Source organism: Plecotus auritus, assembly GCF_963455305.1.
Source record: "Plecotus auritus genome assembly, chromosome: 7".
NCBI lineage: Eukaryota > Metazoa > Chordata > Mammalia > Chiroptera > Vespertilionidae > Plecotus > Plecotus auritus.
The window spans coordinates 44,031,765-44,103,853 of NC_137774.1; the positions used below are offsets into that span (position 1 = coordinate 44,031,765).

General features: G+C 43.0%; 2 protein-coding genes across 2 annotated transcripts; one reads left to right on the plus strand and one right to left on the minus strand.

Moving 5' to 3' along the window:
• Positions 1-19,097: 19,097 nt before the first annotated feature.
• LOC308252591 (polyunsaturated fatty acid lipoxygenase ALOX12-like) lies at positions 19,098-47,873 on the plus strand (the record flags this gene model as incomplete). The annotated part of the gene is made up of 14 exons (XM_080677377.1): positions 19,098-19,232; positions 19,807-20,008; positions 21,590-21,671; positions 21,777-21,899; positions 21,993-22,096; positions 22,336-22,496; positions 23,069-23,212; positions 34,909-35,118; positions 40,864-40,950; positions 41,170-41,339; positions 41,839-41,960; positions 47,165-47,265; positions 47,399-47,566; positions 47,691-47,873. The coding sequence occupies 14 exons, from the start codon at positions 19,098-19,100 to the stop codon at positions 47,871-47,873; spliced, it is 1,992 nt and encodes a 663-aa protein (XP_080533503.1).
• On the minus strand, positions 28,589-31,836 carry LOC308254527 (zinc finger protein 518B-like; the record flags this gene model as incomplete). The annotated part of the gene is given in 8 exon segments (XM_080680662.1): positions 28,589-28,973; positions 28,975-29,918; positions 29,920-30,644; positions 30,647-30,722; positions 30,726-31,067; positions 31,071-31,241; positions 31,245-31,691; positions 31,693-31,836. Coding segments are annotated over 8 exon segments (3,234 nt in total).
• Positions 47,874-72,089: the final 24,216 nt, after the last annotated feature.

The following is a 72,089-nucleotide window of genomic DNA, read 5'->3' on the forward strand; positions in this document are numbered from 1 at the left end:
ATAGACACGAAGAGAGTCGTGGAGAAGAAAGACCTGCCTACTGCCAAAAACACACTCAAGGGCTTCTTCCAGTCTGTCCAGGTCAGCAGGCTGCCCCAGCAGTGGTGAGGGCACAGCAATATCTGCCATGTCCATGACAGTGGTCACCAAGGAGAAGAAAAAGAAGGTGCCCAAGAAAACCAAGGACGAGGATGTGGAGTCCAAAAGCCAGTGCACCCAGGGCATCAGTCGCCTGGTTTGCAAGGCCAAGCACCAGCAGAACATGCTGCCAGTCATCAACGATGGTGTGGAGTGGAACGACGTGACGTTCTTCCAGCTGGCAGCCCAGTGGCCTTCCCACGTCAAGCACTTCCCCATCTGCATCTTTGGACACTCCAATTCCACCTTCTAGCCCTGCCCCTCCCCCTGCCCTTCACCCTGCCTTGGCCTTGCCCAGAAGGACCCAGCTGCTTTTCTGTGAACAGTTCAGTTTACTACAGACACAGACCCTGGAAACCCAAAGAGAAACCATTTTGGGTTCGAATGAACTCACAGCCTGGAACCTAAGGGGGTTGCCCCTCACTGGGAGCTCCTCACTGCTCTGTTTAATAACCAGAATGCTCTGGCGGGTGGGAGTCAGGAAGGCAGTGTTGAGCTGGAGAATCATGGGAGATGTGTTTTGGCCTTAAGATGCCCAACACTCCCAGCGAGAAGGTTCTGGCCTTGAAGACCTGCCCTTCCTGGAAGCCAGGACTCTGCTTCCCTGGGGAGCCAGCTCCAGTCTGTGCCCAGACTCAGAGCTGGGTGGCAAGAGATCAAGGGCGGGCCTCTGATTGTGGGCATCTGAGCAGAACATGGAGGCTGGTCAGCCCAGCCCTGGGATCCAGCTGCCAACCAGCCAATTGCCCCCAGAACCACATTCATGGGTTCCCAATGAACTTCAGCCTCACAGGGAGAAAAAAAAAAAAAAAAGACCTGTATGGTGCACATCGCCCTGGCACACTGGCTAGAGGTCGAATTTCTGAGCAGGAAACCCACCTTCGTTCCTGTCTGTTACTACAGAACATTTGCTACCACCTAACAGCTGTAGGACCAATTATTTACCAGGTGAGCCCCTCCCCCTCCAGAGCACATGGTCACCAGGCCACCTGTTGGCTGTTTGCCTTCAGGTCACTGCACTCTCTGAGTGTTTGCTCCTCTGAACCCTCAGTGAACCCGGGAGCAAGCCCATAGGGTTATTGTAGGGACTGGCTGGGGTCCTCCTGGTAAGTTTTCTCTGGGTGCCTAGACAGTGGAGAGGTCTGCTGAAGGGGCTGTGATTTAGCCAATTGGGCATTTTCTCTTCCTGTTGAGGAAGCCTCTGCCAAATTTGTGATTCTCTTTGGAGCCTTGGGCTAACTCTTTTCTCATTTCATAAAGAGATTGGAGATCCCATTAGGGGTCCCTGTCCCAGGTGAATCCAGATCAGAGAGGCCAGGGGTGAGCAGTGGGGCCCCAGGGTCACCCAGCTATCTGAGATGGGGCTGGTTTGGGCTCATTCATTCAGCAAATATATTAAAAGCCCCGCCAGGTACAGACACATATCTAGGCACAGACCATAATCCAGTGCACAGAGCAGATCCTAAGTCTGCACTCCAGAGCTTCCTTCTAGTCAGGAGCGATTCAGTCACACTAGGCTGCACAGGCTCGTAGTGTCCACAGGACAGCCGATGTGACGTCCTCCTGGCCACCTCTACCTGTGGCTGCATCTTCCCGTATTGTGAAGAGGAAGGTGAACCTCTGTTCCAGCAGAAAACGTGAGTCAGTTTTGGGTCAGAGCCAGGAAGGGCGTATGGGGACTGTGAATTCAAGGTGCTGGCAGAACCCTGGATCCCACACACGGTGGGATTTCTGCAAGAGGGCGGAGGTCTGAGGGCTTCACCTAGAAAAAAGGACACATCAGAGAGCTGTGTATGTGGATATGGGTGGTGTGGACAAGCAGTGGGAGCTCAGTGAGAGAGTCAAACCCTAGGAAATTCATACCCTTCCTCTCCTAATCCCAGCCCTGCCTGCACCCCTATCCAGGGACCTTGCTCACTAATCTGGTAGAACCTCCTCAGTGGCAGCTTGGCAGGTGTACCCCACCCTGTGGGAGTTGAATTTCAGTGGGAGGCAAAGAACCACATGGGACAGCTAGTGAATTATGCAGCATGTAGGAGCAGGAGCCAAAGTTTGAGGTGATAGAAAGGCCCTGGGGTTTGTTTGTTCGCTCATTGGTCAGTATTCCTGAAGCACCTGCTCTGTGCCAATGAGTGACATGAACAGGGTGGACACCAGCCCTCTCAGTCCTAATGGGAGGGAATAGGGACAAGGAGACCATATCAGGTTCCCTTGAAGAAGGGGACAGGTGGTTCCCTCATTGATCCAGAGCTGTCAGTTAGGAGTGCTTTCTGCAAGCCCCTCCTGCATGACCAGGCGAGTCTCTGCCAGGATTGCCAGACTGAAGGTGGACAAGGAGTAGGTCTGGCTTCTGGGTGGGCAGGAGCTGGAGGCAAAGGACCTCTGGGAGGGCCATGTGGAAGGAAAGGGCACACCTCAGACTCTGCTGCCCACCTCTCTCTCTCCCCAGGGCCATCTCCTACACCCTGGGCATCTGGCTGGACCAGCACCTCCAGAATTTCCCAGCCTGATGATGCTGTTGGCCTCCATAGAGCTCAACTTTCCAGTCCCTGACCTGCCAAACCAGGCCCAGTGCCTCCAGTCACGGCGGGAGCACCTGAGCCCACTGAGGCCGAGACAGGAGGAGGAGGAGGCCTCTGGGGGTGGTGTGGGTGAGTGTGCCTTTGGAAGGCACACAAAAGGCAGTGAGGGTGGTAATATGTCCTCTTCTTGGATCTGCAGAACCAGCTCCAGAGCAACATCAGGAAACCCCTCCAGAGGCAACGCCACCCAAGTGGCCTCTCCAGAGCCAGAGCCGGATCCAGGCCCAACTTTTACTGAACTTCAAGAGGCAGAAGAACCACCTACAGCATTTGCGCAAGTCACCGAGCTCCTGCGAGGACTGTGGTGCCAGATCCCGGGCCACAGCACGTGTTAGCTGCCAGGGCAGAGAGGGCAGCCCACCCCCATTTAGATGCAGTGTTTAAAGTTTTGTGTTCATGTTACATATGCTTATAATTTTACTATATTTCTTATGATATTTAGTAACATAGAGTGTATTGTAGAGAACATTTAATGAAATACTTCTAAACATAACCTTAATATAGATTCTATAAAATTTATCCCTATAAACCCTCAGAGCTTTGAGCAAGTCTGTTTTTATGGACCCTGACCCACGCAAGTGAGAACTGTCCTCACCTTCTTCACCTGCCCTTCCTGGAGCCAGGACTCTGCTTCCCAGGGAGCTGGCTCCACCCTGTGCCCAGACTCAGAGCTGGGTGGCCAGAGGCCAAGGACTGGCCTCCCATGGGGGGCATCCTCAGCCCAATATGGAGGCCAGTCATCCCAGCCCTGGGCCTTCATGTTGACCCCAACGCCACTCACTCAGGCTTCCAAATAAACTTGACCCTCACAGGACAAAAATAAAATAAAATAAAATAAAATAAAATAAAATAAAATAAAATAAAATAAAATAAAATAAAATAAAATAAAATAAAATAAATAAAATAAAATAAAATAAAATAAAATAAAATAAAATAAAATAATAAAATAAAATAAAATAATGTATAATGCAGGCTGTCCAGGAACAGTGACTGGACAAACTGATCAAATACTTGGTGCCCAGCTTTCTGAGCAGCGTCCCCACCTTCATCCACACCCACCCTTCTGTGTTAATACAGAACATTTGCTACTAACCAACATGTGTGGGACCAAGCATGTACCAGGTGAGCCCTGCCCCTCCACAGCACAGTGGCCACTCAGCCACCTGCTTGCTGTGAGTCTTCAGGTCACTGCATCTCTCTGAGTGTTTGTTTCTCTGAACATGGGGAGAGCCTAGGCCCAGCCTCAATGGGTTATTGTAGGGACTTGGGCGGGGGGTGGTTCCTCCTGGGAAAAGGCCTTCTGGGTGCCTGGACACTGGAGAGGTGGCTGGAGGGGCTGTGGTTGTTCTAATTGTCCATGTTCTCTTCTTCTTAAAGAAGCTTCTACCTTATTTGTGATTCTCCTCAGGCCTTAGGCTAAGCCATTGGTCGGCAAACTGCGGCTCGAGAGCCACATGCAGCTTTTTGTCTCCTTGAGTGTGGCTCTTCCAAAAATACCACAGCCTGGGTGAGTCTATTTTAAAGAAGTGGCATTAGAAGAAGTTTAAGTTTAAAAAATTTGGCTCTAAAAAGAAATTTCAATCGTTGTACTGTTGATATTTGGCTCTGTTGACTAATGAATTTGCCGACCACTGGGCTAAGCTATTTCTCTTGTGATAAAGACATCGAAGATTCCATTAGGCATCCCTGTAGTGGGTCAAGTTGATTAGAAATCCCAGGGGTGAGTAGGGGGACCCCAGGCTCACCCAGCTATCTGAGATGAGGCTGGTTTGGACTCATTCATTCAGCAAATGCCCTGCCCCCAGGACTGCACTCCAGTGCTTCCTTCTAGTCAAGAGTGACTCAGTCACACTAGGCTGCACAGGCAGGTAGCGTCCACAGGACAGTCAATGTGACTTCTTCCTCGAAGTATCGCTGCATCTACTACACGCATTGTGAAGCAGAAAGTGGATCGCTGGACCAGCAGAAAAAGTGAATGGGCTTTGGATCAGAGCCTTAGGGGAGAATGGGGACTGTGACTTGGAGAAGCTGGCAACACCCTGGGTCCCATGCCTTGTGGGATTTCTGCAAGATGGCAGAGGTTTGAGGGCTTCTCCTAGAAAAAAGGGAGGGAGTCAAAGAGAGCTGTGCATGTGGATTTGTGTGGTGTGGGTGAGTGGGGAGGGGATGGGGCTGGACCACTCAGAGAAGAGCTCCCAGAGGCTGGGGTTAGGCAGGAGCACAGAGTCGCTCAGGTCAGTGCCCAGGGCCTGCAGTCTGGAGGACTTCCTGGGGTGGGGGCTTGAACTGGGACTTCAGTGATGGAGATGGGAGGTTCCCTTCCTTGGAAGGCACACAAAAGGCAGTCATGGTGTAACATGTTCTCTTCCTAGATCTACAGAAGCAGCTCAGAGCAAGATGAAGAAACACCTAAAGCGGAAACACCAACATAAGTGACCTCTCCAGAGCCAGAGCAGGCTCCAGGCACAGCTGTCACTGAACGTCCAGATGTGGAACCACCTGCAGCATTTGAGCAACTCACCTCAGCTCCTGGGAGGCCTGTGGTGCCAGATCCTGGGCCACAGCGTGTGTCAGCTGCAAAGGCAGATGGGGCTTCCACACCCCCTTATATACAGTTTGAAAATATTTGTGTTTATTTTATATATGCTTACAATGTTACTGTATTTTTCTCATACTATTCAGTAACCTACAGTCTATTTTAAAGAAAATGTAATGAAATACTATTAAACATAAATTTAATTTAGATTCTATAAAATTTAACTCCACAATCCTTCAGAGCCTTGAGCAAGTCTGTTTCTTCTGGGCCTCCGTGGTGTTAGTTTGAGTCATAGGTTGGGTATAATTAGTCTCTCAGGAGCCATGTGCTCTACGAATGTGACATTCTTGAGGACCAGGGCAATGGGACTTTGCGGGAAATTGAAGGATGAGCATTGGGGCAGGGACCCTTTAAGTCAGGGCTGCCCCTGGGAACCCACATTTTGTTTGACTTCATCACCCACCAGCACATGGACAAAGCATTGTCTTAAGCACCCCCTGGCATCCACGTTGCAGAATGCTATAGGGTTTAACCAGCAGCAAGCAGTTCCTGAACACTGACTGCCACCTGCACCTGGACAGAAACTCCACCCTGTTCCACTAGCACTGAATAGCATTCTTAGCATCTCCTCTGTTGGCCCATAGCACTGAAGAGGGGAAAGGGAATGTCCCAGGGTCCGGGGTCCTCACTCATCTCCTCCACAGGCACCTCTTCCAAATCTCCTCTGGGGTCAGAGCTTCTCTCCGCCCTCAGCCCCTGAGCTCTGGTTCAGCTGGGCTTTTTCTTGATGCTCTTCTGTCTCCCCAGAGCCCAGCCGCTATTCTTTCTCACGCCCCAAGGCTGAACAAGGTTGTGGAGACAGCCTGGCTTCTCCCTTTACACCAATCCTCTTCAGTGCTCCAAGCCACCCTAGAGAGAAGGGACTAACACCCTTCTAGGCATCTTGCCCTGGAAAAAGCTGCAATGTCTCAGGACAAATGGGAATAAGCTTTGGACCAGGCACACAGTCCATGCCCTCAAGGTGAGCACCTCTCTGGGCTGACAGGGATATTAAGGAAATTCTAGTGGGGTGTGATGAGTCCTACGGTTGACCTGGTACCATAAGCATTGAGAACATGAGCCCGTCTGGGGATCACACATAAGGCTCTTTATGATGAGATTCCTAAAGCAAATCAGAAGATGAATAAGAATTTGTCTACCCACTGTATCCTGCTTTTTCATGCACCATGGCAATTGAGGGAAGCGTTGTGAGATTAAACAAAGGCTGGAGAAGTACAGGGAGGGTAGGTCTACCTTAGATAGAGGCCATGGGCCTTTTTACATTTAGGATTGTTGGTAACAGTAGATGGGATGAACTGGAATTTGAACAAATACATTTTAACAAAAAATGGTTTTAGAGTTAAGTCCTGTGTGCTGGAACTGCTAAGAACTAGAGACCAGTGATGCTAACGTCTTTTCCATCACCATTCTCGTTGGAATACAGATATATGAGGACAATGATGTCATGTGGTTCCCATAGCACAAGTGGGCTTAGGGTGACAGAAAGAGGACATTTCTTTATGGAGAAGTATTGTGTGTCCACTTCCAAAGAGAGTCCCTAAAGAGAACTTGCCATTTCTAGTCTGTGGAGATATAGGATATTAACCAGGCAAGCCAGGCATTGAGAGACATTTCAGGCAGAGGGAAGAATTAGAAAAATTGAATTGAATCAGGATACAATCAGGGATGTGGGAGTGGGGTTGCAAGTACTGGGATCATCAGGAGGTTGGTTCCCAGGATAGGAACAGGGATGGCTGAGCAGAGAGCAAGTCAGACACCAGCTCTGTGAACCCTGGCATGATGGTTCCCAGCAGTGACCAGCAGTCCTGGTGAGGAGGAGAGAGGGGAAGCAGATGTTCCTGAGTTTGAGAGCGGGTGGAATGAGAAGGGGAAGGGAATGGACAATAGTAAGGGGAGAGTGAGGCATAGGCGGGGAGAAGTCAGACATGTCCTAAATGATGACAAGCTGCAGAGTATGTGAGGACAGGATGTCCCTGAAGTGGAGGGAGGTGATGGCCTCAGCACTGAGGTGCTAATGAAACAGTGAGGTAGGAGGTGGAGGAGGCAACCTCATGGACAAGTACTGAGTTTCCTGCAGATGGGACAGAAGGAGATTTTGGAGATAGTTGCCTACTTTGTCCCTAAAGAATGTGGCCTGACTGAGGGTTTAGTAGGAGACTGTGGCAGGAGGTAGGGAGTGACCCACCGGGATGATGGGATCTCAGGAGGGGGGCTCCTGAAGCAACAGAAGCATATCTGGAGGTGGCCCTGTGTATACAGGTGAGTGCTGACTGGCCTGCTGGCACCACGGAGACACCCCCACCTGTGGGGAGAGCCAGCGCTGCTCAGGTAGCCCCTGTGTCTTGCTTGTTTCTGAAATCCTCAGCTGCGAGCACCCTTTATGATCTTGAAAAGCCCAAGGGCAATGACATGACCCTTCCGATGACAGATAAAGGGACTGGTCATTTAGGATGCTCAGCTTGACCTCTCCACTCTTCCTCAGTGCCCTCTCCTCCCTGCACCCCTTTAGTCCTGTCTGCTCACTGGGAACCCCGAGGTTGTCTGGAATCCAGGCCTAAGCTTTACTCCTCACACCTGGAGCACCATCACCAAGTGGTTTCCCCAGACCCCCAGCTCCTGGCTTTTAACAAACCATCGTGAGGATCAGCTCAGCTAACAGGGTGACTCTCTCACCTCCAAAGGGACAGCCAAACAGTCTTAAATACACACAGATGCACACTGAGAGAACACAGCTCAGGAGCCCAGGACACAGGACTAGGGATCCAGGCCTCTCGGCACAACTGAGTGTCTCATTCCCAGTGCCCACGTGTTCCCAGTGACCTCCACGGAGCCCCTGCTTCACTGGTGCCCTCTCCCCTCTGTCCTCCGTGTCATGCTGGGTCACAAGCTGGGGGCAGGCGTGAGGTGCCGTGTTGATACCTGGGCTCCTGCTCACTCACTGAAGTCCCTTGATTCTCAGATGCGGATCCAGACTTGAGAAGGAAAAGCATGGCTGGGGCCAGCAGAATGCTTTGTCCTGCTCACCCCTGGGACCTGGCACGTTGGCTGTACTAGGGAGCAGGGGCAGCTGTGGACAAAAGGTCCTGCTTAGAGAGAGGGTCACTTATGCTGGAGGCCAGAGGGAGGGTACCCTGCTGGCACCTTCCTGGGTAAACCCCCTCCCCTGCAAATCTCACTATTAGATTCACCAAGAAATGGCAGTTTTGACAGCATATGTCGGCAAAGAAAAGCAGCAAAGAGGCTGTATCTGGGAGAGGAGACACTTTATTGATACTCAGGGTCTCAGGAGGCCTCGGGTTGAGCTGGGCTCAGTGGCTTCTCCCAAAAGGGTGCCGCCCCGTGGCTCTGATTGTGGCAATCCATAGTGTGCCCCCACCAAGGACAGAAACTCAGAACACTGAACATGTCTTCACTCTTGTCCCTTTCCTCAAAGATATGGGACAAGTCATTTCCTCAGAACAGCCCCACATCTAAGCTTAAGGTGACAGGGTGAATGGGCCCAGTTCCTCTGGGTCATGAAACGGGCAAACAGGGCAGTTGACATTGAGCAGAATTTCAGGTTCCAATAGGGAGGGAGAGGGGCCAAGTCCGAACTGCCTCATTTCTCTGTGGACAGAGCAGGCGCTGAGCTGAGTGTGGGTGGGCGGGACAATGGTGACTGTCAGACTTCAGGTTACGGGCAGTTGCTGAGACTGGAGGTGAAGCCCCTTCAATCACACAGGTTTTTCTTCCCATATTACTTTCCATAAATACTAATACAAGGCCCTGCAAGGCCTTGGGCGTTGCACTGGTGAAAAACTGACCTGCAGGTTCCTATCTCAGAAGACACACTTGTAGGGGGACACACCTCCCACAGACACACACCTCTAACCAGAGATGTGCAAGCAGCCAGCCTGGTTCTGCTGAGATCTCCTGCCGGTCACCGTCCTCACGTCTCCCAGGTTTCAGAGTCTGTTCCATGGTCTTATGGGTGGACCACTTGCTGCCCAAAGATCCCTGTCACCAAGATGGGGATACATGATTGACAGATGTCTCTAATACATCACATATAAGGTCAAAGACACTTCACAGAGAAAGATCTTATACATGGCTGGAGAGAGAGAGGTAGGGACAGAGGTGCACACATAAGGTGGGACACATGATTTTACATGTCTGTGTCACAAGTGACAGCTGCCAGGCAGTGGATCATCTTATTTTTGTTACTTAGAGGGGATTTACATTAACTTCCAAATTAAATTGAGGAAAAAAATCAAATGAACATTCCTTAGAGAAATCCTTGAAGTTCATGAAGCACCTTCTGAAGAAGGCGAACTTATCAAAGTTGGAAGTGGGTCAAGGTCATTGTCATGAGCTGCAAATGCACTGCCCTCCAGTGGACGAGTGAGACATGGCACACGTGTGTGGAGCTCATGGTTCTGTCAGCAATGGAAGCAGACACCAAACTGAGCCTTTGCCTGGGCTTGCCTTTAGACCAAAATAAAATCGGTCAGAGCCAATATTTTGGGGTGCCTTCTAGTAGAAGTCATTGTCCTGTCATTTCACACTAGGAAGACACAGGCTTTGTCCCAGGTCTGGTATTTCAGGGAGTCTGCATTGAGCTCCTGAGTCAGGCCCTGGGTTCCAGGACAGAAAAGCCAGACAAGGTCCCAGCCTTTGGACTCCAGGGCAGGGGCAGGGAAGTTTGGGGATAATGGGCCTACATCACAGTGCCATATGTCTGGTTGAAAAAAATAGTACATAAACCAAAGCATGTTGATGGAAGCCTTCTGATTAAACAATAAACACTTTAGAAGATTAGAACACTACCCTCAACCTATTTGTCAACTTTCATCTATATTTAAACACAAAGTTATTCCAAATATAGGGTCACCCTTTATTCTCACTCACTGTTCATTTATCATGAATAATTATCCCTGTCCTGTGGGGAAGCACGGGACTTGGTTGGAATGTCTGTAAGGAGGATTCTCAGAAAGGTCAGGGCTTCTGAGGGGACCTTGCCAAAGGGGGCATCCCCTACCTTGACTTTTCCAAACAAGTCCAATCCCCTGGGGTGTTTTGCTATAATCTCTATGTTTAATTTTTAAAGACCTGACCTTATAAAAGCATATACTTTCTCAAGGATGCTTACCTTGCTAATTGTATCTAGAGGTTAACTTTAGTTCAAGCTGTTATGACAATAAAAGCCAAAGGAGGCAGGCGAACAGAGCTACTTGGCAATGATCACCACGTAGTGCCTTAGCCCTCTCTTTCACAGAAACGTGTATTAGAGCAATCTTTTCATCCATGGCTCAGGATCTGCCGGTCAGCCCTGGCACTGCCCTTTAATAATTTTGAACCTATGATTGCATGGCTGCATAGCACTTTTTATCATACGTTGTATATAACTGACCTGCTGCCGACCTCTAGGCCAACCACATCTTGTTTGCCTCTGAAAGTGAAGTTCAACTGGTATGAGCTCCAGGTAGCTTCCACGTGTCAAATCATTCACTATCCTTCCAGAGCACATACACTGTATTATTTTCCCTTAAAGTGCCATGTCTTATCTCCTTTAGATCGGGAGCTTCTCCGGGGCCAAGATGTTGCTCAATCAGATCTCTGTCCAGCTGTTAGCACAGTGCTTGACATACGGCAAACACTCAGTAACAGTGTGAATAGCACCATAATTCTAAATCCATTCACCTGACTAAGGGTGCACAGTGGGATGGCACTTTCCAGCCCCCGCTTGCAGCACTATGAGCTGTCGTTGCCAGTGGGAGAGGACAGGAGCTGATGTGTGGATACAATCCCCCAGCATGCATGCATTTCTCTGTGACCTGTTCCCTCAGGCTGATGGAAGCACATGGGGGTGCTTCCTAGGGATGAAGGAGGCCCATGAAGGAAGAACTCTGGGTTCCTGAGTGACCACGTGAAGGATGTGTCTCTTCAATCTGAGCACCCGCCTAGCACTGGTATGTGGGAAAACATATACCAGTAGTGACATGCTACCAAAATGTTGGTGGATTTTTTGGTAACTCAGCATAAGATAATCCCCCCCACAAGAGGATTAAACCACAGGATGAACTTACATGGTTGTCCTTCTAGGCCATTTAAAACGACAATGTCAGTTTGGCTCTAAGAACTGAGCTGTTCTGTGGTGGATGGATCTGCCTTTCTGTTCCCTCAGCAATTGTGCCCTGAGCACTCACACTGGGTCCATGCGGAGAAACCACAGGCCCTGCCCTCTAGGAGCTCACAGGGTGCAGGGAAGGTGGACACAACCAGGCAGACACAGTCCTGTGAGAGGGAAGAGCAGGGGCTGTGTGCAAAGGGAGCAGGTGCTGCGAGGAGGGCTGGAGGCTCCTGGGAGAGGGGCTGAAAGGCTGCACTGAGGTGGCATTTATATTCCCAGCAGCAGGACCAGGAGCCAGCCCTGCACCAACTCAGGTGTAGTTAGCCTGGCGGAAGGCACAGCTGTGCAGACACTTGGAGGCAGAGGGTGACTGGACAGAGATGAGGTTAGAAAGGAAGTGGGAGGGGGCTGGAGGGAACTGGGAAGAGATAAGGGAGGGAGGGAGGGCAGGCCCAGGGCCTGGTATGGGACGACTGCGCTAGTGATCTATTGCTGAGAGTTCCCCCACACTAGAGACTTAACCAACACACACTTATTAGCTCACACGTGTGTGACGAGGAATCCCTCATGGCTCAGCTGGGACTACTGTGGTCTCACCTGAGGCAGGATCTGTGTCACTGAGGGTCTGAGCTCACTCGGGGGGTCTTTGGGATTCACTTTGGATGGAAGGCCTGACTTCCTCTCTATCTGTTGGTCTCTTTCAGTACTAAGCCATGTGGGTCTCTCCAGATAGCAGCTCAGAGCACAGAGGCTTATTCCTCAGTGTGGCCTGAGAGAGACAGAGACAGAGAGAGGAGAGAGAACACAGGTTATAGTGAGCAAGTGGGTAGGCATTGACTTTTAAAAAAACTGTTCAGAGTGGGAAGAGATCAACCAAAAGAACTTGTATGCATATATGCATAACCCAGGGACACAGACAATAAGGTGGTAAAGGCCTAAGGTGGGGGGCAGGATGGGCTAGAAGAGGTCAATGGGGGGGGGGGCAAAGGGGACATATGTAATATTTGCAACAATAAAGATTTTAAAAATATATAAAAAATGAAAATGCATTTGCTTTAAAACTGTAAATTAAGAAAAAACTTTTCAAAATATTAATTTGAGAGAGAGGAAGAGGGAGAGACAGAGAGAGAAACAGTCGCAGTGCAGCACTGGTTCATAATGATGCAAATCAAAATGACAATGAGGTACCATCTCACACCTGTAAGAATGGCTATCATCAACAAATCAACAAACGACAAGTGCTAGCGAGGATGTGAAGAAAAAAAACACCCTCGTATATTGCTGATGGGAATGCAGAAGGGTGCAGCCACTGTGGAAAACAGTATGGAGTTTCCTCAAAAAATTAAAAATGGAACTTCCATTTGACCCAGTGATCCCACTTCTAGGAATATAGTCCAAGAAACCAGAAACACCAAACAGAAAGGATATATGCACCCCTATGTTCATAGCAGCACAATTTACAATAGCTAAGATTTGGAAACAGCCTAAGTGCCCATCAGCAGATGAGTGGATTAGAAAACTGTGGTACATCTACATAATGGAATACTACACTGCTATAAAAAAAGGAGCTCTTACCATTTGCAATAGCATGGATGGACCTGGAGAGCATTATGTTAAGCAAAATAAGCCAGTCAGAGAAACATTACAAATCTTTAGGAAAATGCAAATCAAAACCACAATGAGATAAAACAGAAAATAACAAGTGCTGACAAGGATGTGGAGAAATCAAAACCCTTGTGCACTGCTGCTGGGAACATAAAATGGTACAGCCACTGTGGAAAACAGTGTAGTGGATCCTCAAAAAAATAAAAATAGAATTATCATGTGAACCAGTAACCCTACTTCTGGTATATATCCAAAATGATTGAAAGAAGGGCTCAGTTGTTTATACACCTATATTCACAGCAGCATTATTGACACTAGCCAAAGGTTCAAACAATCTAGTGTCCATCAGTAGCTGAGTGGATAAACAAAATGTGATTTATACATACAACAGCCTTAAAAAAAGGACATTCAGACATGGTATAACATGAATGAACCTTGAGGACATTTTGCTAAGCGAAATCAGGCAGTCACAAAAGGACAGATATTGCATGTTTACATTTATATGAGACTAGAGGCCTGGTGCACAAAATTCATGAACAGGTAGGGTCCCTAGGCCTGGCCAGTGATCAGGGCCGATCTGCGGGGTAACCGGTGGGGCAATTGGGGGCCCCTGCTGGCACCCGCCTTGGCTGGCCTGGGGCCTGCAGGCTGGGGGCAGCTCCTGCAATGACCGTTTGTCCCCTCGTGGTCAGTGCACATCATAGCAACCTAGAATTGTCAAATTTATGGAGATGGGAAGTACAATGGTGGTTGCAGGGGTAGGGTGGGAGCAGAGTTTTTGTTTAATGGGTACAAAGTTTCAGTTATGGAAGATTTAAAAAGTCCTGGAGATGGATGGGCCAACCAATGTCAATATACTTAATGCCACTAAATGGTAAACTGAAAAAAATGGTTAAAATGGTAAATTTTATGTTATGTCTATTTTACCACAAAGAAAACAGCAAAACTTTAATACTTTGTAAAACAAAAAATTTAAGTCAAAGAGCAAATTAGATTAACCCACAAGAATGTAACACATTGAATGATAAAGTGGTTAAAAATCAATAAAAAACAAAAACAGGGCAAGTATATCCATAATAACTTAGAAATAAAAGTTTGCATGTAGGATTTGGTGAAACTACAATGAATCACTATCATAATGACTCCTATATACACTTAGAATTTAGAATTGTGAATCAGGCTTATCTTTGCCAATTTTAAAAGATTCCACCATCTTTTGGTATTTATTTTAAAAACATATGTAACAGGATAAAAGTGCAGACCTTGTGAAATACAACAGCATCAGAGCAATTTATTTCATGATTGTAGGTTGGGTGGTACATGGATATACTGTGTATACTCAGATTACTCTTCTTGGAATGGTTAGTTGAGGATAGTAAATGAAACAGGTCAGGATTTGGTGAGGCTGAAGGAGATGTGGGTTTGTGGACATGCACTTCCTCTGCTCCTTGAACTCCAAATGAAACAGAAGAATGGCCAGAGGTCAATGAACTACAACAAGAACCTCAGCCAGCAGCTCAGCTAAAAGACAAACTGTCAAAGTATCACAGGCTTTGACAATCAAGATCACTGAGAAAAAACCTTGGGATTTAAGTATCAATAGGCCATGAAAAAAGCTTTAGAAGTTTCAGTAGAAAACTAAGGCAGAAGCCAACACCCACAGGATCAAATAGACAATGGCTAATTATAATATGAATCAGCAAGTGTTCATGACACTTTCTGGGGGTCAACCACTGCATTTTGGGTGACTTTGGGTACATCTTTTCATTTCTTTGAACTTTAATGTCTATTTATAAAAAGGGGTACATCAATAGCTACCTTACTGAGTTTTTGAAAGGATTAAATAAAAGGCATTTTATATTTTCTTCAACCAGAAAACTGAATGTAGCCATTTTCCTTTGAGAGCGTTGGTGGCACTTAAATAATAAAATTTAGAGAATTAGTCTCTACTTTCTTCTACTTACAACTCCTGGGAAAGAGTTAATAGCAAAGAATTGAACTTGTTAATGGTCACCCAAATTATCTGCCTTTACTTTATGCTGCTCAAACAATAAATGATCAAATGATTTGAATTCATTTGTAAAACAAAAAGGGGAGAATTTTTGCTTTCTTATAATATTTTAAATAGAAATGGGGAGAAGAGGAGAATTGTGAGAGTGACTAGAAATAAAGAGAAGAGAGTGTGAGAGACCTGATCCACATGGAGTGTGTGCGTGTGCATGTGTGTATGCGTGTGTGTGTGTGTCTGTGTGTGTGTTTGAGGTAGGGGGAGTATGGGAATAAAGACAGCAGAAGCAAATCCTGTTGTCAGGAATAGCCATTAAACATTTAACAATATATTAAGTGTCATTGCCCTTGCTGTATTAGGTGATGAAATAATCCTTTACTCCATTATGCCAACTTTTAGAAACTTGTGTTATGTGACTGCATGACAATAACATTCTTGGAGGACTAGCTTTAAAGTTTGAATCATCAGGGCAGAGCAGAGACCAGCAAGTAATGAGTTAGGTTGAGAAAATAATGAGAAAAAGATATTAGAACAAGAGCTAATGAATTGGTGAAAGGAATAAGAAAAAAACTTCATGGACATGGACAACAGTGTGGTGATTAACAGAGGAAAGAGGGCTGTGGGCAGGTGGAAGAGGGTAAACAGGGGATAAATGTTGATGTAGGAGACTAGATTTGGATTGTGAGTGCACAATGCAATATGCAGATGGTGTATTACAGAATTGTACACTTGAAACCTATATAATTTTATTGACCAATGTAACCCCAATAAATTCAATTAAAAAGAGCTGATGAAAGGAAATGTAAATGAATCTTGGAACTATAAGCAGAGACAACTCCCCCCAAATCGGGTAGTTTTTGCCCCCTCTGCAGCCTAGGTAGGCTCCATTCTCATTTGGAATTTAACCTTGCCTGTCCAAGATGGAAAGAGAAATCTGAGAAGGTCTGGTGCTGCCATTCTGGCTCAGCTCTGGGACTGTGATACCTGGGTCCTTGATAAATAGAGTACATCTAGGGTTAGGAAGAGGAGTGGGGTGAACATAGAAACTGTGAAGTGGCAACCTCCTCAATATCCTTACACAGAATTTTCTATGCCCTGCCTTCTGTTAGAAACAAAGAGTCTCCCTGTTCATCCAACACTGGTTCTTCCATATATGGTTTGAATTTCATCCTCCCACACCATCATGTGGTCCCTTCTTCAGTTAGGGCATTCATAACCTGCATCTTAAATGTTCTCTCTCTACTAGTCTTTGCCATCCAAATATCCTCAAACCTATTCCCAAAGAGAATTCCTGCCTTGATCTCTCATACTTCTTGCTGCATTCTGGCCCCTCTTATCTCTATAACATCAACACAACCTCCTTATAATCATTCATTATTTATAGTTGTAGGACTTTTCTATGTGATTATATCAATCATAACACCATGTTCAAATATTCTACTGACACAAAATATTTTTTTGTGTGTGAAAAGCAACAGTCCCCAGCCAACTCCAAACACCAAGATCAATGTTATATATGGCTCATGTGTTGCAATTGTTTCTGAAGTCACTTGTATTTCACCTGTATGTCTCATTTTCTCTCTCTTCTCGTTTCTTGTCATGTTTATGGTGATGAAACAAGGTTGTTTGTCTCTCAAAACATATTTTGCTGGTTATTTCCTGGTGGTTTAACATGTTCCTTTATCCTCTGTACGTCCTACATGTTGGCAGTTATATTTATAGAATTAATGAGATTCACTAAGAGTTTTATGTTTCAAGATGCCTTCATAGTTGGTGCAAAATCTTTCTACCAGAGGCACATAATCATTGACAAATGCCTCTTTTTGTGCATCTAGCCACTATAGATAACCATTTCTCAGATGTATTATTTTATTAGGGGTTGCAAACTGTTGGTATTCTAACTCCATTATTCCTGCATCATTTATCAGCTAGAATACCTAAGACGTAAAATATTGCATAAAGATGTCTGGATTAGAAGTTGGCAAGAATGTGGAAATGGAATTAGCTTAAGGTCAGGCTATTGTTGAGTCTGCAAATATAAGTTTTAAGGGACATACCAAAGATCAGGCATAGAGGTCCGGTGGAGTGAAGTAGCTGTGGTTCCATGCTGAGACCCTTTTCTAGTGGAGCCATGCTAGATGTCCAGTGGTCACAGTATTTGTGTAGAGTGAGTGCCAAAGCAGAGAGCCTGGAATAATAGATTTATAGAGAGGTGTGGGTCATGCTCTATCAAAACTCAGGGGTTCACCACCTATACTTTCCTTTTCTACATATTTCCTTATCATTACACTGACAGCAGGTTTAACTGTGGAAACACACCTTGGTGAGGGACTTAGGTTTTATTTTATATTCATTAGGAAACTCTTAGAAGGGGTTAAGCAGTTAAAACACGTCAATCAATTGGGTTTGGCGATCTGTCATGGGCCCTGAATGCCCCTAGAGCTTCCTGCTGGGTATGTCACAAATGAAAAGCTTTGACTGCCTTTCCTTGGGCTATTTATCAAGGTTGTTTTTGCAGTGAGCAATCATGTGAATGAGGTCATGTTCCTGTAGACAAAGAATGGATATAATTTGCTTACCACAAAAATGGTGAGCCCCCCAAACCCAGTGGTCCTCTCCTATAATGTAGCCCACTGTATGTGCTGCCACTCACCTAGACCCACCTGCATCACACTCGTGGGACTTGGGAGGGCATGAGGGACTGATGTGAATATGAACTGTGGCTATTGCTTTTGCTCTGAGTAATAATACCCCTTTGTTACTGACCTTGAAGTTTTGTGTCTTCTGCCACCATCCCTCAAACAGCAACTAGTCATTGTTCTACAAAATTACACCCATGCTACTGGCAAAAACTTAAAAAGTGATAACTTCCTATGCTGGTGGAGATGAAGAGAAAGGGGCCCTCTGGTACCATGCTACAGCCTTTTTGTGAAGCACTTTGACAATAATATACATTGGTGTATACTTACTGGCAAACTCATTGAATTATAGGCATTGGATATATACAAATTTTACATGTCAAGCATACCTCAAAAAAGTGATTTTCAAAAAAATATATAACATCTAATATAAAATACATACTGTATTTTAGTCTGAAATCTCAATTCTGGGAATCTGTCCCATAAATATAAGGGTGTATAAGGGTTTACATACAAAAGTGTTCATTAAAGCACTCATCATAGTTAATACTGAATACCCTTCAAGAGTGTAATCTCAAAGCTAGCAGAGAGTGTAGTTAGATCTCCATCTTTTGATCTGAAGATATTCTCATCATGTTTGTTAACTGTGGAAAGCAACTTCCAAGAAAATAAATGTATAGTGTGACCATTTTGGTGGAAGAAAGGACACAAACCATGTAACACAATCCTATTAACAGAAAGGAGTGGTGAAGCAGAAATAGTATGTATGGCATTGGTTGGTTGTCTTGGGATGGGGGTGTGGATAGAAAACAAAAGGGAGAAAAGGAATACATTAGGTGAATGGGCACCACAAGTCTTATTATAGGAAATACTCTAACTTATCCCTGAACACTGGAGTGTCCTTCAAGAATGGCCTTCTCTGGCCCACAATGACAATCCCAGTGCCCATTCAGCAAGTAGACCTGGTAGGCAGAGAAAAAGTGGGTACAGTCGCCAAGGGGCACCAGGCACTGGCAGAATGAAAAGGGATTGGCACCCAACACCCCTTCAGAAAATACTATTCGGTAGTAAAACCGGGGTGGGGGCATGTAGGTGGGGGAAATGAGAGCCTAGAAAGAAACTCTGGTGGGATCTCCCTGTCCCTCTCCCTCTCTTCCTGCACCCAGGCTCAGCCCCTCATCTTCCTCTAAGCCCCATTCTCAGCACTTTGCTGAGAGGAGCAGCCGCTTTCCCTCGCCCTCTGGGCTAATCCAGGTTCTGGTTTGTCTGGGGTGGGGCCCAATCCTGTAGTGGGCTGGCACACCCAGTCCTGCTTTATTAAGCCCTGGACTTGTCCTGAGGCAGCAGGACCAAGCCTGGCCGCGGAATCTTTGGTACCAGTAACGGAACCTCTGCCATCCAGGAAAGCCCACCTGCTGCCATGGGCCGCTACCGCATCCACGTGGCCACTGGGGCCTGGCTCTTCTCTGGGTCGTTCAGCCCGGTGCAGCTGTGGCTGGTCGGGGAGCGCGGGGAGGCAGAGCTGGAGCTGCAGCTGAGGCCAGCACCGGGCCAGGTGGGCTGGGCAAGCGGGGACGCAGACCCCCTGATTGGGCTGGCTGAGTGAGGGCGGGCGGGACGAGGGAGGCTGGGAGCCAGTGACAATGCAGCTTCACCAGCTGGGCGTTCCTGTGAGAACGGATGCCTGCACCTATGTGGGTGACAGGTTCAGAGCCAGGGTACTGGCTGGGCTCAACCTTTTACCTATCCCTTCCCCTCGCCCCCACCGTGGTCCTCACACCCTCCACTACTTTCTCCCATTGACCCCAGGCCAGTGTTCCTATGGGATCAGTGGTCAAAGGGAAGGTCCTCCAAGAGTGCGGGCACGGTGAGAGCTCAGTTAATGGACGGGGTAGGTGATGATGCTCAGTGTTCAATTCACAACACTGTGGGCCTCGCCCCACATCCCTCCTCCTTCTGGTGAGATGGGGTGTCTGAGACCCACAGTTAGCACAGGTGTTGGGAGGAGGCAATGCTGTCCCTGGAGGCCATGCCACTGGACTCCACAAAGGACCCTCGCAGCCTCAGTTAAACAAACGTCCTCTCCTGGGTACTCGCTACTAAGTCTCACCGGGTTCTAGTCCCCACAGGTGGAGGAGTTTGAGCAGGACGTTCCCCAGGACTTGGGGCCACTGCAGTTTGTGAAGTTGCGCAAACACCATTCCCTGGTGGACAACGCCTGGTTCTGCGACCTCATCACCGTGCAGGGCCCAGGAACCTTGGAGGAGGCCGCCTTCCCCTGCTACCGCTGGGTGCAGGGCGAGGACCTGCTGACCCTGCCCGAGGGCACCGGTGAGGGGGCCACCTCAGGGAAGTGGGAGTAGAGCCCAGAGAGTACTGGGGGGCGAAGGGGTGGCGGGAGGGGTAGCACAGAGGAAGGTCAGAGGGACTTGAAAAAGTGCATGCTCAGCAGGTTAAGAGCAACCAAGATAAGAAACTGGGGGGACATTACACATAGTATTAAAAGGGTTGGAAGTGGGACTGGACAAGGAAATGTGTGATGTGTCGATCCCACCTCCCAAGGTGTGCCCTGGGAATGGGAGGTGCTGCCATGCTGGGAAACAGAAGAGCCAAAGTAAAGTGGGAAGGAGATCTCTGTGTGACTGGAACCAAGTTAGGGCAGGGACAGGTAAGGCTAGCACATGGGACCTCTGAGAGGAGGCAGGGAAGGGAAGCAATAAATGATATGACATGGAGAGCTGGTTTGGCTGTGAAAACATGGAAGACAACTGTTAGAGCAGGGAGCACTCTGACTGGGATGGGGATGAGTGAGCAGGGACTATATGGTATTTGTTGCTGCGGGACAAGTGAAGGAGAGATATGACTAGAGAGAAATTTAGAACAATGGCATGTAAGAATGGAGACTAATCAGCCATAAGAAAGATGACATATTGCTGTTTGAGACAACATGGATGGAACTTGACAGTATGATGTTAAATGAAATGTCAAAGGAAAAGAATAAGAACTGTATTCTTACATGTACATATAGGATATAAAACAAAAAGCAACAAATGAACAAACAAAAACACAAACTCATAGATACAGACAGCAGAGTGGTGGTTACCAGAGGGAAAAAAAGAGGGTAAAGGGGTACATGGTGACAGAAGGAGACTAGACTTTGGGTGGTGAGCACACTCAGTGTATACAAATGTCATATTGTAAGATTGTACACCTGAATTTTATATGATGTTATTAATGTTATATCCCAATAAATGTAATAAAAATAAAATCATGAAATAGGTATCTTTGAGGGACAATATAGAGGTAAGAAAAGGACAAGTCAGGTTAACAAATATAAACTATGTGATTGTGAGGCTAGGTAAGATGGAGTGAGGGAAAGGTAGCAACATGGAACTATTTGCTCCCTAAGACAGATGACATGGGATGGTTGAAGGGGGCACACATAGAATTTTTGTCCCATAGATCAGGTCGGGGTAGGGACAGGAAAGAGCAGAGTGCATATGTAAAATGAATATGAAATATGTCATTCAGAGAACAGGTGAAGGTGTAGAAAGGAGAAGGCCATTTGTTACGAGCTTAACAAAGGCAATATACAATAATATGGGATATTGTGGACATGTCAGGTGTTTAAGAAGATAATTCATAATCATTTATAGACCCAAGTAGTGGAATTTGATTCAAGAAAGGGAGGAAAACATGGAATGTTGCTTAAGGACAAATATGAGGTTGAAAGAGGTGAAATCATGAATAGGTTTTGGGCAAAGATACAATAAGTGACTTTGGGAATACATCAGGTGAGGTAGAGCCAGAGAAAAAGGCAAGAGACTGATGGAATACAGTCAAGAGTGAGAGATTAGATCAAGTCAGGGATAGCATGAGTTGGACAAACAATGTGGTCAAATGTTCTCCCAGCCCGCCTGGCAGGAAAGAGTACCTTGGACGAGTTCCAGAAGCATCGAGAGAAAGAACTGAAGGAAAGACAGCTGATTTACTGGTAACCACCCATCCATAGACCTCCTGAGATTCCCACCTCTTCTCTGATCCTGCCACCATCACTGACCCCCTAATTCCTCCCTGAACTCTTTTCCCAATCTGCTAGTTGGGGCACCTGGAAGGAAGGACTACCCCTGACAATAGCTGCAGACTCTGGGAAGGATCTGCCCCCAGATATGAAATTTCATGGTGAGAAGTCACTGGACAATGAACAGGCAGAGAAGACAGGGTGAGAAAAGATCCCAATGGAGTGGGGAGTGGTGGATCCCATAACAGGCAGGATTTGGTGAGTTGACAGTGCCATCCTTGACACCTGTCCTAGGGCTCTGGAGATGCTCCTCAAACGTGTTTACACCATCCTGAACTCCTGGGACAGCCTAGAGGATTTTGATCACATCTTCTGGGGCCCCAAGAGCACCCTTTGTGGTCAGTATTCCCACTGGGCCCTGTACGTCCTTAATAGCCTGTTTTGATGGCCCAACCTTCACACTCCATAGTCTCTCATAAGTACTTCCCAGATGAGAAGATATTATGCCTGGTCATTTCTCAGAGGCAACAAGAAGAAAAGACAAGGGGCTGGATACAGGGTGAACATATGCTGTATTAAAGAGGGACATCAGGTTGTGGTGAATATCCTCCCCTTACCCTCCTCTCCAATCCCACAGAGAAGGTTCACCAGCGCTGGCAGGATGATGAGCTTTTTGGCTACCAGTTCCTCAACGGTGCCAACCCAATGCTGTTGAGACGCTCCACCTCTCTGCCCTCCCGGCTGGTGCTGCCCTCAGGGATGGAGGAGCTTCGGGGCCAGCTGGAGAAAGAACTCCAAGTACACCCCCAGCCCACTGTTGTCTTCTCCTTGTCTGTGTGGGGAAGGGAAGGGGTGAAGGGGAGGGACCAAAAGTGAATCAAAGAAGGGAGGCTGTGTTAGCCCACTGTCCCTGGGTGCAGAGTCCTTTGCAGGGAAAGCCTAGAGTATGCAGGGGGAACTATAAGCCTGGTGGGTGCCAGATAGAGGTAGCAGGAAATTAGGATATGCTGAGGAAAGAGGCCTGGAAACCTTGATGGGGGAAGCTTAGCATGCCTGTGGTGCAAAGAAATTGGCCAAGTATGATCTTAAAACCATCACTGCCACAGGGAATTAACATGTCCCTGGGGAAGATTCCTCTCATTTTGCCTCTTTCCTCACTGTCAACTGAGATGACTTGGATTAAATACTCCGGATGCTTTCTTTTTTTTTTTTTTCTTTTTTTTTTTTTTTCCTGCCACTAGAACTCTGGTACTGATATAGGATAATTGCAAGAAACTAGACTGAATTTCTTTACATTTTTGCCCCTTTGCCTTGTCCCTCTGGGCGTAGTATTTGAACTCTAACCATGGATATGTTCCCCCTTTCTCCAGAACGGTTCCCTGTTTGAGGCTGACTTTATCCTGCTGGATGGAATTCCAGGCAACGTGATTCAAGGAGAGAAGCAGTACCTGGCTGCCCCCCTTGTCATGCTGAAGATGGAACCCAGTGGGAAGCTGCTACCCATGGCCATCCAGGTGACATGTTTTGGAAATCCTCTTCCCAACACTGCTCTGTGTTCACCCCAATCTCTGCTCAGGGACAAAGACAGCTGGCTCTTGTCCCTCACCCCTGCCTCACTCAGTGAGACCTGTCCAGGTCTCCAATCTCTCTTTTCTACCTTACAGCCTGCTCATTACTCATCTGAAATTGCCTTTTTGAGAGTCAGAATGGTCTCTATTGGTACTCACCCTAAGACTACTCAATCTCTTTCTGACCTTTGAATCTGTGAAATACCTCTTCTTTCTTAGACATTTTTCTCCTTTTTTTTTGTTTCCTTTTTAAAATTTTATTTTTGACACTATTACAGATGTCCCCATGAACCCTCCCTTTGCTCACCTCCACCCAGTCCTCACTCCCCTCCCACTGGCTTTCAGCACAGTTATCTGTGTCTATGAGTTATGCATATTTGGTCTTTAGCTAATCCCTTTACCTTCTTTCATTCCGTCCCCAACTCCTCCCCTACCCTCTGACAGTTGTCAGTCTGTTCTATGTATCCATGCCTCTGTTTCTATTTTATTCATTACTTTATATTGCTCATTATATTCCACATATAAGTGAGAGCATATGATATTTGTCTTTCTTTGACAGACTTTTTTCACTTAGCATAATAATCTCCAAGTCCATCTATGCTGTCACAAAGGAAAGGATTTCCTTCTATTTTATGCCTGTGTAGTATCCCATTGTGTAAATGTACCACATCTTTTAAAAAACATCTTTATTGTTGAAAGTGTTACAGAGGTTCCCTTTTTGCCCTTGACCCCTTCTAGCCTGCACCAACACCCACCCCAAGCTTTCACCACACTATTATCTGTGTCCATGGGATATATATATATATATATATATATATATATATATATATATATATGTTATTTGGTTACTCTCTTCCCAACCACCTTTCCACCCCTGCCTTCCCTCTGAGATTCAACAGTCTGTTCTTTGCTTCTATCTCCAGATATCTTTTGTTCATCAGTTTATTTTGTTCTTTAGATTCCACATATGAGTGAGATCATGTGATACTTGTCTTTCTCTGACTGGCTTATTTCATTTAGCATAATACTCTCCAGGTCCATCCATGCTGTCTCAAAGGATAAGAGGTCCATTTCCTTGCCACATAGTATTCCATTGTGTAAATGTACCACAGCTTTTTTTTATCTGTTCATCTACTCATGAACACTTGGGTTGTTTCCAGATCTTAGCTATTATAAATTGTACTGTCATGAACATAGGAATGCATAATATTCTTTCTGAAGGGTGTTTCACATTTCTTAGAATATATTTCTAGAAGTGGGATCACTGGATCAAATGGCAATCCCATATTTACTTTTTTTGGAAACTCCATACTGTTTTTCATAGTGGCTGCACCAGTCTGCATTCCCACCAGCAGTACACTAGGGTTTCCTTTTCTCCACATCCTCACGAGCACTTGTCATTTGTTGATTTGCTGGTAGCCATTCTGACAGGTGTGAGGTGGTACCTCATTGCCATTTTAATGTGCATCTCTCAGACGATTAGTGGCTTTGGGAATTTTTCATATGTCTCTTGGCCACCTGTATGTCCACTTTGGAGAAGTATCTATTTAGGTCCTTTGCCCATTTTTTAAATTGGATTGTTTGTCTTCCTTTTGTTAAGTTAAATGAGTCCCTTATATATTTTGGAAATTAACCCCACATGATGTATCATTATTTTAAAATATATATTTTTATTGATTTTAGAGAAAGGGAGAGGGAGAGAGCGATAGAAACATTGATGAGAGAGAAACATCAACATTAATCGGCTGCCTCCTGCAGGCACCCTGCTGGGGATGGAGCCCACAACCCAGGCAAATGCCCTGACTGAATCGAACTGGTAACCTCCTCGTGCATGGGTTGATGCTCCACCACTGAGCTACACTGGCCAGGCTCCTCATTCTTTTTATTTTATTTATTTATTTCTTTTTCTTTTTTTCTTTTTTAAAATTCCTTTATTGGTTAAGGTGTTACATATGTGTCCTTATTCCCCCATTACCCTCCCACCCCCCACTCATGCCCTTACCCCCCTGTTGTTTGTGTCCATTGGTTAGGCTTATATGCATGCATACAAGTCCTTTGGTTGACCTCTCCACCTTACCCCCTCTTCCCCCACCTACCCTCTGAGGTTTCATGGTCTGATCAATGTTTCTCTGTCTCTGGAACTGTTTTTGATCATCAGTTTATGTTGTTCATTATATTCCATAAATGACTGAGATCATGTGATATTTATCTTTCTCTGACTGGCTTATTTCACTTAGCATAATGCTCTCCAAGTTTCATCCATGTTGTTGCAATTGGTAGGAATTCCTTCTTTTTTAGCGCAGCGCAGTATTCCATTGTGTAGATGTACCACAGCTTTTTAATCCACTCATCTGCTGATGGGCACTTAGACTGTTTCCAAATCTTAGCTATGGTAAATTGTGCTGCTATGAACATAGGGGTGCATATATCCTTTCTAATTGGTGTTTCTAGTTTCTTGGGATATATTCCTAGGAGTGGTATTACTGGGTCAAATGGGAGTTCCATTTTTAGTTTTTTGAGGAATCTCCATACTGTTCTCCACAGTGGCTGCACCAATCTGCATTGCCACCAGCAGTGCACCAGGGTTCTTTTTCTCTGCATCCTCGCCAACATTTGTCATTTATTGATTTGTTGATGATAGCCATTCTGACAGGTGTGAGATGGTATCGCATTGTCGTTTTGATTTGCATCTCTCAGATAATTAGTGACTTTGAGCATGTTTTCATATGTCTCTTGGCCTTCTGTCTTCTTTCAAAAAGTTTCTATTTAGGTCCATTGCCTATTTCTTGATTGGATTGTTTATCTTCCTTTTGTTGAGTTGTATGAGTTCCCTGTAAATGTTGGAGATTAAACCCTTATCAGTGATAACATTGGCAAATATGTTCTCCCATGTAGTGGTCTTTCTTGTTGTTTTGCTGTGCAAAAGCTTTTTATTTTGATGTAGTCCCGTTTATTTATTTTCTCTTTATTTTCCATTGCCCTAGGAGCAGTATCAGTGAAGAAGTTCCTTCGGCATATGTCTGAGATTTTGCTGCCTGTGGATTCCTCTAGTATTTTTATGGTTTCCCATCTTATGTTTAAGTCCTTGATCCATTTTTAGTTAATTTTTGTGTATGGTGTAAGTTGGTGATCTAGTTTCATTTTTTTGCATGTATCTGTCCAATTTTCCCAACACCATTTATTGAAGAGACTGTTTTGATTCCATTGTATGTTCATGCCTCCTTTGTCGAATATTAATTGGGCATAGCGGTTTGGGTCGATATCTGGGTTCTCTATTCTATTCCATTGATCTATATGTCTGTTCTTGTGCCAGTACCAGGCTGTTTTGAGAACAATGGCTTTGTAATACAGCTTGAAATCTGGTATTGAGATCCCACCTACTTTGTTCTTCTTTCTCAGGATTGCTGCAGCTATTCGGGGTCTTTTTTCATTCCAAATGAATTTTTGGAGAGTTCTTTCTAGGTCTGTGAAATATGCTGTTGGTATTTTAATGGGGAGTACATTGAATCTATAGATTGCTTTGGGTAGTATGGACATTTTGATGATGTTTATTCTACCAATCCATGAACACGGTATGTTCTTCCATCTGTTTATATCTTCCTCTATCTCTTTTTTCAGTGTCCTGTAGTTTTTTGCATATAGGTCTTTTACCTCTTTAGTTAAGTTTATTCCCAGGTATCTTAATATTTTTGGTACGATGGTAAATGGGATTGCTTTTTTAGTCTCCCTTTCTGTAAGTTCACTATTGGTGCATAGAAATGCCATAGATTTCTTGGTGTTAATTTTGTATCCTGCTACCTTGCGGAATTCATTTATTAAGTCTAATAATTTTTTGATGGAGTCTTTAAGGTTTTCTATGTACAGTATCATGTCATCTGCGAATAAGGACAGTTTTACTTCTTCTTTTCCAATTTGGATGCCTTTTATTTCTTCTTCTTGTCTGATAGCAATGGCTAGTCCTTCAGTACTATGTCAACAGGAGTGGTGAGAGTGGGCATCCCTGTCTTGTTCCTGTTCTTAGGGGAAATGGTTTTAGTTTTTCTCCATTGAGTGTGATGCTGGCTGTGGGTTTATCATATATGGCTTTTATGATCTTGAGGTATGATCCTTCTATTCCCACCTTGCTGAGAGTTTTTATCAGGAAAGGGCGTTGGATTTTGTCAAATGCTTTTTCTGTATCAATTGATATGGCTATGTGATTTTTCTCCCTCAATTTGTTTATGTGATGTATCATGTTTATTGATTTGTGGATATTGTACCATCCTTGCATCCCTGGGATAAATCCTGCTTGGTCATGGTGTATGATTTTTCTGATGTATTGCTGGATCCGATTTGCTAGAATTTTGTTGAGGATTTTGGCATCTATGTTTGAGGGATATTGGCCTGTAATTCTCTTTCATTGTGTTGTCTTTATCTGGTTTTGGTATTAGGGTGATGCTGGCTTCATAGAATGAGTTTGGAAGTGTTCTTTCCTCTTGAATTTTTTGGAATAGTCTGAGGAGGATAGGTTTTTATTTCTTCCTTGAATGTTTGGTAAAAGTCTCCTGTGAAGCCGTCTGGGCCTGGACTTTTGTTTGCTGGAAGCTTTTTGATGACTGCTTCAATTTTTTCCATAGTTATTGGCCTATTGAGATGTTTAGAATATTCCTGATTGAGTTTTGGAAGTTTGTATTTTTCTAGGAATATGTCCATTTCCTCCAGGTTGTCTAGTTTGTTGGAATAGAGTTGTTCATAATATTTTTTAACAATCCTTTGTATTTCTGTGGTGTCTGTTGTTATTTTGCCTCTATCAATTCTGATTTTGTTTATTTGAGTCCTTCTCTTTGCTTCTTGGTGAGCCTGGCTAGAGGTTCATCAATCTTGTTTATCCTTTCAAAGAACCAGCTCTTGATTTCATTGATCTTTTGGGTATTTTTTGTTGTTGTTGTTTTTTTGGTCTCCATGTCATTTATTTCTGCTCTGATCTTTATTATCTCCTTCCTTCTGCTCACTCTGGGGTTTTCTTGTTGCTCTCCTTCTAATTCTTTGAGTTGTAGCATTAGATGATTTACTACCATTTTTTCTTGTTTTTTTTTTTGAGGTAGGCCTGTAGAGCTATAAACTTCCTTCTCAGGACTGTTTTGCAGTCATATATCACGTGAAACCAGATGCCTGGTTCTCAACATTCCTACAAGGGATCTGAACAATTAACAGTCCTCCTGTTTCTACAATCTCTATTTCTCCTACTGAGTTAGGGATGGGAAAAAACAACAACAAATCCAACCCTAAGCAGAATAAACTGAAAGTGAAAAAAACAATTCACTTCAAACACCAATTTTTCACTTATTTGCCCTTGGAAGAAAGAACATCCCAATCCCTAGTTGCTTCTATCAAATGCTGTTGGCCATGACTCATCCACTCTTCCTGGTCTTCGTACAGCCATCCGCAAAACCAGCACTTAAATGTACACTGTGAATCATCAGGCAAGGAATCCACCACCTGGTAGTTGTTTTTATGGACTTTTTTAAGTTTCATTTTAAACATCATTTGCCTTTTTATTTGATTGGCTTCCTCCACATTCTGGTAGGTCAGCCAAACATGATGCCATCTGATGCCTAATTGACACCTGGTCCTCTCCGATAAGACAACTTTGAGGACATTGCCTTTGTACTTGTTTATTACCTTCATCTCATTGGTCACTTCTGGTGAATCAACATCAGGATGGTTGAACAATGATGGGCTGGTTTCGACAGGGACATTTAATCAACTGGTCCAGTTTAGCTGCTATCAGTCGAAGCTGTCTTGCAACCTGAAAAATTGAATGATCCTTGAGACAGAGGCCAGGGTCAGCCTGAATTTTGCTTTTCTTCTTGGATGAATTTACTTGCTTGGTTTTATTTTTATTTATAGGAAGACTTCTGGAGGGCACTTTCCCTTGCTTACTCAATTCACTGCTTCCTTGCTGACCATGCAGAGGGCCAGTTTTTTTTTTTTTTTTGCGGGGGGGGGGAGGGATGGTGCTACCAACAGCACTCTCTTTTCTTGGTTTAGGCTGAAGAGATGTGTCAATGTTATGGGACATGTCTATTGGCCCACTTTCACTTGTTGAAGACTGTAAGTCTGAATCTGTCTGTTTCACCAGGCAGAATGGAATGGGTTTTATTAACTGTGTCTCACTGTAAGGGATGCTGATGGGTGCTTCACATGTAGCCTCTATAATGTGGGCATCCTCAGAGGAATTAAGAACCCTCAACACTGCACCTTTGGGGATCAACACTGGAGTAGCAACATGAGCCTTCCTAGTTACTTGGCTTTCGTTTTTCCCATTGCTACCTTCTACAAACTGTGGATATATCTGCTGACAGGCAAGCTGTCTACTAATATCACTATCATCCTGAGGTTTTGAGAGAGTGTGCATGGAATAGCCAGTGTCAGTAAATGCCCCATTAATTTCTTGAATACCTTCAGGGGTAGCTTTTGAAGTTACCTTTGATGCGTGCCCTACAGAACGACGATGTGCATTATTAGCAGCCAGAGATGGAGGCTTGCCACAGAATTCAATTAACTGAGCAATCTTTCTGTGCAGGAGTTCAATTGACTTTATTTTGGATGTTGAGCTATTCCACTTAATGCCCTCAGGGACGTCTTCAGATCTGGAGCTCAGAGAAAATACTGGATGAAATGACTGGGCTATTGAAAGAGTCATTAGTCCTTTCAGAATTCTTTAACTCCAAAGGTTTATCCCCAGGCTGCTGAGATCTGATTCTGTCTTCTCCTGTTATGTTTATGTGTAAATATTCACTTTTACGATGAAAGGAAATCTGGCCTGTATTTGAAACTGCCTTATATTCCTCTGTCTGGTTGTCTTTCAGCTTCCTAGTAGATGCAACCATTCTCACAGGAATACTGATCTCACTTCTAGATTCCAAGTCATTTTTACTGACAGGCAAAAAGCCCTTCCCTCCAGAGAAGAAAATGGCTGCAGGTGATGCAGCCATAGGAAGAATCTTCTGGGGGTCCCTGTGCAAATGCCTCCCATCTTCAGTAAAAGAAACAGCAGCTTTATATGGAAAAGGATTTAGGGCAGTGCCAAGGCCACATAAAACACTGTTTTTCACTATAGATGATGGAGAGTGACCTTTTAAGGCAACGGGTGGAAGAGCAGTTCTATGTGGATACATATGACTTTTTTTCTGCAAATCCTCAACTCTAGCAGACTTGAGAAGGGATTCTCCACAGGGGTACACACTAGAATTTGACATGAACACATCGTAAGACCGTACCCATTTCACATTTTTAACTTGTTTCTGAACTGACTGAAGGCTATCAAGGCCTCCAGGTTTTCCAACACCCCCTTCAGTAGTCAGTGACTTGGTCTGTTCTGCAGGGAGCATTTTCCTTGTTCATCTGAACCCTTCTCTTTAGTCCTATGTTCAGAATGACCTCCATCACCCCCACCAGCTTCTAGGTTATTATTTTATTCCAAAGGAAACAGTTTCAGAACAAGCTGCTGTGTTCCATTGACAACCTTCACATCCATCAACTGGGCTAAACAGTTTGCAGGGACCACGAGCTCTGCTGGCGCCACCACGGTCAACGGCATTCCGGGATGAATGGGCTCTGTGGCCAGGAATAATACTTCCACCTCCAAGCTTTTGTTCTCCAACACACTGACTTCATTTGGCTCCAACAAGGTCCCTTTGTTTGGAATACACACCACGTCTTTTTGGTGTTCCTTCGACTCAGGTACCAGTGTGATGCTGCGCACTCTGTCTTTGTTTGTCTGGAAGGAGAACCTTGAGAGTTGATCTGATAACTTTCTTTACAGTGTGGTGCCTGGATCGGAGGCTTTGGAAAGCTCCGTGTTTTGTTTTGATGTGCTGGTCCTTTTCGGTTCCAGCTTGGCCACGACTTTGGGCTGCCACTTTCCACCAGCCCTCTCGTGAACTCTCTTCCTGTGTTTGACAATATAGTCGTTCCTAATAGCACTATAGTCTCAGTACTCACATCGGTAAGGAAAGATGCCTGTGTGCTTCACCAAGTGTCTCTGAAACTCCCGCTTCGTGTAGGAAATGTGGCTGCAGTGAGAACAAATGAACTTGATCTCTTCGTGCTGAAGAATGTGCTTCCTGTACTGCAGAGGGTCCTTCATGGAAAAGCGACATTTATCACAATAGTATTTGCCTGGTTTAAAGTTCCCTACCTTAAATTTGTTATTTCCAGGACTGGCTATGGTGTCAGCTTTACTTCCTGCACGAGTTGCGCTGGGATCACTGTTCCAGAAAGGAAAGTGGGGAGAAGCCACTCCAAGGCTGCACTGGAAGCACACGTATCTGTCTTCCTTGTGCCTCTGCCCCGGCCCCTTTTTCAAATCCTGAAGAGGGATCTGGTGAATAGTCTTGCACTTCACACACATGGCCATGGTCATCACGGCGGCCTCGGCCTCTTGAGCCTTGATACAAAGCCATCTGAGCTTCTTGTCTGTCTGACCGAGTGGCTCTATTAGCATGAGGTTGTCTAGGCGACATGGTCAAAGAGTTATGTCCATCAAGTACCTGTGAACTGAATAACTGCTGTCCAATGTCCTTCATCTTCTTAGCTGCATTTCCAAACACAGTCCACTGGGATCCAGGCGGACTTCACATGACTGAATCCTTCGGGGGCAGCCTTCAACGAACTCTGATTGGCAGATACGTGGTTCCTTCTGGGGAGCAAATGCCACAACATAGATGCACGGTTCTCAGATATGACTGTTTCCAATTCTCTGCTATTCTAGGCAACACTGCTTCCTGGATGAGAACAGGCCTGGAGAAGCTGTGTGGCTTTTCTAAGGTCAAGGAGTTGGTCAGCTGGTGACTAATGGAAATCCTTTGCTTTCTGCTACCCGCTGTGTGAAGCTGTGCACCGAGGTCACAGCATCTGCTGTGCTGGGCACTGTTCCGACTTCTGGCCCGGAGCCAGCAAGCTGTAGATGCGAGTCCAAAGCAGGGCAGGTCGCAGTGGCTCTGGCTTGTCTTCTCAGGCACCCAGGCCCATCCAGTCCTGGACACAGGCGTCTACACTCAGAACAAGGGGGCAGAAAGCCCTGCACGAACAGCCCAGCCAGTCCCGGTGCAAGGAGGGGCACCTAGACCCCGGCCCAGGCCGTGCCGCCACAGCGGTGCCACGCCCCACCTCCTCATTCTTTTTAATACTTTTTCTTTTTGCTGCCCTGATTCAGTGTTTTTATTTACTTTGTCTATTCAATCCTTTGCTTCATCACCTACTTTTTATTCCTTTCAGTGTATTCTAGATGTCAGGTATCATTTCCAACTGGTTCTTTTTCATGGTTTCTATGTCTCCTTTCACGTTGTTGTAGTTATCACTAAATTTCTTGGTCATCTTTCTAACCATTCCTTTGAGCTTTATATCTGATAAATCGTTTACCTCAATTTCATTTAGCTTTTTTTTCCTAGAGATTTCCTCAGTTCTTTCATTTGGGGCCTATTTCTTTGTCTCCATATTTTGGCTGCCTCTTTGACTCCCAGTCTTCATGGGGTGGCCTTATGTAGTAGGTGTCCTGTGGGACCCAGTGGTGCAGTCTCCTTGATCTCCTGACCTGGGTGCTCTATGAATGTCACTTGTGTGGCTTATGTGGGTCTTGCTGTTGTAATTGAGTCTTGATTGCTGTTGGCCCATTTGTATGTGGGATTGACTTTCAGGCTGGCTGACTGTGAGGCTAAATACTGAGCCTGGCATGTGTGTTACTGTGCAGGTGCTGACCAAAATAAAAAAATAAAATAAAATAAAAAGTAAAGAAAAAGAAATAAAAAGAATCAAAGGAGAAAAAAGAAAAGAAAAGAAAAGAAAAGAAAAGAAAAGAAAAGAAAAGAAAAGAAAAGAAAATGAAGGAGGGGAAGAAAAAAGTGGAATTTGCCTCAGCAGTTTAGTGCCCACTGCCATGTCCTTTTGGATATGCTGTTTGCAAAGTTTATTGGATCCAGCTCCAAAGTTGTCTGAAGCTGGCCACTTGGTGTGTTGGTTCTGGACCTCTTGGGGGAGACTCTGGTGCAGGCTAGTGTCAGATACTGTCTGAGCCTGGCCCTTGGCAACCTGTTTAAAGCTACAAATGATCCAGATATTGTGGCTGTCTCTGCTGGGCTTGGCAGTGCATAGGAAGGACCAAGCTGTGCTCTAAGGCTGGCTTTTACCAGCACTGGGCCTGGGGGCATGTCAACAAACATTCCAAGCCACCACTGCCTGCCTCTGCCTGCTGGCTGCCTGTTAGGCTCAGTCACTGAAAGAGCCTGTGGTGAATTCGGGAGAATGGGGCGAGTGGATCTTCTATGAAGGGGAGGTGTTGTACAGGCTTCAGGGAAGCTGGTGGGTGTGGTCTCTTCTCCAGAGCCACATAACTGAGTCTATCTCAGATTTTGCCCTGACCTTGTAGTCAGGCAGGTGGGGTGTCTGGAGCCCAGAGGTTGGGACTGTGGGAAGACAGGAGGGTAGTTCTACTGGATCTCCTGTGAGGGGGAAGTGCCAGTCAGGTTCATGGAAAAATGGGGGAAATGGCCCCACCCCAAAGCTAGTCACTGACACCCCCTGAGTCTGCCCAGACTTATACACCCTGGTCAATGAAGTTGACTCCTCAGCAGGGCCTAACCTCCTCAGGATGGGGCAAGAGAGATTCCAGAGAGTGAGGTAATTGCTTTCCCCCAGTCTGATGCTGCATGGAGGGTATTGCTCCACCTAGAAAAGATGGTGACCATGCCCCTGAAGAATGACTCAGCACAGGTATCCCAGCAGCCATCTCCCTGACTCCACCCCAGAGTCCAAACCTCAGTCTCTCCCTAGGCAACTCCAGTTTGTACTGCCCTCTCTCCACCAGAACCAAGAGTGAGTGGCTGCAAATGAAATTCTGTGCATTAGCCCTTTAAGAGGGTGCCTGTGTCTCCAGCACATTCCATTACTCCTTGGCAGACAGAAACCCTGCTGCTTTTTTTTACAGTTGAATGTTATATGGGTGCTTCTTCCTGGCTCTGGCGCGATGGAATGGAGAGCATGGCCTGGGGATTAGGCCCCATGCTTCTCAGGGGAACTCCTCACAGCTGAGGTATACCTCCTGAACCTTAGTCACTACCTGTGGGAGTGGGGCCTGCCCTTTTCGCATCTCTGCCATTCCTACCAGTCTTGATGCGTTTCTGTAAATCCTTGGTTATAAGAATATTCTTCAGCTTGTCTTTAGTTGTTTATTCAGGGTAATTATTCTTTAATTTAGTTCTATTTCCAGTTTGGTCCTGGAAGAAGGTAAGTGTAAGATCCATCTATTCCACCTCCATCTTGAAAGTCTTCCTTGGTTTTAGTATGTTTTCACTCTTACTGTTCTCATCAATCAATTGATGAGAACTGTCAGTTACCTCACACATCAAGCTTCTCCTTCCTATTTTACCATCCTAACTCACATCCTCATCAGGTTTCTCCCAGTCATACTGGATTCCTCTTTGCAATTCCTCCTGCTTTGAACCTGACCATGATGGTATTCACATTTCCCCACAGTAGTCAGAGGATTAGTGTATTAACCCCTGGGAGACAATAATCTTAGTCATCAGTTTCCCCCGGAATACTGAGCACAGTGTCTAACATATGATGAGAGGTCAATGAATGCTTAATTCCTTTTATTGCAGATCCAGACTTCCAATCCCAGCTTTCCCATCCCACCAGTATTCCTGCCTTCAGATCCTCCACTTACCTGGCTCCTGGCAAAGACTTGGGTTCGTAGTTCAGATTTCCAACTGCACCTATTTCAATATCACTTTCTGAACACTCATCTGCTGTCTGAGGTCATCGCTGTAGCGACCATGAGGTGCCTCCCAGGACTGCATCCTGTCTTCAAGGTACATACTCTACCCTCCATGTCTCCTCTTGCTCACATCCCAGAGAAAGGAAATAATGCAACAGTTCCTCAGGATTTAAAAAAGCCTAATCCATCTGGCTGGGAACATGAAACAAACTTGCTTTGCAATAATCTAGCGTTGATATGGTATTGTGGCAAAGAATCTTCATAGGTGGGAGGGGACAAGAGAAAAATAACTATGGCAAGACCTTGAATCTTATGGTTATATTTTCATGTTTAAATTCTTTTAATTTTATGCCAATTATAGATTCACATGCAGTTGTAAGAAATAATACACATAGATATCATCTACCCTATTAAATCAAGTCATTTAGCATTTTCTACACATACTGGTATTGCAAGTCAATTCTCTGAAATTCTCCAGCAATGGGTCTGGAGGGGAGTAGGAATATAATTTGTTAAACCAATATGTTGCCATTAAGCTAGGAAGACAAATGGTAGACATGACAAACAGCCAGAGAACCATATCTGGGAATAGAGGTGGAAATAACAAGAGACAGCTATAAACATTATAGTATTGATGGAGAATGTTCTACTGCAACCGAATGTTATGAGGAACACAAGATAAAAGGGCAAGGATAAAAGCCTGGCTAGTCACTGACATCTACCCAAGAATGAGGAGACTAAAGACGTACATTAGCATGGTGGTGACAGGGATGCAAGGGAGGAGACACTGCCTGCGTCATGTCTGTGCAATATTGCAGACAGAGGTCAGAGGCCTCAGCATTGCCAGACCTAGGAGCTCACAAAGTGAATACTGTTGGAATGACCCAAAAATACTGTGATGCTATAAACAGTGAGTTCAGTGTCTATTGCTAGGCAGGAGGCAGCAAAATAAGGCTTGTGCTTATCTTACAATTGTTTTCCAAATCTCAATGGCACTTTGATACAGGGAACAGGGCAGAGCAGGGGGGCAAAAATCTATAAGCCTATGAAGCCGAGCAGTGGTCAGAAAGAGTGTAGTCAGGAAAAAAAGCCAGTTTGGAGGCAAAGATTAGGTACTGAGCTTTAGATACAAAAAGTTTGAAGTGTTGTTAAGATATGCAAATGAGTATTTGGCAGGCAGAACAACTGAACTGTAATGTCACTGAGAGGTCCAATGCGAACCCTCCTCTGGGCTGTGGTTGTTTGGTGTTCTAAGGTGACATAGACAAAATAGTTACTAATGTAGTTAGTTCATGGGCTCTTAGATTTGATAACCTCATGATGCCTTTGATGACCATCTCCCTCCTAGTTGAATCGCTTACACCCAATTTTACACTTCAAAATGTCCTTTTACCAGATAAGCCCCCCTCCACAGCCATATTCGCTCACCATAGCAATTCCATCCCATGGCAGACAATCTTTGTTGGAACTCCCAGGCGGGCTAAGCCTACAGAAGTTACCAAGGTTACCTGTGCAGGCTCTGGATTCAGACTGCTCGGATCTGAAGCCTGAATCCTGATCTCAGTACTTACAGATGTGTGTTCAGGGTCCTCATTTCTGAATGAGGATAACTATCTCCATTGTTGGGTGGTTAAGGCATTACAGGCTACTAGTAAATGCTAGAAAAATGTCAGTTTTCTGCTGTTATTTTTATTGTCACCATCATTTCTGTCATTGCTGTTAGGAACTCTGTTCTGGGTTCTTTATTCCTTGCTGTGGTGTTAGTGTTTTCTGTGACACCAGCATCCCTCCATGGACTTTCTGAAAAGAACAATATGAGCTCCCTTGATTCTTGATTATGGGAGTATCACTTGTGTCCTTCCCTTTTTCCAGCATCAAAAAACTCTGATCAATATCCAAACTGCCTGATTCCTATATATTAATCAGGTTAAAACTGAAATAAAAATAAAAAAAGCACATGTCAGGATGGGGTACATTTTTAAAAAATATATACTTTTATTGAGTTGAGAGAGAGAAAGGGAGAAGGAGAGATAGAAACATCAATGAGAAACTTTGATCAGCTGCCTCCCGCATGCCCTCTACTGGGGATGGAGCCTGAATTCCAGGCCTGTGCCCTGAACGGGAATCAATCCTGAGACCTATTGTTGCATGGATCAACACTCAACCACTGACCCACACTAGCTTGGCCGGTGCACTTTTTATTTTTAAAATCTTTTTTGTTGAGTGTATTACAAGAGTCCCTCTCTGTTCTCCCCATTACCTCCCTCCACCCGGTTCCCACCCCATACTAGGCCTTTACCACCCTATTGTCTGTATCCATAGGTAATGCAGATTTGCATATAAGATCTTTGGTTAATCTCTTCCTGTCCCGCTCCCCTTCCTTCTGAGATTCATCAGTCTGTTCCATGTTTCCATGCCTCTGATTCTATTTTATTCATCAGTTTATTTTGTTCTTTAGATTTTTTTTGGTTTATTTTTAGATTCAATTATTGATAGATATGTATTTATTGCCATTTTATTGTTAATATTTATGATCTCTTTTTTCCTTCTTATTCTTCTTCCTCTTTTTAAAGAATACCCTTCAACATTTCATGTAATACTGGTTTGGTTGTGATGAACTCCTTTAGCTTTTTCTTATCTGTGAAGCTCTTTATCTGACCTTCAATTCTAAATGATAGCTTTGCTGGGTAGAGTAATCTTGGTAGTAGGTCCTTGTTATTCATCACTTTGAGTATTTCTTGGTACTCCCTTCTGGCCTGCAAAGTTTATATTGAGAAATCAGTTGACAGTTGTATGGGAGCTCCCTTGTAGGTAACTAACTGCTTTCCTCTTGCTGTTTTTAAAATTCTCTCCTTATCTTTAACCCTTGGCATTTTAATTATTATGTGTCTTGGTGTGGACCTCTTTGGGTTTCTCTTGTTTGGGACTCTCTGTGCTTCCTAGTCTTGTAAGTCTATTTCTTTTACCAGGTAGGAAAAGTTTTCTGTCATTATTTCTTCAAATAGGTTTTCAACATCTTGCTCTCTCTCTCTCCTCCTTCTGGAACCCTCATAATGCAAATGTTGGTATGCCTGAAGTTGTCCCAGAGGCTCCTTACACTATCTTCATATTTTTTTATTCTTTTTGCTATTCTGGTTGGGTGTTTTTTGCTTCTTCTTATTCCAAATCATTGATTTGATTCTTAGAATACTCTAACTCTACTGTTGGATCCCTGTACATTATTCTTTATTTCAGTTAGTGTATGCTTAATTTCTGACTGGTCCTTTTTCATATCTTTGACATTCTCTCTAAGATCCTTGAAGTCTCACTAATTCTCTTGACACTCATACTAATTCCCTTGAAACTCTCATTAAGTCCCTTGAAGCGCTCATTAAGATCCTTAGGTAACCTTATAACTATTGTTTTGAACTCTATGTCCAGTAGTTTGCTTACTTCTATTTCTTTCATTTGTAACATGTTTCTTTGTCTCCTCATTTTGGCTGCCTCCCTGTTTTTGCTTCTACATATTAGATAGAGATGTTATATCTTCTGGAATTGGTAGATTGGCCTTGTGTATTAGGTGTCCTGTAGGGCCCAGTGGTTCAGTCTCCCTAGTCACCTGAGCTGTGCACTCTAGATGTGCCCCTGTATGATCTATGTGTACAGTCTTGTTGTAATTGAGCCTTGATTGTTGTTGGCATCACTTGGATAAATTGACCCCCAGGCCAATTGGCTGTGAGGAACGGCTGTGACTATAGCAGAAGAGCTGCTACTCAGGAGATACCCCTATGGAGCAATACTTGCTTCAGTGGGGCTTTGGTGCACACTGAGTCTTCCTCTTGAGTGTGTCACTTGTGGATGAGTAGAGCTGTAATCTGGTATGCTCTGAAGCTGTTCACCGGGTGCACTGGCTCTGGGGCCTCCCAGGAGGTGCAAAGTCAGCCACTACCTGGGGCCACTCGGCAGGAGCTACAGAGAGATCTGCAGGTGGCTATTATTTGTATTGGGCTAGAAAGTACCCAAGCGAGGCCCAGCTGTGAAGTAAGGCAGACTGATGCTAGTGCCAGGTCTTGGGCCTCTTACTGATAGGTTTGGAGCACACTGACTCCAGCTGCAGCTTGTTTAAGAGATTTTAGGAAAGTCTGAAACCTGAGCCAGGACAAGCCATTCATATGGAAAAGCCACTGCAAACAGCTTGGGTGGGGAAGCAAATTGGATGGGGTGGGGTCTCAGGGAATCACCAGGGCAAAGCTAACAGTGTTGGCCATGGTGATGGAAACTTAGATACACTGCCAGTCAGCTCTGCTATGGGGGAGGTCCCAGCACAGGAACAATAACCCCTGTGAGTACCCCTGTCTGGGAGAAAGCCGCCCCTGAGTTCTTTTTTTAAAAAAATATATTTTATTGATTTTTTACAGAGATGAAGGGAGAGGGATAGAGAGTTAGAAACATCGATGGGAGAGAAACATCGATCAGCTGCCTCCTGCAGAACTCCTACTAGGAATGTGCCCGCAACCAAGGTACATGCCCTTGACCGGAATCGAACCTGGGACCCTTGAGTCTGTAAGCCGACACTCTATCCACTGAGCCAAACCAGCCAGGGCCACCCCTGAGTTCTTGCCCCAATGGCAGACTGTCCATTTCCTCTCCATATATCCCTGGATTCCCTCAAAGCTGCCACCTGAAGCTGGGGCTCAGAGGAAGCATGACCGTGTATGTTTGTGCACAGGCCCTTTAAGAGGAATACCTGGGACTCCAGCAGCTTCCATGTCACTCAGCCACAATCCCCACTGGTTTTTACAGGCCAAAGTTATAGGCTTCCCAGATCTGGAACCCTGGAATGGGGGGACCTGGTATGCAGCTGGGACGCCCTGCTTCTCATGGGCAGCCTTGGAGATATTACTCCCAATTTAAAAACCAGACCATTCTGTGCCTCCCCCTCTCCTACCAGTCTCAATGTGCTTTCTTATTTACTTCTCTAGTTGTAGGACTTCCGTTCAGCCAGCATTCAGGCAGTTCTGAATGATAGCTGTTCTATATTTTAGTTGTAATTTTGACGTGGTTGTGGGAGGTGGCAAGTACAAGCATTTAACTATGCCACCATCTTGGGACTTTGGTGCACTTTTTTAATAACTAAAGAAAAAGCAGGAAAGAGGAGACAATTAGGAAGGGGAACAGATTTGATGACAACCCATTTTCTGTTTAAGCAGGTAGCTTGATTTGGTTCCTAAAATTCTGACTGAAGGTACCCTGTCCTCAAAAGAATCCAAGAATACAACAATGAGCAGTTGGAGGAAGAGCCTTGAAATGAACAGAGAAGCTAGTTTACAGAATGAGGAGATGTCAATGATAGAAGAATCATGAAATGATATGGAAAGCTAAGAGATAGGTTCTAAATGGACAACCACAATGAAGGTGGATACACAATAAAAGTAATGACAATATCTCCTAATCAATGCTTCTGTGTACCAGGCACTGAGCTAAACACTCTCTATATATCACTCACCTAATCACCACCACAGCACCTGCCTTAGGATACCTTTGATCGTCCTGGTTGACATGAAGAAATTGACATTTAGGGGATATATGGCCTTGAACAAGTATCAGAGTGAGGGGTTAAAACCCAGAACTCAAACCCAGGTCATTCTAGCTCCAGAGCCCCATTTACAGTAGAGTCATGAAGAACATGAGAGTTAGTGATCATAGAAGCAGAAGGAGACCAGCCTACAAAGGAAAAGATCCAGGACAGGGAGGAAAAGATCCAGAGGAGAGAACGTCACCAGGCTGAAAGCCACTCCCTACAAGGGAGGACCCAAGCATGTACTCCATTAACTACCCTTCTCTAATCTTCTTCATCTAGCTCCTGATCCCACACACCCGCTACACCATGGAGATCAACATCGGGGCACGGACCCAATTAGACTCTGATAGTGGAATATTTAGTCAGGTAAAGAGGAAATGGGGGCATGGGGCTGCCTAATCTTTTATCTTTCTACAGCCTCCTGCCATCTTCAGTCTCAGACCACCTAGTATGAATGTCTTGGCCCTTAAACCTATGTGCCCGTTCCTTTTATACCTTTAATTTTGTAAACCCCAACACTGAACCCCTTATATAAGATTCTGCAGCTCTTCTATTCCGTGAGACCTGTCAACCCTCAAATTCCAGGCAATGAGCACAGGTGGAGGGCCCCATGTGCAGTTGCTCCGTCGGGCCATGGCTAAGCTGACCTACCGCTCCCTCTGTCCTCCTGAAGATCTGGCTGACCGGGGCCTGCTGGGAATCCCAAGTGCTCTCTATGCCCATGATGCTTTACGGCTCTGGGAGATCATTGCCCGGTGGGTGAGAGTGGTAGTTGAGAAATGGATAGCCATTGGGGAGAGGGAGAGTGGGTCTCTGACTTGAGGTCAGCATGGGGCATAAGGAACATGAAAGAAGAAGATCCAGAGAGGGGGAGCAGAGGACTCAATCCTGGGAGAGATGAGGAATGGTGAAGAGACAGTGAGTTGGATGTGAAAAGGAGGAAAGTAGAATAAAAAAGTAGAGAGCGTAGGTTGGGAGACCTGGGAATGAGGAGATGGGGATCTAGAAGAACCAGGGTTTTGTTAGGAAGAATGGTTATCATGTTTAGGGAACTATTAAAACTAAGGATCCACATTTTCTTCCTTTCTAAACTAGTGTGTAGAATGAGCTCAGGGATGTCCCAAAAAGTAAGTCTTGTAAAATCTGTCCCCAGATACAGTGGAAGGAGCTTGGCTGAGGCCACAGAAAAGGAGTAGCAGTCAGAGGCTAGAGCTTCTACTCTCAAGGAACTCAGTACCCTTCTCCTCTTGGCAGGTATGTGGAGGGGATTGTCAACCTCTTCTACCATAGAGATGACGTCGTAAGTGGGGACCCTGAGCTGCAGGCCTGGTGTCGGGAGATCACTGAGGTGGGGCTGTGCCACGCCCAGGACCGAGGTGAGATCCCTACCCAGAGAAGTGAGCTCCTTGGACACTCTGCCCAGAATCCCTTGTCAATCTTGCCCTTCTGGGGACATGAACCTAAAAACTCATCACCCTCTTGCCCTCCACACATGAAGCATATGAATACCATTCCCACTTCATAAGTGTTAGGACAGTCCTACAAACCCAATGATTTTCCTCCTCAAAGTAACTGATTATCAACCTTTATGACCATCCCCCATTCCTGCCACTGATGCCCCCAACCTGCCACAGCATGGGGCTCAGTGGGTCTAGAACCACAACCAGTGGGGGATCTGCTCAGGCCCTGCTTGTGCTCTCTGATGCTCTTCCTAAGAAAATAAGTGGGGAAAATTTTCCCACCAAAGTCCATGATGATCCTCTCTGGCTTTCCCTCCCTTCTCCTCTTGCCTGCTACTGTCCACCACACACAGAGGGTCCAAGCACACTGCACATTACCACAGTGCAGGGTCATTTCTAGGTGAAAACTGAATCTCAGATTTCCCTAGCCAGTACATTTCCTCACTAGGCTCTAGCTACTACCTTTCATTCTTCCACTCCACATTTTAATTTACAGTGTTTTTGAGCTTTGCCTAGTTTCATCCTCCTCTCTGTAGCACACATGGGCCAAACTCGTCTGTTTCAAATTGTCCTTCAGGCCCTGCCCCTGCATACTTCACACCAAGACCTTGAGTCCCATCCTCAGCCTGTGGAACAAGTACAAACATTTACTGGGAAGCTATTAAGGCTGGGAAGTGGGAATAAAAGGTTTAATATACCAATGCCAGACCTTTGGAGGGAGGCTTTCTTTGGAGGGTCTGGGAAACATCCCTACCACCCTGACCCTTTCAGGACGGAATGTTCTCTGGTACTGTTTACTTCTGTCCTTCAGCATCCCATAACCCAAAAGATGCTTTTGCCTCTGCCTGGCCATCCTCTTCCCATGAAATGTCCACCTTAAGAATTTACAAAACACAGTCATATATAAGCTTTAGTCTCTGGTTCCCCCATTCCTTTCCCTCAACTCTGAATGTTCTCTTTGCTCTATTATTCCTTCATTGTTATCATTAAAGGCCACACACTAAAATTTGTTTCTAAAGTGCTGGTTTCTGTCTCTTTCCATCTGTGTGACCTTGACCCATCCAGTGGATCTCTTTCTCTTTGACTTTTAGTTTCCTTATATTTAAAATGGACATATATTTAGTCACCATCCTCACATTTAACCTGACAGAATTTTTGAGACCCAATGATATGATGAGTGACAGTGCTGAAACCTGCATAGTACATAGGGTTAGATGAGTTTAATCATATGCTCCACCCCACACAAAAATACCTCCCCAATATGATCCGCAAGTGAATTAGGAGAGTCCAGGCCCAGCCATGCAGTAGATGACCTTGGTCAAGCATCAAACTCTATGACTCCATCTCACTGTATTCATCATGTCTGTTTATTCCGCAGTTTTGATACTTTGACATCTTGGAGTTTTGCTGACCCAGAAGGCAACACCCTTCCCAGGGCCAGCTAATTCTCAGATATAACAAACCACTCCCTTTGAAGCGTGCTTTCATATTCCGGAAGTCCCAACCACCACCTGTATTGAGCTCTTACACTCTGGACTGCTATTCCCCTGGCCTACTCACCTTGGGCCAGGTATTAGACTAGGGACAGCTACCACACTCCAGAGCCCACTGGAAGTATTGCAACTAGCCTGTCCTAAACCCGCTTATTCTGTCTTGCCTGTTCCTTCTCATGGAAACCATGACAAAGGCTCCTGCTACCTTTCTTCTCACCCCCTCCGCCTCTTGACCAACCCTGGTGCTCCCATTGTGGTCCCCTGTGGTGTGGCAGGTACCCATCTCTTGGGATCTGTGAGTATAACATATCTTTTCCATGGCAGTTATCTCCTGACCTGTTGGCCTCAGCACAACTGTATAATAATAGAAACTATATTTTAAAACAGTCACCTCTATATTGAGTGGAATGAATAGCTGATTTTGCCACCCTTCCTGTATTTTAGCTGAATCAATTACTTCTCTTTCTCTGCATCATTACCCAGCTATCTATAAGCACTGAACGCCTTTTGGGGAAACAGCAATTTTGTTGAAATACAACAAACTTAGGGAAAGGTACAGAAATCATAGGTGTACAACTTAGTGATCTGTTACTATGGTGACACACCTGTATAATTAGCATAAAGATCAAGAATCAGAACTTTACCAGCTCCCTCAGAAAGCCCCTTGTGTACTCTTCCAGTCATACCCACGTGAAAGTAACCATTACCTTGACTTCTAGGTCAGTTAGTTTTACTTATTTTGACCTTCCACAGATGGAAATACAAGCACACACTTGCTTGTCTCTGTCTTCATTCTCTGAATACTATGTCTGAGATTTTCCCACTTTGTTGTATGCAGCATGTAGTTTGTTCATTATCATTGTGGTAACCTCCATTAAATGATTATGGCACCATTTATTTTTCCTTTTTGCCATTGATGGGCAATTAGTATTGTTTCCAGTTGGGGTGATCAATATTAGTGCTATTGTGAACATTTTTGTGTGTGTTTTCCTGTTCTGTTAATACCTAGGTGTGGATCGGATGCTCCATAAAGTATGTGAAAATCAGCTTCAGTAGTTATTGACCCTTTTCCAAGGTGGTTGTACTGGTTTCCACTCCCTTCATCAGAGTTTCGGTTATAGTTGCTCCATTTAGTCTCAAATACATGAAAATATATTTCTATCTTTTTCACTTTAGCCATTTTGGTGAGTATGTAGATCTGTCATATTGTGAATTTAAGTTGAATTTCCCTAAGGACTAGGGAATACTTTTTTCTTGGTTTAATAGTCATTGGAATATCCTCCTTTTTGAAGTGCCTGTTAAAGTCTTTTACCCTTATACCTTTAGGGTTGTAGCCTTTATCTTATGATTTTTTAATTGAGGTCTAATTGATATAAATTATTAATTTCAAATTTACAACATAACGATTCAAGATTTATATGCATTGTGAAATGATCACCTCAGTAAGTCTAGTTAATATCCATCACCACACATAGTTATCCAGTTTTTCCTTTGATGAGAACTTTTATGATCTACTCTTTTAGCAACTTTCAAATATATAATACAGTATTGTTAACTATAGTTACCATGCTGTACATTACATCCCATGACTTATTTATTTTATAACTGGAAGTTTGTAACTTTTGACCACATTCACCTATTTCACCCACCTTTATCCCCACCTCTGTCAACCACCAATCTGTTCTCTGTGTCTATGATCTCAGGATTCCCCTCCCCCCACTTTTTTTTAAGATTCCATGTATAAGTGCAATCATAGAATATTTGATCTTTTTTGGTTTATTTTTTTTCACTTAACATAATGTCCATCCAGGTGGTCACAAATAGAAAGACTTCCTTCTTTTTTTGTGGCTAAATAGTATTCAAATATATATATATATATATATATATATATATATATATATATATATATATACATATATATATATATATATATATATATATATATATATATATATAATTTTGTTTATTCATTCACCCATTGCTGAATACTTAGGTTTCTTCCATGCCTTTTTTAAAAAAGATTTTTAAATTTACTTTTGGAGAGAAGGTAATGGTGAGGGAGAGAGAAACATAGAACATAGCTGTTATTGAGGAACAGGACTATTGAACAGCTGTCTCCCGCATGCCCCCTACTGGGGATGGAGTCCGCCATCCATAACCTGGCACGTGCACTGACCAGGAATTGAATCAGCAACCTTTTGGTGCAAAGGACAATGCCCAACCAACTGAGCCATACCAACAACGGTGGTTGCTTCCATGTCTTGGTTATGATAAATAATGCTGCAATGAACTTGGGGTGCAGATATCTTTTCAAGTCAGTGTTTTTGTTTCCTTTGGATAAATAACCAGAAGTGTACTTGCTGGATCTATATTAAATTTTTAAAAAAGAATTCCCATACTGGTTTCCATAGTGGCTTCACCAATTTACATTCCCATTAACAATGCACAAGGCTTCTCTTTTCTCCACAGCCTTACCAATACTTCTTATTCCTTGTCTTTTTATCATAGTCATTCTAACAGGTGTGAGGTGACATCTCATTATGATTTTGATTTACATTTCCCTCATGATTAGTGATGTTGAGCACTTTTTCATATACCTGTTGGCCATCTGTGAGTCTTTGGGAAAATGTCTATTCAGATCTTCTGTCCACTTTTTAATTGGACTTCTGGTTTATTATGCTATTGAGTTGAATGGGTTCTTTATATATTTTGGATATTAACCCCCTATTAGATATGTGATTTGCAAATATTTTCTCCCATTCAGTAGGCTGCCTTTTTATTTCATTGACAGTTTTCTTTGCTGTGCAAAAGATGTTTAGCCTGATATACTTCCATTTGTGTATTTTTGCTTTTGTTGCCTTTGCTTTTGTAAATCCAAATGTCATCATCAAGACTGATGTTTTTATCTAGGAGTATTATGGTTTCAGGACTTTAATCAATTTTTCCTTAATTGGTGTGTGTTGTATAAGATAGCAGTCCAGTTTCATTCTTTTGCATGTGGCTGCCAGTTTTCTCAACACCATTTATTGAAGACATTGTCCTCTCCCCATTGTATATTGCTGGCTCCCTTTTTGGGCTCACTTTTCTGTTTCATTGATCTATGTGTCTGCTGTATGCCCAACACCATACTGATTTGATCACTTTTTCTTTGTTATACAGTTTGAAATCAGGAAGCAGGATGAGGGTGCCTTGAACTCTATTCTTCTCTCTCAAGATTTCTGTGGCTATTTGGGGTCTTTACTGATTCCATAAATTGTAGATTGATTTATTCCATTTCTTTGAAGAATGCAATTGGAATTTCATAAGGATTGCATTGATTATATAGGTTGCCTTGGGTAGTATGGACATTTTAACAATATTAATTCTCCCAACCCATGATAATAGAATATCTTTCCATTTATTTATCTCCAACTTCTTTCTTCGGTGTCTTATGGTTTTCAGTGTACAGGTATTTCACCTCTTTGGTTCAATATATTCCTAGCTATTTTATTCTTTTTGATGCAGTATATATTTTATATGAATGAATGCACACTAATCATAACATATGGGTATCTCCAGACATCAGCACTTATTCCCTTATCTTTTTCAGGGATTGCAGTTTATAAACTTCAGTATTTCTTCTTCTAGGTTTTCCAGTCTCCTTCCAGTCCCGGGCTCAGCTCTGCCATTTCCTTACCATGTGCCTCTTCACATGCACTGCCCAGCATGCAGCAGTCAACTTCAGCCAGGTATGGACAACTGAAGCCTGGGTCCCTGAGGGAAAGTGCCTGGATGAGGGTATGTTTGAAGGAAAGAGTTGGGAGCTAGAGCCCTGCATATCAGAGTGCCTGGTTGACTCCAGATTCTTCCCCGCCTCGGCAGGACTGGTTGTTCTGGGTCCCTAACACCCCATGCACAATGCGGATGCCCCCTCCTACCACCAAGGAAGATGTGACAATGGCCACACTGATGGGCTCACTCCCTGATGTTCAGCAGAGCTGTCTTCAGATGCTTTTCGTGAGGCAAGTGAGCCGGCAGAAGCCAAACATGGTAAGAGGGGATTTGGGGAATTCTGGGGCAGTGATAACATAAAAGAAATTTCAGAATATGGGGCTGGGCTCTGGTCCCTGCATCTTGGAACTAGAAGCTAATCAATCTTTCTTTTCTGCTTCAGGTACCCCTGGGATATCACACAGAAGAATATTTCTCAGGCCCTGAGCCCAAGGTTGTTTTAAGACAATTTCAAGCAGATCTGGACAACCTGGAAAGGGAGATAGTGGCCCGGAATGAGCAGCTAGACCTTCCCTATGAATATCTGAAGCCGAGCTGCATAGCGCTTAACAGTGATGCTATCTGAGCCCCAGTGTAATGGCCTTTCAAAGACCACTGAGTCACTGCCCCCACTTCCAAGTCATCTAACAGAATGACCTTTAACTTGAAAACACATTCCTTAAAGAGATAAACTATTCACTCATGTAGCCTTCTCCTACCTCTGGAAAATTTGTCTTTTTCATTTATTATATAATCATTTTGAGATAGATTTGTTAATATTGTGTGAGATAAATATTCAATTCCAATTTTTCTTTTGGGAAAATCTATTATACCAGCACAGTTTATTTAAGAGCCCATCCTCTCTCACTGATCTATAATGCTAGCATGTATCACTTTGCCAAATCAGAATGGAAATATTTTTGTTATTTCTAATCTATGTTTTCATTTATGTGTCTGTCTTACACTATACCAGTGGTCGGCAAACTCATTAGTCAACAGAGCCAAATATCAACAGTACAACGATTGAAATTTTTTTTGAGAACCAAATTTCTTAAACTTAAACTTCTTCTAATGCCACTTCTTCAAAATAGACTTGCCCAGGCTGTGGTATTTTGTGGAAGAGCCACACTCAAGGGACCAAAGAGCTGCATGTGGCTCACAAGCCGCAGTTTGCCGACCAAGGCACTATACCATACTGACATAATTACTACAAGTTTATAATTAAAATAACCTACTATTTTGTAGCATATATCCATCAAATTTGTCTTTTAGAGGTGACAGCTTTTCTTGGACTTAGGACCTTTCATATATATATTAAAATCAGCTTGTTATTATCCAAATATAGTGTGTTATGATTTGTTTGTGTCAGTGCACTCATTTATATAAAGTGTTTAGTCTTAAACCAACTTTGCATTCTTGAGATATATACAACTTGCCATTGTATACACTGTTGAATTCCATTATAGTATCCCAGGCTTGGTAAGAACCAGGTGCCCTTTCAAACCAACCAATCAACTTCCCAATCCTTTCTGGCTTCTTTTGGTTTCTCTCTATAACCAATCCATTTACTATATCATCTGGGTTCTAGGTTCCTTATTGAATTTGATCACTTTTTCAGGCTTGGTACCTCCCCTTTATGGTTGCTATCTTAGTTCCTACGGGCATGCCCCACAAAAGCACCTCCTCCTGTTATCTTGGCTTCAATTGGATAGGAGCCAATCAACGGGGACATCTGTAATACATACAACAATAAAGATAAATTTTTAAAATGAGAGATTTTTAAAGGAAATAAAACCTTAGAAATAAAAAAAAAATCTTTACTCTGATTTGAGGGGAAAAACACTTGATCAAGCTTCTGGTTTGAGATGGAGAAAAGAACCTACTCTTTTATCTCATCTTACTCCCAAAGTACAATAAACATGATGCTAAAATAATAACAAAGACTCAGACATATTCTATCTAATAAAAGAGTTATATGCAAATTAACCATCACTCCACTACACCCACAAGCCACGCCCACCAGCCAATCAGGAGCGAGTACGCAAATTAACCCAACCAAGATGGCTGTGGCCACTGAGCGAGCAGGAGGCTTGGGTTTCCCTGGCAATAGAGGAAGCCAAGCTTTCTGCACACCCTGGCCAGCCTAGGCCTCCACTCAAGGCTACAAAGTTTCAATTATAGAAGATAAATTAATCCCAACAAAAATGGCAGCAGCCACGGAGCTGGAGATAGCAGGAGGCTTGAGTTGCCCCCAGTGATGGAGGAAGCCAGATTTCCACAGCCCTGGCCTGCCTTGGCCTCTGCTGAAGGCTACAAAGTTTCAATTATAGAAGATAAATAAATCCCAGATACCAGGGCCTCTGAGGGGTCACCGGAGGGGGGGGGACGTGGCCAGCCTGCAAACTACCACAGACCCCTCGCCCAGGCTGCCCCACACCCCAAGGGAACCCCCACCCAGATCCAGGACACCCTTCAGGGCAAACCAGCAGGCCCCCACCCATGCACCAGGCCTCTATCCTATCTAATAAAAGAGTAATATGCAAATTGACCATCACTCCAACACACAAGATGGCTGTCCCCATGTGGACACAAGATGGCCACCATAGGATGGCCAGCAGGGGAGGGGAGTTGGGAGGGACCAGGCCTGCAAGGGAGGGCAGTTGGGGGTGATCAAGCCTGCAGAGAAGGGCAGTTAGGGGTTACCAGGCCAGCAGAGGAGGGAAGTTGGGGGTGACTGGGCCTGCAGCAAAGGGCAGTTGGGGGGGACCCAGGCCTGCAGGGGAGGGCAGTTAGGGGCAAACAGGCTGGCAGGGGAGCAGTTAGGCATCAATCAGGCTGGCAGGGGAGTGGTTAGGGGTGATCAGGCTGGCAGGCAGAAGCAGTTAGGGGCAATCAGAAAGGCAGGCAGGCGAGCAGTTGAGAGCCAGCAGTCCTGGATTGTGAGAGGGATGTCCGACTGCCCATTTAGGCCCGATCCTCCTGGGATCGTTGTACTGTTGATATTTGGCTCTGTTGACTAATGAGTTTGCCGACCACTGGTATAGTGTAAGAATATTTATCTCCTGGGATCGGGCCTAAACGGGCAGTCGGTCATCCCTCAAGGGGTCCCAGATTGGAAAGGGTGCATGCTGGGCTGAGGGACACCCCCCCCACTGTGCACAAATTTCGTGCACCGGGCCTCTAATGTTTAAATAGAAAATACATTTCCCAGACACCCCTCTTTCAGCCAGAGTTGGCCGTAAGACTAACTGTAGTCTATAGTATATGAACAGAAGTGATGTGTGCATTGCTGACCACTTCCTTAAAAATAATTGGTTTGCTCTCTATGTCCTCTGTTTAGTTTCCAGTAGTTTGGAATGTTAACATGATAGTGGTAAACTAGCTTCAATCATGTAAATTAGGACAACACCATAGGTGTTTTGCTGGTTGACTGCATTTATCAGAACCACTTACATACCCTGGAAAGCTCCCTTACTCTAGAGCATTATGTGCAAGAGAAATATAAGTTTCTATTTTGTTGGAGGTACTCTATCCTCATTACAGCAGATTAGCCTAACACACAAGAGAAACAGGTCCTCATTCTAAGGCAGAACCCTCTAGTCAATAAGTACTGTCCATGTAGAGCATCTAGCTCACCGACAAATTGCCTCAGTGTTAATCATAAATAGATAATAAGGATCTCCAGGGAGTTAGGTAAGCTACCCCATAAAGGGACAAGACCAAAATTTAAAAAAAAAAGAGAGAAAAAATGATGACATAAGAAACATAATTCAGCAAACACAATCATTTTAAAATAAATACTGTGCTGTCTGGTATGTATTGGTGGTTGAGTGTCAACCTGTGAACCAGGAGGTCACAGTTCAATTCCTGGTCATAGCACATACCTGTATTGCAGGCTCAATCCCCAGTGGTGGGCGTGCAAGAGGCAGCCAATCAATAATTTTCTTTCATGATTGATGTTTCTATCTCTCCCTCTCCCTTCCTCTCTGAAATCAATTAAAATATATATCTTTTAAAAATAGTGTAATCATAATCTTTGGACTTGAGAAAATATTGTCCCCATAAAACAAAAGAAATGTACTATGGGGAAATAAAAATAATAATGATCTTTTAGAAAATAAATGTGCAAAGACAAAATAATTTAACAGAATTAAATGGAGACAATCTCCCAGATATAGAACTGAAAGTCAAAGAAATCCTATCTAATAAAAGAGTAATATGCAAATTAACCATCACTCTTCTACACCCACAAGCCACACCCACCAGCCACGCCCACCCGCCAATCAGGAGCAAATATGCAAATAAACCCAACCAAGATGGCTACAGCCACAGAGAGCAGGAGGGAGGCTTGGGTTTCCCCGGCAATGGAGGAAGCCAAGCTTTCTGCCTGCCCTTGCCAGCCTAGGCCTCCACTCAAGGCTACAAAGTTTCAATGATAGAAGATACATAAATCCAAACAGAAATGGCGGCAGCCATGGAGCTGGAAAGAGCAGGAGGGTAGGGTTGCCCCCGGCGATGGAGGAAGCCAAGCTTTCTGCACACCCTGGCCAGCCCAGGCCTCCACTTAAGGCTACAAAGTTTCAATTATAGAAGATAAATAAATCCCAATAGAAATGGCTACCGCCACGGAGCAAGCAGAAGGCTTGGCTCCGCTCCAGGCTACAAAGTTTCAATTGTAGAAGATAAATAAACCCCAGATACCAGGGCCTCCACTTGGGTCGCTAGGGGGCATGGCCAGCCTGCAAACCACCACAGGCCCCTCGCCCAGGCCGCCCCACGCCCCAAGAGAACCCCCACCCTGATCTGGGACACCCTTCAGGGCAAACCAGCTGGCCCCCACCTGTGCACTAGGCCTCTATCCTATCTAATAAAAGAGTAATATGCAGATTGACCATCATTCCAACAAACAAGATGGCTGCCCCCATGTGGTCAAAGATCCTGCCCCCATGTGGACACAAGATGGCCACCACAAGATGGCCAGCAGGGGAGGGCAGTTGGGAAGAACCAGGCCTGCAAGGGAGGGCAGTTGGGAGGGACCAGGCCTGCAAGGGAGGGCAGTTGGGGGCGATCAAGCCTGCAGGGGAGGGCAGTTAGGGGTGACCTAACCGGCAGAGGAGGGAAGTTGGGGGTGAGCAGGCCTGCAGGGAAAGGCAATTGGGAGGGACTCAGGCCTGCAGGGGAGAGAAGTTGGGGGGGACCAGGCTTGCAGGGGAGGGCAGTTGGGGGGGACCCAGGCCTGCAGGGGAGAGCAGTTGGGGGAAAACAGGTTGGCAGGGGAGTAGTTAGGCATCAATCAGGCTGGCAGGGGAGTGGTTAGGGGGTGATCAGGCTGGCAGGCAGAAGCGGTGAGGGGCAATCAGGAAGGCAGGCAGGCGAGCAGTTGGGAGCCAGCAGTCCTGGATTGTGAGAGGGATGTCCGACTGCCCATTTAGGCCAGATCCTACCTGGATTGGGCCTAAACGGGCAGTCGGACATCCCTCGAGGGGTCCCAGATTGGAGAGGGTGCAGGCTGGGCTGAGGGACACCCCCTCCCATGCACGAATTTCATGCACCGGGCCTCTAGTAGGAAATATAAAAGTTAAGAAATAGAGGATCAATCAAGGAGATCAAGTATAAAAACTTAAAAAAAGATAAAGTGAATAAAACCACAATAAGATGTTGCCTCATTACCTGTTAGACTGGTTATCATCAATAAACCAACAAAAAACAAGTGTTGGTGAGGATGTAGAGAAAAGTGAATCCTTAGTGCACTGTTGGTGGGATTGTAAATTGGTGCAGCCACTATGAAAAGAAGTATCACGGTTCCTCAATAAATTAAAACTAGAAATTCTATATGACCCACCAATTCCATATCTGGTTATTTATGCAAAGAAATCCTGAAAACTAATCTAAAAAGACATATGCATCCTTATGTTAATTGCAGCATTATTTACAATGGCAAAGATATGGAAGCAACATAAGTGTCCACCAATAGTTGAATGGAAGATGTGGTGCATGTATACAAAAGAATATTACTCCTTAAAAAAAATGAAATCTTGCCATTTGTAACAACATGAATGAACATAGATGGTATTATGCTAAGTGAAATAAGTCAAAGAAGGACAAATACCATTTGATTTCACTTTTAGGTAGAATCTAAAGAACAGAAACAAGCTCATAGACACAGAACAAATTGACGGTCACCAGATGAGCAGGAAGTGGGGGGATGAGTGAAAAAGGTGAAAGGGATTAAAAACTATAAATTGCCAATTATAAAAATAGTCATGGGTATATAAAGCAGGGGTCCTCAAACTTTTTAAACAGGGGGCCAGTTCACTGTCCCTCAGACCACTGGAGGGCCGGACTATAGTTTAAAAAAAAAAACTATGAACAAATTCCTATGCACACTGCGGGCCCGGGAGGAGTCGGCTGCTAAGCAGGACAGGAAGCAGCACCCGGTGGGCCAGATAAATGTCCTCGGCGGGCCGCATGTGGCCCGCGGGCCGTAGTTTGAGGACGCCTGAAAAGTATAGCATAGAAAATATAGTCAATAATATTGTAATAACTACATAGGTGTTAAGTGGGTACTAGACTTATCAGAGTGATTACTTCCGGGGGTATATAAATGTCTAATCACTATATTGTACATCTGAAACTTGTATAACATTGTATAACAACTGTAATTAAAATTTACTTAATTTTAAAAAGAGAAAAAGAAGCAAAATGCTACAAAAAAATCAGATGGTAATCAGATATCTCAGCAACAAGAACTGCTAGAAAACAATGAGTAGATCTTAAAGTTCCAGGGAAAAGTGTTCTTGGAATACTCTGTTTAAGTAACAGATGAATTATGACATTGATGTCCTTTCTGAGCTGCTCACTGCCTGGCCTGGGTGCTGCACTCATTCTTCACAGATCACTTGAGAGATCTTTATAATAGATTGCCTTTCGTTAAGTAGAGAACATTAACAGCATCTCTGAAGACCCTCTCATGACCCCTTGCAGGCACTGCCCCACGTCTAAGGATAAACACTACCCCAATGGTACCCACTGTGTATTAATTTTGTCCTTTTAATGTTTATATCAATATCAATATTAGCCATTTCTTTGTTTATACTTAAAATCTTCAGAGATTATTAAAAAATATAATTAAACTAAAAAATAGTGGTATTAGCAGGTACACTTTTGTGTCTGGCTTCTTTCACTCTACATTGTTTATGAAACCCATCCACGTTGTTGTTTAGCATTGTAGTTTATCCAACCTCATTATAGCATCATATTCAATTGTGTGAATATATCACCATTGATGGACATTGGGTTGTTTCCTGTATGGGGCTATTACAAATAGTGCTCCTATTAACATTCTTGTACATCTTTTAGAACATTTATATATGGATTTCTGATGGTAGTAAATGAGTAGAATTCCCCATGGAAGATATGGGAATGTTCAGATTTGGTAGATTCTGCCAGTTTTCTTTGGTGATTGATGTAGTTTATAGCCCCTCTATCAGTGTTCTAGAATGCTAGTTGCTCCATATACTAACCAAAAAACATTATTACGTGTATCTTGTGATTTTGTCTTTTAAAATAAACTTTAATTTTTAAAGCATTGTTAAGTTCATAGCAAGAAGATACATAGCTTTTAAATATTGCCCCACCCCCATATTAACATAGCATCCCTCAGTTTCAAAGTTCTTCACTAGAGTGGTACATTTGTTAAAATCAATGGATGTACATTGACACATCTTTATCACTCAAAGTCCACATTATACACTAGGGTTCACTCTTAGTGTAAATTATCTGGATTTTGACAAATGTATAATAACATGTAGCCATCATTAGAGTATCACACAGAGTAGTTTCACTGCCCTAAAAATCTTTTGTACTACACATATTTATTTTCCCCACCCTAGCCCCTGGCAAACACTTAGCTATTTACTCTCTTAATAGTTCTGCCTTTTCCAGAATGGGATATAGGTGGAGTTATACAATATGTAGCCTTTTCTAATTGACTCAGTCCTCTGATTGATCCCAGGCTCCAGGCAGGACAACTTGGGAGCCTTCCACCCATGCATTGGACTGCTCCTTAAAGTGACCCTCTTTAATATTGAACTTCACGTGTATTTCACATCCTCCTTCCTGGATCACAATAGTTTTTCAAAGGCAGTTTTACCCATTGATGGCTGCCAAATACTAAAAATGGAACTCCCATTTGACCCAGTGATCCCAATTCTAGGAATATATCCCAAGAAATCAGAAACACCGGGAGGGAAAAATGGCGGCGGAATAGACAGACATGTCCCGGGCCTTGTCCCAGAGCAGAAGGAAGGAGCAGCTGAGGGTCACACTGGGAGTGTTTGTTGGCAAGTTGGGGGACAGCTGAACTCCAGAAGAAGGTGGGGGACTGCTGGACGGGGTTCCCCTGACCTGGCGGCTCCCACTGCAGCTGGGTCCCCTCCCAGAGCTGCGGGCTTGGACACGGAGTCTACGCCATCTGGAACCGGAAAGTGGAGCTTATCTGAAGCCTGAGAGTCCACAACTGCGGCACCCACGGAACAGCTGTGAGCCCCAGAACAACGCTCCCCAGTTGGCGCAGAAACGCGGGTTCAGAGGAGCTCTACACTCCACCACGGAAAGGTCGGATTTCGCCTGGGATAAGGTGAGGTCTCTGGTCCCAGCGCGAGAGAGGAACGCGCGTTGTGCAGGAGCTGGAGGACCAGGGAAGTCTGTGCCTGGAAAAATCCGTGGCTGTTGGGGCTGGCGTGATCTGTGAATGTAGAGGGGGGTCCTCAGAGCTGCTAACAGAAGGTCTCTCTAGAGGGCAACCCATTTTGATCTGACGTGCAGGGACACCCTGGGAATTTCAGGGGTGTGCTAGACTTACGCGCAGCCACGGAGTGCGCACACTTGGGCTTTTTCCTCTTGGAATTCTTGCTTCTGATTACTGAGCCCAATGCGTGGGATCACCCAGTTGGGGACACCCTGGGAGACTGCAGGGGAAAGTTGTTTTTCTGGAACCTGGGGATTGGAGCGGGGAGTGACCATCGGAGAGCCAGCTCTGAGGCAGCCCACTCCCACAAACCGGTAGTGAGTGCCACAGGGAAAGAAGGCTCTAACACTTCCTAGAGAGGCCATAGATAAACCCGGAAGTCAATCCAGAAACACTGCCACCCAGAGGCTGAATCACAAATTGACTCTTGTGTAATCAAAAATAAAGGAACACGAATTAAGACATACCGCCTGCTTAAAATCAGGACTGGCTTACATCACTGAAGAGCAGTGGAACGCAGGGAACTGCAATACTGTCCGGACTGAGAAACACGCGTGCCAAACAGAACAACAGAGGAAGTGAATGACCTTCACTACTCCACATTTTATTTTTATATTTTCATGTTTTGCATCTTTTACTCAAGAAACTAATTTTTTTCTTTTTTCCTCACTTGATTTTACCTTTTTAATTATTACATTTTTATTTTCAATCTGTATTACTACTACTGCTATTTTATCTTTTTTTTTAAGTGTCATTTTATTTTCTCTTCATTTTGTTTGGGGATTAATGTTCTACATTCTATTTTTATCTTTCCTTTAGCATCATTTTACTCTATCTCAACTCTACCTTTATGCCATCACTCTCTTCCTCACTTTTCCATTTTCGGTGTCCTGTTTATCTTACCCCTTTCCTGCTTTAGATTTTCCCTATTCTTTCTGTTTACCCCCGTTTAAATTTCAACCTACTTATGTATCTAATCTCCAATCCCCTGCTCCAAGTCCATACACACCTCTCTCTTCGTTGTCTTAAAAAATTGTTTTTCTCTCTGTCCTTTTGTTGTTGTTCGCTTGAATGTAGATTATATCGAATTTTTATGCTTTTTTGTGAGATTGTTTTGCTTATTCTTCTTTTGTTTATTTTTTTGTTTGTTTAGTGCTTCTGTTTTCCCTTGCCTCACTCAATATTAGTTGGTGTTGTAGTTTGTATTAATCCCCAGGTTCTTGTTGCTGGCATTTGCTGGGATAAGTGATTGTTCTATTGGAGTTTTATCCCCAATATATATAGTTTGTTCCCCTTTCTCTCTTAGTCTCTTCCTTGTCTCTCTTACATTTTTTTTCTACTTTTTTTCCCTTTTCCCAATTTCATTTTGACACTCCTTTTTTTTTCTTCTTTCTTTCTTTTTCCTCTTCTTCTTTCTCTCCTATCCCCTAATTTGCCTTTCTCTGGTGGTCACCTTTATTGGAGGTTATTAATATCATGAATACATTTCTGTTCAGTGCCTTGTGTGTTGTACTTGGTAGTGCTGTATTTTGTGCCTTTAAATCAACGCAGGAGAGAGAGAACTACATAACCAGACACCCAGAGAAGAGAGACCATGGGGAGACAAAGAACAGCCCACATATGAAAGAAAAGCAGGCATCACCAGAAAAGGAAGTAAACGAAATGGAGGCAAGCAACCTTCCAGAAAAAGAATTCAGAGAAATGGTTATAAGGTGGCTGAAAAGAATGGAAGACAAATTCGACAATATGAGCAAGAAACAAGAGGAAATGAAAAAGAACCAAGAAGAAATGAAAAATGATATCGCTGCTGTAAAGAACTCAATAGAAAGCATCAAGAGTAGACTAGAAGAAGCAGAGGACCGCATCAGTGAGCTAGAAGACAAGATGGGAAAAAATACCCAAGTAGAGCAGCTTCTAGAAAAAAAATTAAAAGGCAGGAGGAGAGCCTAAGGGACCTTTGGGACAACACGAAACAAAACAACATATGCATAATAGGGTTTCCAGAAGGAAAGGAAGCTGAGCAAGGTATAGAAAACCTCTTTGAAGAAATAATGACAGAAAATTTCCCTGATATAGAGAAGAAAAAACCCACACAAATCCAAGAAGCTCACAGAGTCCCAAGCAAAATGAACCCCAAAAGACTGACGCAAAGGCACATTATAATTAAATTGGCAAACACCAACGACAAAATAAGAATCTTAAAAGCGGCAAGAGACAGAAAGTTACATACAAAGGAACCCCCATCACACTAGCAACTGATTTATCAACATAAACTCATCAGGCCAGAAGGGAATGGAATGAAATACACAAAGTCATGCAAAGGAAGGGTCTGAATCCAGGAATACTGTACCCAGCAAGGCTATCAACCAAAATTGAAGGTGAAATCAGGAGCTTCACAGACAAAAAAGGACTAAGGGAATTTATTACCACCAAACCAGCAATGCAAGAAATGCTAAAGGGTCTGCTGCAAAAAAAAAAAAAAAAAAAAAAAAAAAAAAAAAAAAAAAATAGGAAACGAAGAAGGAACACAGGTGTAAAGAATAGGAATGGCGAAAAATAAGTACCTATCAATAATAACTTTAAATGTAAATGGATTAAATGCCCCAATCAAAAGACATAAGGTAATAAATTGGATAAGAAAACATGACCTATATATCTGCTGTCTAAAAGAAACCCACCTCAGAAAAAAAGACGCACACAGACTGAGGGTGAAGGGATGGAAAAAGGTTTTCCAGGCAAATGGAACTGAAAAAAAAGCTGAGGTAGCAATACTTATATCTGACAAATTAGATCTCAAAGTGAAGGACATAACAAGAGATAAGGAAGGCAACTTCATAATACTAAAGGGAGCAATCCAACAAGAAGAAATAACTCTGGTAAACATATATGCACCCAATACAGGAGCACCCAAACACATAAAAAAACTCCTGGAGGATATCAAGGGAGAGATTGACAGCAATACAATCATAGTAGGAGACTTTAATACCCCACTATCACCATTGGACAAGTCCTCTAAACAAAAAATCAGCAAAGAAACATCAATCGTAAATGACTCACTAGACCAGATGGAATTAATTGACATCTTCAGAACATTTCACCCCAAAGCCACAGAATATACATTCTTCTCAAGTGCACATGGGTCATTTTCAAAGATAGACCATATATTGGGACATAGGCAAAGTCTCTTCAAATTCAAGAAGATAGAAATCATATCAAGCATCTTCTCAGACCACAGTGGCATAAAACTGGAAATCAACTACAATAAAAACAAGCCAAAGAAATCAAACACTTGGAAACTAAACAGCATGCTATTTAACCATGACTGGGTTACCAGAGAGATCAAAGAAGAAATAAAAAACATCATGACAACAAATGACAATGAAAACACTACAATCCAAAATCTATGGGACACAGCGAAAGCAGTCTTGAGAGGGAAGTTCATAGCTCTACAAGCCTACTGCAAAAAACAAGAAACAGGGGTAATAAATTACCTATCCCAACAACTCAAAGAGTTAGAAAAAGAGCAACAAGAAAAGCCCAGTGTAAGCAGAAGGAAGGAAATAATAAAGATCAGAGCACAGATAAATGACATAGATACCAAAGAAACAATACAAAAGATCAACAAAACCAAGAGCTGGTTCTTTGAAAGGATAAACAAGATTGATGAACCTCTAGCCAGGCTCACCAAGAAGCAAAGAGAGAGGACCCAAATAAACAAGATCAGAAATGAAAGAGGTGAAATAACAACAGATCCCACTGAAATACAAAGGATTGTTAAAAAATACTACGAACAACTCTATTCCAACAAACTGGACAACCTGGAGGAAATGGACATATTCCTAGAAAAATATAACCTTCCAAAACTCAATCAGGAAGAATCTAAACAGCTCAACATGCCAGTAACTATGGAAGAAATTGAAGCAGTCATCAAAGAGCTTCCGGCAAACAAAATCCCGGGGCCAGACGGCTTCACAGGAGAGTTCTACCAAACATTCAAGGAAGAACTAAAACCTATCCTCCTCAGACTATTCCAAAAAATTCAAGAGGAAGGAACACTTCCAAGCTCCTTCTATGAAACCAGCATCACCCTAATACCAAAACCAGATAAAGACAACACAATGAAGGAGAATTACAGGCCAATATCCCTCATGAATATAGATGCCAAAATCCTCAACAAAATTCTAGCAAATAGGATCCAGCAGTACATCAGAAAGATCATACACCATGACCAAGTAGGGTTTATCCCAGGAATGCAAGGATGGTTCAATATCCACAAATCAATAAATGTGATACATCACATAAACAAATTGAGAGATAAAAATCACATAGTCATATCAATTGATGCAGAAAAAGCATTTGACAAAATCCAACACCCTTTCTTGATAAAAACTCTCAACAAGGTGGGAATAGAAGGATCATACCTCAGCATAATAAAAGCCATATATGATAAACCCATAGTTAACATCATACTCAATGGCAAAAACTAAAACCATTTCCCCTAAGAAAAGGAACCAGACAGGGATGCCCACTCTCACCACTCCTGTTTGACATAGTACTGGAAGTATTAGCCACTGCAATTAGACAAGAAGAAGAAATAAAAGGCATCCAAATTGGAAAAGAAGAAGTAAAGCTGTCCTTATTTGCAGATGACATGATATTGTACATAAAAAACCCGAAAGACTCCATCAAAAAACTAACAGACTTAATAAATGAATTCGGCAATGTAGCAGGATACAAAATTAATGCCAAGAAATCTATGGCATTTCTATACACCAACAGTGAACTTACAGAAAGAGAGACTAAAAAAGCAATCCCATTTTCCATCGCACCAAAAAAATTAAGATACTTAGGAATAAACCTAACCAAGGAGGTAAAAGACCTATATGCGGTAAACTACAGGACACTGAAAAAAGAGATAGAGGAAGATGTAATCAGATGGAAGAACATACCATGTTCATGGATTGGTAGAATCAACATCATCAAAATGTCCATACTACCCAAAGCAATCTATAGATTCAATGCACTCCCCATTAAAATACCAACGGCGTATTTCACAGACCTAGAAAGAACTCTCCAAAAATTCATCTGGAATGAAAAAAGACCCCGAATAGCCACAGCAATCCTGAGAAAGAAGAATAAAGTAGGAGGGATCTCAATACCAGATTTCAAGCTGTATTACAAAGCCACTGTCCTCAAAACAGCCTGGTACTGGCACAAGAACAGACATATAGATCAATGGAATAGAATAGAGAATCCAGATTTCGACCCAAACCAATATGCACAATTAATATTTGGCAAAGGAGGCATGAGCATACAATGGAGTCAAGACAGTCTCTTCAATAAATGGTGTTGGGAAAATTGGACAGATACATGCAAAAAAATGAAACTAGATCACCAACTTACACCATACACAAAAATAAACTCAAAATGGATACAGGACTTAAATATAAGACGGGAAACCATAAAAATACTAGAGGAATCCACAGGCAGCAAAATCTCAGACATATGCCAAAAGAACTTTTTCAGTGATACTGCCCCTAGGGCAATGGAAGCCAAAGAGAAAATAAACAAATGGGACTACATCAAAATAAAAAGCTTTTGCACAGCAAAAGAAACCATCAACAAAACAACAAGAAACCCCACTGTATGGGAGAACATAATTGCAAATGGTATCACTGATAAAGGTTTAATTTCCAACATCTACAGGCAGCTTATACAACTTAATAAAAGGAAGATAAATGATCCAATAAAAAAATGGGCAACGGACCTAAATAGAATATTTTCGAAAGAAGACAGAAGGAAGGCCAAGAGACACATGAAAACATGCTCAAAGTTACTAATTATCCGAGAGATGCAAATCAAAACGACAATGCGATACCATCTCACACCTATCAGAATGGCTATCATCAACAAATCAACAAATGACAAGTGTTCTCGTGCACTGCTGGTGGGAATGCAGACTGGTGCAGCCACTGTGGAGAACAATATGGAGTTTCCTCAAAAAACTGAAAATGGAACTCCCATTTGACCCAGAAATCCCACTCCTAGGAATATATCCTAAGAAACCAGAAACACCATTCAGAAAGGATATATGCACCCCTATGTTCATAGCAGCACAATTTACAATAGCTAAGATTTGGAAACAGCCTAGGTGCCCGTCAGCAGATGACTGGATCAGAAAACTATGGTACATCTACACAATGGAATACTATGCTGCCATAAAAAAGAAGGAATTACTACCATTTGTAGGCACCTGGATGGAATTAGAGAACATTATGCTAAGTGAAATAAGCCAGTCAATGAAAGAAAAATACCACATGATCTCACTCATTTGGGGATAATGAAAAACATTATAATCTGATGAACCAAAAGATAGTTACAGAGGCAGTAAAGCATAAAACAGACTGTCTAATTACAGCGGTAAGGTTAGGGAGAGGTGGGGTAAATAAGAGATCAACTGAAGGACTTGTATGCATGCATATAAGAGTAACCAACGGATGCAAAACATTGGGGGGTGAGGGCATGTATGGGAGTGGGGGGGGGGGCAATGGTAAGATATGTACACACATAATACCTTAATAAAATTTTGGAAAAAAAAAGAAATCAGAAACACCAATCAAAAAGGATATATGCACCCCTATGTTCATAGCAGCACAATTTACAATAGCTAAGATTTGGAAACAGCCTAAGTGCCCATCAGCAGCTGAGTGGATTAGAAAACTGTGGTACATCTACACAATGGAATACTATGCTGCTATAAAAAGAAGGAACTTTTACCATTTGTAACAGCATGGATGAGCCTGAAGAGCATTATGCTAATCGAAATAAGCCAGTTAGAGAAAGATAACTATCACATGATCTCACTCATTTGTGGAATGTAATGAACAACATAAGCTGAAGAACAAAAATAGATCAGAGATAAAGAAACACCAAACAGACCATCCAACCTCAGAGGGAAGGCAATGGAGGGGGTAAAAGATCAACCAAAGGACTTATATGCATGCATATTAGCATAACCAATGGATACAGACATTAGAGCAGCAGGGTTTTGTCCTGGGGGATGGGAGTGGCCAAAGAGGGGTCAATCAGGAAAAAAAGGAGACATATGTAACTTTAAACAATAAAAAAGAAAAAAAAACAATAAATAGGAACAAACAATAATAAAGATTAACAAAAATATTGAGTAAAACTACTAGGAGACTTGTTATCTTGAAATCGTGTGTGTGGGGAGGAGATGAGTGTCTACAGCTGGTGATAAGAAAGTAGTCTGAATTTCAATGAGAGGAGAGGTTGGATGAAAGATTTTTAAATTGTGATGCCTACCCGCTGATTGGTGGACAAGCATTTAACATCCTCATTAATCAGAAATCTGAAGACCACCACTGAAATATTCACTGAATAATAATGGTGCTACACAAGCCTTTCATGGTAGATGAATTGATAAAGACTCATGGATATATTCTGCCCCAGACCTAGAATCAGTCATTTCTCTACAAATTCCTGGTTCCTTTAATTGAATAGTGCATTAGAAATCACGACCTGAGAACTACGTCTGTTTACTGCCTCTGGAGTGTCATTAATTCTAGGTCTTCCCACTTGACTGAATAATGAACTACATATGTGTGTGCTTACATACACACACACACATACAAACACACACACATACACTAGTATATGTACATATACACACATACTTGTGTTTATATTGATATCTCCATTCTAATTCATTGTCAGAGGATGATTTCCTCTTACTCAACCTCTTATATGTAACTTCTCACTCCAACAGTAAGAAACCTGGGTCCCAACACTTACCATACATTTACTTAATTGCTCAATTGACAATATCTTTATAGAGTATCACAATTGCTAATGAGAAATATCCATTCAGTATAATGCTTGTGTACACTTGCTTTTGCATTTAGTCTTATAGATTTCACACATTCCCCAAATTACTTAGGTTATATGTAATGTGGTAATTTTTAAAAGTATATCTAGCCAAATTTTTATTCAAATATGAAGGTGTATTACAAATATTCTCAAGCAATCAAGGCCTCTGAAGGAGTTCCATACAAGGATTCTTATTCATAACACTCTTGGAGAGTGCCTAGAAATTGAAAGGCAAAAACTAGACAGAGGCAGAGAATGGGATGCAAATGTTTGGAAAGGGAATGCATTCGTATAGAACAGGAACCTCTAAGGAAGCTAAACATATTACTAGAGAAGAAGAGGAATGAAAAAGGCAACAGCAGCAACTCTGTTATGAACAAGAAAAAAAGGAATTCTTTGAAACGCGCAGGTAATGTAGATCATAGGTGAGATGATTCTTCCTGAAGGGAGAATGAAAAGTTGTCTCCAGATGCAGATGCACAACTCAGCCATGGATATGACTACTCTCACCAACAGAACAGATTGAATGACTTTGATCACCAAGAGAGAAGGATAGGTTTCCTGAGAGTTGAATAATACAGCCTTCATCTTTTAAAAAATATAATCCTCACTGGAGGGTATTTTTTCCATTGTTTTTTTAGATAGAGTAGAAAGTGGGGGTGGAGGGAGAAATATCAATATGAAAGAGACACATGAATCAGTTGCCTCCTGCAAGCACCCTGACCCAGGCCAGAATCAGGACTCCAACCCAGATACAGGCTCTTGACCAGGAATCAAACCTGGTCCCTTTGGTCTGTAGGCCAGTGCTCTAACCACTGAGCCAAACCATACAGGACAAGCCTTTATATTCTGATAGGCAAGAACGCTTTGTTGGTCAAAGTGAAGGGGGAAAAACATGTCCTACTGCATGAAGAGAAGATGCAGGATTTGAAAGGTATCCCCCAAATTTTCATGATTCCAGAAGAAATGATCCTCCACCACCAAGAAATTTATAGAGAATCAGTCAAGAAGTATGAGTGGAATGAGATGAGAGGAGAACTGTGATCATTCACCCTAGACATCCTCGAGAAGCAGGGCCCAATCCATTGAGACCATCCACCTGGAAAAATGGAGGAGGCATGTCCAATGACAAATGGGAAAGTAGAGTTGAAAGGCCAGATGATCTGGGAGAGGTGTCACGACAGTGTAGAGGGGCTCTGCCTGGGAATCACAGTAATGCTTCAGGTCATTTAAACAGAGAGGGAGTCAGGGTCATCACAGTCCCAGGAAGTGGAGCACAGCACTAAAAAATGAAATGTGGTTGAATGTCACGGCTGTCAAGGACACAAGTGGACCAAGGAAAGTGCAGCATAGTCCACCTTCTCAAGGGCCTGGATATCATGATGCAAGGTGATGGGTGATGGCTGGACAGGGGCAGTCATGATAACCCAACATGCAAGTAATGCATCCCCAATTAATAATCATGTATGAGTCAGTGACAATTCCATGCCAAGAGGAAGTGGCTCTGGATTTAAGCCACTTAAGAGTGGGCTTCCACAATGATTCTGAAAATTAATTCTCTGCATGTCTTCAAGAGAATTTATTGACATCTCCAGTAAACTTGATTTGACTGCTTATGGAGAGGACCTCTGACTTGCTTGAGAGTTCTGTCAGACTTCCCTTTTTTTCTCCTTTTTAGGAATTTAACATTGCTTTTCTCAATTTTGGAGAAGGTGTTTAAATAGTTCTTTTGTAGCTTTTAATTGTTTTGTGCATCATTCAATTTTTTTCTTGCAGCACCAGGACATTTGAGATGATTGGGATCAAAACCATTTTGTTTAACACTGTGTAAATATAAAGAGTAGCTTGCAGCTGTGTGGTAGTAGTTTAATTAACATCATTAGCTCTGTGGTATAGGCTGTAGAATTATTTCTTGTCATCAAGCATTTTCAGCCTCTATTTTGAAGGCTGTCTAAGCTTAAAAAGTCTGCTGTCTAATTCTTAGGGAATTAAATTGTTCCTTGCATGTCTGAGTATTATGTCACCTATTTTTGCAGAAGGCTCTGTTACATTGAGTGCATCTGTGTATCCTGGTTTTAAAAAATGTACTTTAAAAAAATAAACCTTCATATTCTGTATAATTGCTAAAAAATAAAATACTCTTGAAAATAGACCTAACAATTAAAGAAATAAATCAAACTCTAAGATATATAGAAAGTAAGGGCAATGAAATCCCTCAATGAATTTTCTTTCTGTGAAAAGGAAAAGGTTCACAGATGACAGGATTATATTTGAAGAAAACCCTGCCAGCTTCCATGCACAAGATATCTGTTAGAACACATAAACACATTCAGTAAAGTTGCATTATACAAATTCAACATACAAAAATCAGTTGTGCTTCCATAAACAAACAATGAAAAGGAAATTACAAAACACTACATTTAAAATAGATTAAAAAGCAAACAAACTACTTTGGAATGAACATAACCAAAGAAGCAAAAGACTTGTGCAGTGAAAACTACAAATATTGCTGAAAGAATGTTTCTGAAAAATAAACACACATAAATGAAAAGACATGCCATGTTTGTGGATTGAAAGCCTTGATACAGTACTGTTAAGATGTCAACACTATCTAAAACAATCTACAGATTCAATTTTAATCTTGTAATAATCTGAAAGGCATTTTTTTTTGAGAAATAGAAAAATCCATTCTAAAATATATATGGAATCTCAAGGGACCCCCCCAAAACCAAACACTTGTGTAAAGAAGAACAAGTTGGAAGGATCACATTTTGTGATTACAAAAACTACTACAAAATGATAATAATCTAAACAGTGTGGTACTAACGTAAAGACAGACATATAGACCAATGGAGCAGAATACATAGCTCAGAAAGAAACCCTTCTGTATATAGCCAAATGATTTTCAACAAGGGCACCAGGACCATTCAATGGGGGAAAGAACAGTCTTTTCAACAAGTGGTGCTGGATAGAAAAACTGGATACCCACAGGTAAAGGAATGAAGTTGGATCCTTCCCTTACACTATATACAAAATTGACTCAAAATTGATCAATGCCAAAATGCAAGAGCTAAAACTATAAAATGCTTAGAAGAAAACATAGGGGACTACTTCATGACATTGGATTTGGAAATTATTTATTGGATATGATACCAAAAGCACAGGCAACAAAATAAAAAATATAAATTGGACTACATCAAAATTTAAAACTGTTTTGTATCAAAATACACTAGCAAGAGTGTTAAGGGGCAATCCACAGAATGGGAGAAAATATGTACAAGTCATGTATCTAATAAAGTGTTCAATTTATAAAGAGAACCCTTAAAATGCAACAACAAACCAACTAAATTTTAGAAAACCTCAATAACAGAAAGCACACAATCTGATTTTAAAACAACAGGCTAATGAAAAGATGCTCAACATTACAAATCTTTTTTTTTCCATTTTTATTAAGGTATTATATGTGTACATATCTTACCATTGCCCACCCCCCCAATCCCATACATGCCCTAACCCCCCAGTGTTTTGCATCCATTGGTTATGCTTATATGCATGCATACAAGTCTTTCGGTTGATCTCTTATCTCCCCCACCTCTCCCTAACCTTCCTGCTGTAATTTGACAGTCTGTTTGATGCTTTACTGCCTCTGTATCTATCTTTTTGTTCATCAGTTTATAATGTTCTTTATTATCCACAAATGAGTGAGATCACGTGGTATTTTACTTTCATTAACTGGATTATTTCACTTAGCATAATGCTCTCCAGTTCCATCCAGGTTGCAAATGGTAAGAATTCCTTCTTTTTTATGGCAGCATAGTATTCCGTTGTGTAGATGTACCATAGTTTTCTGATCCAGTCATCTGCTGACGGGCACCTAGGCTGTTCGCAAATCTTAGCTATTGTAAATTGTGCTGCTATGAACATAGGGGTGCATATATCCTTTCTGACTGGTGTTTCTAGTTTCTTAGGATATATTCCTAGGAGTGGGATTTCTGGGTCAAATGGGAGTTCCATTTTCAGTTTTTTGAGGAAACTCCAAATGTTCTCCACAGTGGCTGCACCATTCCCACCAGCAGTGCACGAGGGTTCCTTTTTCTCCACATCCTTGCCAACACTTGTCGTTTGTTGATTTGTTGATGATAGCCATTCTGACAGGTGTGAGAGGGTACCGAGTTGTCGTTTTGATTTGCATCTCTCAGATAATTAGTGACTTTGAGAATGTTTTCATGTGTCTCTTGGCCTTCCTTCTGTCTTCTTTCGAAAAGATTCTATTTAGGTCCGTTGCCCATTTTTTATTGGATCATTTATCTTCCTTTTATTAAGTTGTATGAGTTTCCTGTAAATGTTGCAGATTAAACCTTTATCAGTGATGACATTTGCAAATATGTTCTCCCATACAGTGGGGTTTCTTGTTGTTTTGTTGATGGTTTCTTTTGCTGTGCAAAAGCTTTTTATTTTGATGTAGTTTATTTTGCTGCCTGTGGATTCCTCTAGTATTCTTATGGTTTCCTGTCTTATGTTTAAGTCCTATATTCATTTTGAGTTTATTTTTGTGTAAGTTGGTGATCAAGTTTCATTTTTTTGCATGTATCTGTCCAATTTTCCCAACACCATTTATTGAAGAGATTATCTTGACTCCATTGTATGTTCATGCCTCCTTTGTCAAATATTAATTGAGCATATTGGTTTGGGTCAATATCTGGATTCTCTATTCTATTCCACTGGTCTATATGTCTGTTTTTGTTTGCCGGAAACTTTTTGATGACTGCTTCAATTTCTTCCATAGTTATTGGCCTATTGAGATGTTTAGATTCTTCCTGATTGAGTTTTTGAAGTTTGTATTTTTCTAGGAATATGTCCATTTCTTCCAGGTTGTCCAGTTTGTTGGAATAGAGTTGTTCATAGTATTTTTTTAACAATCCTTTGTATTTTGGTGGGGTCTGTTGTTATTTCACCTCTTTCATTTCTGATTTTGTTTATTTGGGTCCTCTCTCTTTGCTTCTTGGTGAGCCTGGCTAGAGGTTCATCAATCTTGTTTATCCTTTCAAAGAACCAGCTCTTGGTTTCATTGATCTTTTGTATTGTTTCTTTGGTCTCTATGTCGTTTATCTCCACCCTGATCTTTATTATTTCCTTTCTTCTGCTTACACTGGGCCTTTCTTGTAGCTCTCTTTCTAACTTTTTGAGTTGAGGGTTAGGTAATTTATTACCATTGTTTTTTGTTTTTTGCAGTATGCTTGTAGAGCTATGAACTTCCCTCTCAAGACTGCTTTCGCTGTGTCCCATAGATTTTGGATTGTCGTGTTTTCATTGTCATTTGTTGCCATGATGTTTTTTATTTCTTCTTTGATCTCTCTGGTAACCCAGTCATGGTTAAATAGCATGCTGTTTAGTTTCCAAGTGTTTGATTTCTTTGGCTTGTTTTTATTGTAGTTGATTTCCAGTTTTATGCCACTGTGGTCTGAGAAGATGCTTGATATGATTTCTATCTTCTTGAATTTGAAGAGACTTTGCCTATGTCCCAATATATGGTCTATCTTTGAAAATGACCCATGTGCACTTGAGAAGAATGTATATTCTGTGGCTTTGGGGTGAAATGTTCTGAAGATGTCAATTAATTCCATCTGGTCTAGTGAGTCATTTAGGATTGATGATTCTTTGCTGATTTTTTGTTTAGAGGATTTGTCCAATGTTGATAGTGGGGTATTAAAGTCTACTATGATTGTATTGCTGTCAATCTCTCCCTTGATATCCTCCAGGAGATTTTTTATGTGTTTGTGTGCTCCTGTATTGGGTGCATATATGTTTACCAGAGTTATTTCTTCTTGTTGGATTGCTCCCTTTAGTATTATGAAGTCACCTTCCTTATCTCTTCTTATGTCCTTCACTTTGTGAAATATCTTGTCAGATATAAGTATTGCTACCCCAGCTTTTTTTTTTTTTTCATTTCCATTCGCCTGAAAAACTTTTTTCCATCCCTTCACCCTCAGTCTGTGTGCATCTTTTTTCTGTGGTGGGTTTCTTGTAGACAGCAGATATATGGGTCATGTTTTCTTATCCAATCCATTACCCTATGTCTTTTGATTGGGGCATTTAATCCATTTACATTTAAAGTTATTATTGATAGGTACTTATTTGTCGCCATTTTTATTCTTTACCCCCGTGTTCCTTCTTTGCTTCCTATTTCTTTTTTTTTTTTTTTTTTACAGCAGACCCTTTAGCATTTCTTGCATTGCTGGTTTGGTGGTAATAAATTCCCTTAGTCCTTTTTTGTCTGTGAAGCTCCTGATGTCACCTTCAATTTTGATTGATAGCCTTGCTGGGTACAGTAATCTTGGACTCAGACCCTTCCTTTGCATGACTTTGTATATTTCATTCCATTCCCTTCTGGCTTGATGAGTTTCTGTTGAGAAATCAGTTGTTAGTCTGATGGGAGTTCCTTTGTATGTAACTTTCTGTCTCTTGCCGCTTTTAAGATTCTTATTTGGTCATTGGTGTTTGCCAGTTATAATGTGCCTTGGCATTGGTCTTTTGGGGTTCATTTTGCTTGGGACTCTGTGAGCTTCTTGGATTTGTGTGGGTTTTTTCTTCTCTATATCAGGGAAGTTTTCTGTCATTATTTCTTCAAACAGGTTTTCTATTCCCTGCTCAGTTTCCTCTCCTTCTCGAACCCCTATTATGTGGATGTTGTTTTGTTTCATGTTGTCCCAAAGTTCCCCTAGGCTCTCCTCCTGCTTTTTAATTTTTTTTTTTCTAGAAGCTGCTCTACTTGGGTATTTTTTCTCACCTTGTCTTCTAGCTAACTGATGCAGTCCTCTACTTCTTCTAGTCTACTCTTGATGCTTTCTATTGAGTTCTTTACAGCATTGATGTCATTTTTCATTTCTTCTTGGTTCTTCTTCATTTCCTCTTGGTTCTTACTCATATTGTCGAATTTGTCTTTCATTCTTTTCAGCCACCTTATGACCATTTCTCTGAATTCCTTCTCTGGAAGGTTGCTTGCCTCCATTTCGTTTACTTCCTTTTCTGGTGATGCCTACTTTTCTTTCATATGAGGGCTTTTTTTTTTTGTCTCCCCATGATCTCTCTTCTCCGGATGTCTGGTTATGTAGTTCTCTCTCTCCTTTCCATGGTGGAGTGTAGAGCTCCTCTGAATCTGTGTGTTTGCGCCAATTGGGGACCGGTGGTCTGGGCTTTGCAGCTGTTCAGTGTGTGCCACAGTTGTAGATTTTCAGGCTTCCGATAACATCCACTTTCGCCTTCAAGATGGCACAGTCTCCACGTCCAAGCCAGTGGCTCTGGGAGGGAACCCAGCAGCAGTGGGGGCTGCCTGGTCAGGGGAACCCCATCCAGCAGTCTCCCACCTTCTCCTGGAGTATAGCTGTCCCTTAACTCACCAAGAAACATTCACCGTGCGACCATCAGCTGTTCTTTCTTTCTGCTCTGGGACAAAGCTCGGGACACATCTGTCTATTCCGCTGTCATTTTTTCAGTCGCCTCCTCAACATTACAAATCTTTAGGAAAATGCAAATCAAAACCACAATGAGTTGTTATCTCACACCCATTAGGATGGCTATTATCAATAAAACAGAAAATACCAGTGCTCACAGGATGTGAAGGAACTGAAATCCCTGTGCACTTCTGCTGGGAACATAACATGGTACAGCCACTGTGGAAAACAGTGTTGTGAGTCCTCAGAAAATTAAAAAGTGAATTACCATATGATCCAGTAATCCCATTCCTGACATATAAGTAAAAGAATTGAAAACAGGGACACAAATAGTTATTTTCACACTTATAACCACAGCATCATTATTTACACTAGCCAAAAGGTGAAAGCAATCCAGTGTCCATCACTAGCTGAATGGATAAACAAAATGTGACATCTATATAAAACAGAATATTATTCAGCCTCAAAAAGGAAGCAAATTCATACACATGGTATAATATAGCTTAACCTTGAGGGCATTTACTAAGTAAAATCAACCAGTTACAGGACAGATACTGATGTTTCCATTTATTGAGGTACCCAGAGTTGCCAAAATTTATGGAAACAGAAAGTACACCAGTGGTTCTTGGGCTCTGGTGGGAAGAAGAATTGGATGATTTTTGTTTAATGGAATCAGAGTTTCAGGTTATAAAAGATGAAAAAAGTTTTGGAGATG